Source organism: Gymnoscopelus braueri (assembly GCF_963280865.1).
Source record: "Gymnoscopelus braueri genome assembly, chromosome: 12".
Taxonomy (NCBI): Eukaryota; Metazoa; Chordata; class Actinopteri; order Myctophiformes; family Myctophidae; genus Gymnoscopelus; species Gymnoscopelus braueri.
In genome coordinates this window covers 5,296,864-5,368,952 of record NC_137614.1, presented here as the reverse complement: position 1 = coordinate 5,368,952, position 72,089 = coordinate 5,296,864, and the positions used below count along the sequence as shown (strand labels likewise).

The window sequence follows — 72,089 nt, the reverse complement described above, 5'->3', positions numbered from 1 at the left end:
CTGCTAGAGTCCTCAGTGTGTTCCTACTGACCAACGAGGAGATCCTGCATAAAAATCTTGTTCTTTGGTAGACTTTCCTGATGACTTTTGTCGAATTTTTTTCACTGGAAAGATTGTCCTCTAAAATTACAACCCAGGTAGTTAATTTCTTCTTTCCTTGTGATAACATTGTCACCCACTCTGACCGTGAAGTCTTTGGCCTTGCTGAGGTTAATTCTGGACCCAAAAATAATGGATTCAGTTTTACCCAGGTGTAATGATAGTTTGTTGTCAAGAGAGCCAGGTGCAGATTTGACCGAGTTCAGAGCCAAGGGCCTCCTCAACCTGCAATTTATCCTTGCCCGAGACCAGCAGAGCTGAGTCATCCGTGAACAAGAACAAATTGCAGTCACATGCTGATGTCCTGTCGTTAACATAAATACATAAAAAACATCACATGGATGCACCTGGGACGTATCATCAGTGTTGTAGCGTTGAGGTCATTTGGCAGGGTTGCCAGATCTGCTTATTATAATTTCCCCACAAGATTGTATTTGAAAATAGCCGATCTACAAGCTCACAACGCGTCGCATCGCGACGCATTGTGAGCTTGTAGATCTGCTATTTTCAAATAGCTGATGTATATGTTAAAGTGCTCATGTGGCCCATAGTCGCTTCTTTTGGGCTGGTTTTCCTAGACCTGGTTGCTTGTTTCTCTCACAGAATCTGGCAACACTGGTCATTGGGCTCTGTGGATGGCTTCCTGGCCGGGCCCCTCCTTCGTCTCACCAGGTCCAGGACCTGAGCGTTGCACCAGACTCCCCCCACTCATAAACTGAAATATAAACTGCCCACAAAAAGTTCGGAAACGTAACTTCGATCGATTATTTCTCCCCTTTAATAATACCAATTGGTATTGTGTTTTATATATCACCCTTACAACGAGGTACAGCTTGTAAGGATTCGTGGAATGAGCAACACAGCTAAACGTGTGGGTAGCGCCCCCCCCCAAAAATGTGCCGAAATCCCCCAATATGCTTCCGTTGGTAATCGCTCTCGTTTTCAGCGACCTGCCAGCACACACCTGAGGTGGTGCACACAAAAACCAGAGTAGTAAAGTGAAATACCCCTTTAAGTGGTTGAACTGTTCTCTCTTTTCGCTGGATGGGGACCCCTTGCCTTCAAGGACCCCTGCCTGGGGCTCCCTGCATGGACCCCGCCTTGAGAAGCAGGGGTCTAGTCAGGTTATGTTGTGGTTCGTGTCAAAGCAATGAACTTGGAAAGCAGGCTGTGCAGAGCATGGCACAGGTGTCTATTAATACCAAGCTAAAAGAGCTCTTTACTGTCACTGAACTGTGATCCTGTAATCCTCTCTCTAGAGAGAGAGAGAGAGAGAGAGAGAGAGAGAGGAGAGAGAGAGAGAGAGAGAGAGAGAGAGAGAGAGAGAGAGAGAGAGAGAGAGAGAGAGAGAGAGAGAGAGAGAGAGAGAGAGAGAGAGAGAGAGAGAGAGAGAGAGAGAGAGAGAGAGAGAGAGAGAGAGAGAGAGAGAGAGAGAGAGAGAGAGAGAGAGAGAGAGAGAGAGAGAGGTGTGCAGAAACAGATTCTCACCTTCTCTCCATACAGATTTCAAAGCAGAATACAAAGACTGAACTTGCTCGACTTTGTGCATAGTTTTTGTATCATAGCCTAAGCCAGGATTGCAAGCAGGCCTGGCCTGTAGTAAGTTGTACTGTTAGTTAGTTAACGGGTGTCAGTCGTGGAGGCGTCGGGCCGTCAGTCGACAGACATGAGTCTGCTCAGCGGAGCCAGAATCTCTGGCTGCTGGTCCCTGCTGCCTGGACGCAGGTAAGAACCAAAAGTTCTCAGTCGCCACGATTGAATTGAACGTCATTTGGATTCCATAGAAGCCAGCATGTCTTCTATGGAAGCATGTTTGCGCAGCGAAAATATCCGATCTACAAGCTTGTAGATTGGCTATTTTCTTTAAAGATTAGAGCATTTGAAGTGGTCAAACGAGCAATATGTTCAGAAGCATTTTCCATAAAACCCTAATGGTCACAGATGTTTCATAAAAGTAAAGGTTATAAAGCCTCAGTCTGTGATTTCTTCACCTGGTTGGCAGGTGAACAGTAGGAACTATTACTAAAACATCATAATTTTACAGTGTGTGTGTGTGTGTGTGTGTGTGTGTGTGTGTTTTTGCTGACTTTTCTGTTCTATTCTACCACTGCCAGTACTCAAGTAGTGAAATACTGTATGTTCCTATGTTAAGTGTGCAGTAATGGAGTAGTGTGCAGTAAGGGAGTAGTGTGCAGTAAGGAGTAGTATGCAGTAAGGGAGGAGTAGTAAGCAGTAAGGGAGGAGTAGTAAGCAGTGTTTGTTCAGAAGTCTCCCCATCTCTCCAGCTCTCTAGTAAACAGAACATACATTTTCAGGTCAGGTAACAATTTTAATCCAATCAGGAGAGAGAACTCACACAGGATAAATAAGTGATGAAATGAGAAGTGAGCAGACAATCACTATAACATTGTGCTGTTTACATTTCTGTCTAATAAAGTATTGAATCAATCAATCAATCAATCTACAGTACAAGCTCACGGGTCGCAATGTGATGCCTTGTGAGACATTTTTGATTGTAGTCATTATATTTTTTTATTTTCAGAGAGTGGCAGGAGGGAGAATGGAGACAGAGTAGTATATACTATATATATATAAATTATTTTTGATAAAACAAAAGTTGTTTTGTATTAACATGTGCGTTTGAAATAAGAACATTACACGTGTACATTACAGCAACAGACATAAATAGTTGTACTTACTTAGTTTTACTTAACATCATATGTTTTCAAACTACTAAACGTGTGGTTGAAAGCACCTGCATGAGTCACCCTGCAGGCTTCATGTCCATGTGTTAATGTCAACATGCTTCATGTTGGGACGTGTCCCTCTGTCATGTTTGTCTCACACAACAACACACATGGTCGCCTGGCAGTGGTGTAAAGTAACTAAGTATATTTACTCAAGTACTGTACTTAAGTGCAATTTTGAGGTATTTTTACTTTCTTCGCCCCCCAAATAATTGACCAAACACCACATTGTCTGTGTTGTATATAGTGGTAGCGGGGACGACTCGTTGGACCGGCTCCTCCCTCCGGTGGGCGTGGCCCCTCGCAGGAAAAGCGCCACCTCCATGAGTGCCACGGAGCCGCCCCTCCTGCGCACGGGAACGCGCACCATCTACACCGCCGGTCGCCCGCCCTGGTACAACGAGCACGGAGCGCACTCTAAGGACGCCTTCGTCATCGGTACGGTGTACACCACACTGATGATGCAATCTGGGAACCCATAGTCCAAAAGAAAAAGGAAAAAAAAACAGCGCCCTCTGCTGTTCTGGAGAGATTACTTGTTATGATGTGACCGGGAACGCATCTGTGTAATTTTTTCCGATATCTTTGGCTATTCAAAAGTAGATATACAAGCTTGTATATTTGCTTGTAGATCTGATCTACATTTTCGAAAAATCTTGAAAGTGTTTGAAGAATTTTGTAGAATTTTCCATTTACTCCAGTGACAATTCAGATACTAGTGCTGTGCTGTTGCTGCTCTTACCACCATTATTATAATTATTATTGGTTGTGGTACTCATAATTTAGCCCTGGGATTCCTTTGTTTTTTTATGTTTTCTGACCTCAATAACACCCAAAAAAACAGAACTTTGAACATTCAGTGGATTTTCTGTGGTTTGGGGTTTGCGGAATAATTGGGCTCAGAAAAGTGATGTGATTGGCCCGTGGACTTTGATGTCAAAGTCCATTAATCCCGCCCCCTCCCCGCAGAGTAGAGGCGATGATTGACAGGCAAAATCCCTCAACAGCGACAACTGCAGGCAAATAGGTTTTCTTCTCATTGCAGCTGAAAAGGCTTCAGAACACTGAGAGAAAAAACCTGCCATGGCCCATGGGGATTTTTAAAACCTTTTAATACACGTTTAAAGGACCATGATAAAGACTTAATGTTTCGTAAAACCTGCATGTCATGAAACCTTTAAATCCTGTGTTGAGGGTCACACAAGGAGAAACTAAATAAGTTGAGAACCAACCCCATTTGGTTGTTACAGTGTGCTTAAAAAGTATGCATCTTCAGCAGCTAGTGATGGCCAACCGTTAACCGGTAATCGTTAAGAAATTGGTAACCGGTTAACACATCAAGTGCCAGAGGTTTTTTAAAACCGGGTACATCCAGTGCCAGCGTTCTTACCGTTTACGCCGGTCTGTTTAGAGCTGTAGAAGCCTCTACGAGGACCCGGATGTAAACAAAGGGTGTCTGGGCGATGGTCGAGGGTCCTGTCTAACGACTGGAACAATAATATTTCTAACGCGATCCGCCATTGCAGAGTGATCGCCCGTCGAAAATGGCTTGTTTTCACCACTGTAAAAAGATATGGAGATATGGACCTTTTTCTCAAGATCCTATCATTGGAACGGACGGAAGGTACGTTATTTGGACTGGATTCACATCCATCCATTCCATTTTACAGGGTCCTCGGAGCATTCCTAAGTTGCGTTAGAGCGCACCATGTGGAAAAAAAAGTGAAAACATGTAGCTCTACGTGTATGGCACTCGACGGGTGTATTTGGGGGCGGCCATAGCTGAGTGGTTAGTGAGCCCGCCTAGGGAGCCAGAGGCCCTGGTTGCCCCAGGTACGATTTCAGGCCAGGCCAGCAATTGTGTCGATGAAGTGAAATATGTCCCTGAGCAAGACTCTTAACCCATAAATGCTCACAGGCCCTCATTGGAAACAAGACCGCAAGGACTTTCATGAACGGACCTGTTAAAGGAATTATCCTTATCCTTATCCTTATTTGCAAACACGTTGATCTACGTGTTTGGCACTCCATGTGTTAATACTAACGGTTAATGGTTAACCGTAAAAATTATGGAGCAATGATGCTCTTCCAACACCCAAGTCCACTGTGTGGACACACTTGTGGCTTTTCAGGTGATCTATCCGACTGAAACTCTTGTTACACCGTTTACAGTAGAAAGGTTTTTCTCCGGTGTGAATACGCTGGTGTGACTTCAGATTACCTGACTCACTGAAACTCTTGTTAGTTCGATGCGTTGTGAGCTTGTAGATCTGCTATATTAAAAAGAAAATCTTGAAAATTTTACCTAAATGACTGAAACTCTTGACACACTGTTTACAATGGAAAGGTTTTTCTCGCGTGTGGACACTCTGGTGTGACTTCAGATGACCTAACTGAGTGAAACTCTTCCCACAGTGTTTACAATAGAAAGGTCTTTCTCCAGTGTGGACACGCTGGTGTGTCTTCAATTGTGAATTGTGACTGAAACTCTTGTCACATTGTTTACAGATATAGGTTTTCTTTCCTGTGTCAGTCAGACGATGTCTCTTTACGTCAGATTGAGTTACAGTCGTGGTAAACTGTTGACTACTGTAAGGTCTTTCTTCTCCTGAGTTTGCTTGCTGCTGGCTCGTTGTTGGGAACAGTTGGTTCATGGTCAAAGCTGCTGCTATGCATGGGCTGTAATGGTCCAAGAATGTAGTGTGACCTTACGATCCAGGATTGGTCACAGGGCAATTATCAGATGAAAATCAAAATGTATGGATCTCTGCTGGAATAGTTCCTCTTGTAGGTGCTGAAGTATTCCTTGATGTCTCTCTCCAAGTGCGTCATTCACAATGTGCAGTCTGGTTTTAAGCCGAGCTGATTCAAAGCTCACGTCATCATTATGTTGTCACTATGATGTCAGCCATTCCCGAATGTGGAGTTCCATGTCATTTACTGAGATAAAGTTTCAGCCCAGTCACCTCAATTATCTTCCAGTATGAAATTAACGAGCATCAACGAGAATCAGCTGGACACTAATCTCTCAAGAACAGATTCAGAGCTGCGCTACTGAATCTGTCGGGAGCCCCGTTCAGAACGTGTCATTGGCCTACAAGTGGTTGTGCCTTAGATCAGGAAACGGGCCGTGCTTTACCCAATCAAATGTAGTGGGCGGGATTTACATCTGTGCGTTCGCTTCCCACTGGAAACAAACCCAAACTCATTTAACAAAAGCGTCAAAACCACGGAAAGTTAGTAACATTTTAACTTGTTCTTCTATTATAGAAACAAGTGGGCTTATAACCGTTTATAACCGTTCCGTGGGAGAAATGTTGTTAGTGTTCCGTGGAGAAATGTTGTTAGTGGGAATGAAAACATAAGCGCCCCCACCGGAAGAGGAGGGCTGAGGGCAGACCAAACGGGCCTATTACCTGTTCCCCCATTCTATCGGAGAGCCCCCCCAGAGTCAAATGCAAAGGTAAAAACAGCAGAGGGCGCTGTTTTTCCCTTTTCTTTGACGATGGGTTCCCAGATTGGCTGGAGACACACACACACACACACACACACACACACACACACACACACACACACACACACACACACACACACACACACACACACACACACACACACACACACACCTCTGCTGTGCTCTAAAAGTGACTGGAGTCTGTCTCATTTCTCTTCAAAAGCCCTTGAATATGATGGAATATGATTAAGGATGACTGTGATTATGGTAAGCTCATATTTCATATCACACACACCATACCTGCAACTTTCACTAGCCAAGTGACAGGAGTTGATGCGGGCTGGACAGTTGCCCCTCGCGGGCCGCAAATGGCCCGCGAGCCGCCTATTGGGGAACCCTGCTTTACAGGGCTGTATAGTCAGTTTAAACATCATGTAAACATACATATCTATACATTCTCTACAGGGCTGTGTGGAGGCAGTGCCTCGGGCAAAACCACGGTAGCCAATAAGATCATTGAGGCTTTGGACGTACCATGGGTTGTGCTGCTGTCTATGGATTCCTTCTACAAGGTGAGATATTATACACTACTACATGACAACAAAGAGACACTGGTGTCTATACATATTGACAAGAAAGAGACAGAGGAGAAAGTGGTACAGTCAGCTGGGGCATTAAGGCCACTGTGGCCTCAGGGCATGCTATTCTTTTGAGGGGCAACGACGGCCATGGCCTTCGTGGCCTCCCTGAAATTCTTGCCCTGGATACAGTACCATATGTCTGGTGACATCAACATTTAATGAATGGGCTAAAACTGCTAAGAAACAATTCAGAGATTTAAAAGAAATAACAGCATTGCAGAACCAATGCAAAGACTAGGTGGAGTTATGTGCATTAACACAGGGTTTCTCAAAGTGGGTGCCGTGGCACCCTAGGGTGCCGTGACACTCTAGGGTGCCGTGACACTAGTCCAGGGGTGCCTCAGAATGTTTTGATAATAATAATAAATTGATCATAAATTGATCATCCATATCACTTTTGGACCTACACCAAATCTCTTTGTCAAAAATAGCCGATCTACAAGCTCGGCTAGCTTGTAGATCTGCTATTTTTGACGAATGTTCCACCCAGACTCAGAGTGGTTAAACGTCAAGTATAGAATTATTTTCAACCTGCCCTAATGGAAATTGATACTCTCTCAAGTTTTCCTCATGACATACTGTATCTGAGGCGGAAATATTTATTTAAGTAAGTAACAATGTAATTCAGGAGTGCCATGGATGAAAAAGTTATTTACAGGGGTGACTTGAGCCAAAAAGGTTTGAGAACCACTGCATTAACAAAACACAGCTGTGTATTAAGCAGACAGGACAATTCCAGTAACCACGTTTCTTTGAAGAAATAATGAGTAAACCAAAGACAATTATTTCTGTTCCTGCAGTTTTATTTTATATCTCTTTCTTTAACCCATTAAGACCGGGAACACATCTGTGTCATTGTTAGATTTATTTGGCTGTTCAAAAATAGCAGATCTACAAGCTCATAGCGTGGCACTCTAGATCTGCTATTTCTTTGAAAAAACATGAAAATTTGTGCAAATCTTTAGTTTTAATATTTCAAACTAAAGACTGTATTTTTAAGCGAACATTTGTAACTCAAATCTTTGCTTCTGGGGATTCTACAAATGTCTTCTACACATTTGACCTCTGGGGCAGAATCTGCCAATGCATTGTCAATGTAAATGCGTGGATTCACGCAAGAGCGGATCTTTCCGCCTGTCGCGCAGACCTTGCGTTTATCTGCTCTACACAACTTGTCCATTTGAAGCATAAAACTGCTGGAGGCAGGAGCTGATTTTCTCCCTCTGTCCAATCGGGTGAGTCGAAGGCGGACCGTCTCAACACTCAGGAAACACCATGGTGCTCAAGGCAGCAGGCGGTGCGGGCTACGGGGAGGGTCCTGAAAGTGAGTGACAGGCGCGACACTCCCGTTTTTTAGAATCCGCTGGCTGCAAAAAACTGCGTTTAACAGCGGCCAGCCAACTTTTGGTGAGAGTGCGCCCTAAATCCTAACTCCTAAATCCTAAATCCTTTTCTGGAAAAAAAGAAAAAAAACGTACGTTGCCGCCCACTCGGTGCCGCGCTACAAGCTTGTAGATCTGCTATTTTTGAATAGCCAAAGTATAAAATAATGGTTATAGCTAAAAATCTAAAATGACACAGATGTGTTCCCGGATTGAAAGGGTTAATTGTTGTTGGTGTTGTTGTTGTGGTGGTGATAAGCTCCGTGCGTGGTGTCTTGTTGCAGGTGTTATCTGCAGAGCAGCAGGCGTTGGCAGCCAGCAACGATTACAACTTTGATCATCCCGGAGCGTTTGACTTTGAGCTGCTGGTTCCGACGCTGAGGAAACTCAAGCAGGGAAAGAGCGTGAAGATCCCAGTGTACGACTTCACCACACACGGACGACACAAAGACTGGGTGAGACGTCCTGTAAACCAGGCCAAGGACCAGTGGTGGAAAAAGTACTCATATTTTTGCAAAGTGATAGATGTGTTCCTCATGAGTCAAGGCACATTTGTAAGCAAGTTTCATAGCTGCCGGCCAAACGAGGCATGACTTATGCCTGTTTAAAGTTTGCATTTTCAAAACATTGCTATAGCGCCGCCCTTTGGCCAATTGGAGTAAGTGATATTCAGTGATATTTGGAATGACCCTCTACATTACTGCAAAGTTTCAAAAACATGTGAGTCTGCATGTACTGTATGTGTTAGGGGCAGATGAATAATTGTCATAAAACTGCAATATTCATTGGCTCATAAAAGATTTTAACAATCCCTGGAGGAGTTTGACTTTAACTGTTTTCATATAGTTCAAAATGGTGGGAGATCTAAAGGTCAGAGGTCAAAAAAGTCAGACCACGAAAGTTGTTAGGCATGAGAAGACGCATGTGTGTATCGATATTTCATGGCTGTAGGTCAAACCCTTTGGCCAATGGTTGTGAGTTTCGTGTCTTCACCGTTTTCCACGATCCTCTACCAAATTGCAGAGTTTCGTAAAAAGTGACAGCACGGTTAGGCCAGAACTGCGAAAAAAAACGGCGGAAGCAGAAGAATAATAGGGAAAGTGTACAGATACAAAGAGGTTCCGAGCCTACGGCCTCGGCCCCTCAATAATAAAGTGTAGAATAATAAGAAGGGACCAGCACTGAAGTGCTTGGCCCCTTAATTAAAAACAAATTTGTACTTAGTTACTTTACACCACTACTTTACACCACTGCTGCTTGGAGAATAACATTCACCGTGTCTTTTCCTTTCCTTTGCACAGAAAACAGTGTACGGTGCCAGTGTTGTCATCTTTGAAGGCATTATGTCCTTTGCAGATAAAGAACTGCTTCAGGTAAAGTTTATGTGACGCTTTTTTTTTTTCACTTTTGAAAAACCTGACTTTCTGCGTGAAAAGACAGTTTGTCGATTAATTGTCAAAACAAATGATCGTGTTTTAATGATTTTAATTGCGTTTTGGGTATTGAATATTAGAACATTGAAATAAAAATGACATTTCTGTTTGCCTTTTAGGCTTTGTAAACAAAAATTGTACAACACAGATATGACAAATAACTTAAATACAAAGAACTGACTCTGAATCTAAATAAATAATATACTATGGCCAAAACAGGCCATATATAATAATTACATTCTTAATAAAAAACAAAAACAAACAAACCCAAAATAGTGGAAATAGCCAATTGGTTTGACAAGTTGTGAGCTTGTAGATCGGCTATTCTTTTTGCTATTTTTAAAAATGTATGATAATTTTTCAACAGATGAATTCATACGATGAATGATTCTAATCATAATGCAAAAATAACTGTGATTATTTCAAATAATTGTGACAGGCCTGGTGGACTGTTGATGTTAACCTATTCAATCCTGGCTCGTAGCGTGGTACTCTTGTACATCTGCCATTTTAGAAAAATCGTGACAATTGGTGCAAATCTTTGAATACATACATTTTTTTTAACGTTTTGTTTTACTCAAATCTTTGCTTCTGGGGGTCCCTGGATCAACATATTTTGAGATGGGGTTCCGCGGCCAAATACATATAATTGTGGGGGTCCTTGACATGAAAAAGTTTGAGAACCACTGATATTATAGCAGCATACGTTTATTAAAAAAAAAACGGTTAGGATTTAGAAGACATTTGTAGAATCCCCAGAAGAGTTAAAAATGTTCGCTTTAAATATATATATATTCAAAGATTTGCACACATTTTCATGACTTTTCAAAAATAGCAGATCTACAAGCTCATAGTGCGGCACTGGTGCCACGTGATGAGCTTTTTTTAAAGCTATTTTTAAATAGCCAAAGAAATCTAAAATGACACGGATGCATTCCCGGTCCGCTCTTAATAGGTTAATCATGATGAATCCATTGCTCATTCTGCAGCTCCTGGACATGAAAATCTTCGTGGACACCGACTCTGACATCCGGCTGGTGCGGCGCCTCCGCAGGGACATCACGGACCGGGGGCGGGGCATCGAGGGCGTCATCAAGCAGTATAACAAGTTTGTGAAGCCCGCCTTTGAGCAATACATTGAGCCGACCATGAGGCTAGCAGATATTGTTGTGCCAAGAGGTAAGATTAGCAGAGTTACTTCTCTAAAATCAGTGGTGTAAAGTAACACCACTGATTTAAGTACATTTACTCAAGTACTGTACTTAAGTACAATTTTCAAAGAAATTGGATGTAGAAGTGTTCTGTTGGTATAGAGAAAAGTGGGATGAGTATACGGTATAGTTACTGTGTATATATATATATATATATATATATATATATATATATATAGTTTTTATAATATCTTTATTATCTCTCTCTCTCTCTCTCTCTCTCTCTCTCTCTCTCTCTCTCTCTCAGGTGGTGGTAACATGGTGGCCATTGACCTGATAGCTCAACACGTCCACAGTCAGCTGGAGGAGGTGAGTTGGCACCATTGCTGGTTCCTCGGCGCCCCCGTGGGGCTGAATGTTACAGTGACACGCGACACAGAGCCTCACTGCTTTATTACAATGCTATTACTTTGCTGTTTTGTTACACGGAAAATGTTATACCACCTTTGATTGCTGTTTTCCCTCAATTTGCTTAAAGCGGAATTTTGCCCCACGGTTTTCTTACCTTTTCTGTGATGTTATGATATCTTAGGATGAATGGTACAGTAGAAAAATGTCATAACTCCATCCGGGTCCGAACAGAACACTATGCAACGTGATTGTTTTGAATGCTCCCCACCGGAGGTCTCGCTAGTTGAGATTGAAATCTCGAGATTGAAAGTATTCTGTCACTATGAACGTCAGATCTCACCAAAAACAAAACAAAAAAAAAGCTATTAAAATACGCGATTTAGCGCAAGGACCATAGGTGCGCGTTTTTAGCTGTGGCGGACACAGGATGGGTTATGATATCCACTTGTCCTAAGATATCATAACATCATAGAAAAGGTAAGAAAACTGTGGGGCAAAATTTCTCTTTAAGCCCATTGCCTGAAACATTGTCAACATTCTCAAAAGTGCAAAGCAAAATCCACCGATTGCAACGATATAATGCTTAATTGCAATTGAGGAAAAACTGTAAATGGAAATCCGAGCTTCCCAGTTTGCTACTTTGGAAAATGTCTGTCATGAATGGTTGCTCTTCCAGTCAGAATGTATTCTCTCTCTCACCCTACACCCTACATGCAGCGCGAGCTCAGTGTCAGGTACTGTATGACATGTAGAATCATAATTGTAATATTCATATTAATCAACCCACCTTTTGTTACTGTTTTTATCATTGCTGTACCCAGTGGTTCTCAGACAAGAACCCCCAAATTATTTGTAACTTCATCCCTTCATTGTAATTAAAAAGTATTTGGCCCCCGTACCCGTATTTTGATGATTAACTAAACTAAATTAACTAATTTAGCTGGGGACCCCCTGGAACTCCTTCAAGGATCCCTGGGAGTCCCCGGACCCCATTGTGAGAACCACTGCTGTAGCTTTATATATATATATATATATATATATATATATATATATATATATATATATATATATATATATATATATAGCTTTTATATATATATATATTGTATATATATATATATATATATATATATATATATATATATATATATATATATATATATATATATATATATATATATATACATATATATATAAATGCTGGACAAACGTGGCGTGCCTGTCTTGCTAAAATAATGCTTCAGTCATTGTTAGTGAAGTCCTATTTCTTCTAGTCTCTCAATCCAGACAACTATTACACAATCTTCCAAAGCTACTTAGAGTCTGTAACTACACCTCAGGAAAGCTGCACACAAGTTATCGTCTGTTTTGTCATTTCAGTTCACAAAAGTACATTTTAAAATATCTTTAAAATACATATTTAGCTTAGCAGCAAGCTAGATGGGCTGCGACTAATTTGATTTACAGCAGGATTTATTTACGCAACTGCAAACGCAAAACGGAAGTACGTTACTTAGTGTATGTTTGTTTTCTTAACCACAATGTTATACACACAGATGCCAGGTTCACTGTGCACCTGGTATCCTATAGTTTCACGGTAGAGACTCCTTATAAGGGGCAGGACATAAGCGTTACACTCATTTTCTCTGTTTGCGTTGCACAAACTGTTGGGTAGAAGCATTTGAACGTTGTGTGAGTCAACAGTCTGTCTGGGGAGACTAGACTTCATCCTATTTATATATAATGTAGCTCAATGAAATATTAGAAGTCACATGACATCAGTACAATTTTCAGTACTTTTACTTCTACTCCACTTCATCTCAGAGGCAAATATTGTACTTTTACTCCACTGCAATTATTTGAAGACTTTAGTTACTTGTTGCTGTAGATTTTGATTATTATTAAAAAAATTAAAACATACATTAACCACTTCAGCCCTATATATACATTTTGGCCATTTGAAAATAGCCGATCTACAAGGTCACAATGCGTCACGATGCGAGGCATTGTGAGCGTGTAGATCTGCTATGACATTTTATACGTTTGCAGACATTCTGCAATGAGTGCTTTTTACTTTTAGAACTTTTAGTGCATTTTGACACCAATACTTTTGTACTTTTACTCAAGTCAATTTTGAATTCCAGACTTCTACTTGTAACAGAGTACTTCTGCATTGCAGTATTGATACTTTTACTTGAGTAAAAAATGTGAGTACATCACAACGCCTCCTCCTTCCACGCAGGGCGGTGTTGGCCTCCGGCCAGCAAACCCAGCCCCTCCCCCAGACGCTCAGCGTGTTGGAGAGCACGCCACAGGTTCGAGGCCTCCACACCATCATCCGGTATGTGCTGCATTCACAATATATGTGTATGTCAATTATGAGGGTTATTTCCAAGCAGTGTTGATTACGTCAACTAAAACTGTGACGAAAAATGTTGGTCGACTACCTTTTTTCACTGACGAAAACTAAATAAAAACTTAATAAAAACTAAATAAAAACTAAGCTATGATGACTAAAACTAAGACTAAATATACTGACAATTTTGTCAACAAATAAAAACTAGACTAAAATGTCGAGTGGAGAAGAGATCCAGTAGAACTAAAAGACAAGTCATTATATGCTTGGTTGCGCTCGGGTCACAAATACAAGCTCGCTGCGACACGTTGTGAGCTTGTAGATCGGCTATTTTCAGCATGTATCCAAGTGTAAAATCAGACATTACGACGCCATCAAGGCACCGCCAACATACATTTTAGTCGACTAAATCAACTGTAGATTTTGTCGACTATAATAATATGATATTTAATCGACTAAAACTAGGCAAAAACTAAAACATTTCAGATGACTAAAATATGACTAAAACTAAATGGAATTGTATTCAAAAGACTATGACTAAGTCTAAACCAAAATTTGCCATCAAAATCATTTCCAAGGTGAACAAAAACATAGCATTTCTGGCTTGTAAACCCGGATGTTTAGAAGAAGAAGAAAAAAACAAAATACAAATAATAGCCTGTTTTAATTCAGCTTGACTTTGGCTGTACTACACACAAAAGCTGAACCTCAAACAGCTCAAAATAAACTGGCCAGGTTGGTATTCAATCCGTGTTTCGCGTTCAAGGGATTAAAATGGCTGATCGTTTAAAATAGAGTAAAAGAGCTGAAATCTAGATACATTCTTATGATCTTGCAGAGCAGACATGTAGATTTAAGACATGTTTTGGGCAAAATACCTTTCTGTACATGGCAGCAGTGCACCTTTGTGTTGATATAGACAGACAGGCAGGCAGACAGACAGACAGGCAGGCTGACAAATACTACTCACTGACTGACTGACTGACTATTGCTTAACTTTACTTTACTTACTGGAAATAGGGCAACAATGGAAACAAGGCATGTGTATTTGTTGTAGTGCTGTATGCTCCACAACCATGTGCATTTTTGTTATGATGATAATGCTAGTTATGTTTCTTCCATCTAATGTTGTTTAAGGAACAAGGACACCAGCAGAGATGAGTTCATCTTCTACTCCAAGAGACTGATGAGGCTGCTCATAGAACACGCTCTGACCTTCCTGCCATCTCAGGTGAGAAGAAAACCCAAACCCAAACTCCTCAAGTCTGATTAAAGGCCGGTTTATACTTGATCGTACGATTGTGTCGCGCCTCAGAAATAGCAGATTTACAAGCTCACCACATGGCGCGGATGTGATGTGTTGTGAGCTTGTAGATTGGCCATTTTTGGCAACAAAGCATAAATTAAGCATTAGATTTGGTTGAGCTCCAGTATCGCCGGGTACAACCAAGTGTAAATCAGACTTAGTTATTTCCAGTTATATTTAAATATGAGAAAGGGCTGCAACTATTGTTTATTTTCTATATGCGATTATTCTTTTCATTACTTTTTAGACCGATCAAATAATCGAGTGTTCAAAGTAATAAGAAATATAATATAATATAAATATTTCTGTATGTTAATTGACAGATTTTTTTAAATAATCTACTTAAATTAAATTAGTCTGAATAACCACTTAACTCATTCAGTGCCTGACTTATTTCTGGCAGTTTGGCTCTGAGTGCCAGAGCCAAAATTCATTGTAAAAAAAAAAAGTGCTTAGGAGCTGAGATACAGCCTTTTTCAGTAAGAAGTTAAACAAAGAGTGGATGGAGCAGAACATTTTCAAATCATCATATCTTGGGTTCTGAAAAAAAAAAAAAAAAAAAAAAAAAATTGGACGTCCTAGAGTCCAGTGGCACAGGGCTTATGATACAACGGACGTCTTAGACGTCCAGTGGCACAGGGCTTATGATACAACGGACGTCTTAGACGTCCAGTGGCACAGGGCTTATGATACAACGGACGTCTTAGACGTCCAGTGGCACTGAATGAGTTAAGCACTGTTTTTTACTTGTCATACAACGGTGTCATGTACAAGCTCACAACGTTTTATTTATTTTGTATATTATGTTTATTTGACAGGGACAATACAAAAAACAATGTATCAAGTTATAAAACATTAAACTGTTGCATTGTATATTATAGCCGAGGCTAATTTGCGACCCCAGTCCCTGGTATAAGTGTCAAATCACAACGCATTGTGAGCTTATAGATCGGCTATAATCAAGATCGATCAAGATTTCTTAAAGGTAGGGTAATTGATTCACTTTGGTTAAAATAAGTGTTAAATAGCTCTATATTCTGATAGTGATCATTGCTATAGAGTGTTTGTTCAGTAAAAGGAGTCTCCCATGTCTCTCCAGCTCTTTATAAAACAGAAAATGCATTTTTGGTGCTCTCCCCTGATTGGCTTAAATGTTGTCACCTACCTGAAAATGTATTTATATTCTGTTTACTAAAGAGCTGGAGAGACCCCTGTGACCGAACAAACGCTGTAGCAATGATTACTATCACAATATAGTACTTTAACCTTTTTAGCAAACCAAAAAATGTCACTTACCGTACCTTTTAAATTACATTTTTTTTAGTAATAGATTAAATGTTGCACCCATAATGTCAGCTGAAATATATTGGTACCTCGCCCAGAAAGTAACTTTGTTTGTGTGTTTGTTTGTTTGTTTGTTTGTGTGTTTGTTTGTTTGTGTGTTTGTTTGTTTGTATGCATGCTGTAACAGCCGTGCAGCGTTCAGACGCCACAAGGTCAGGCGTATGAAGGTCGTACCAACAACGGCAAAGGGGTGAGTGCCATGTTGTTCTGACTCCATGCTGGAACCTGCTGTTTAGACCCTCCAGAAATCTTTTATTTTGCAATGAAATATGCAGGTTTTTATGTGATTTTATGTGGTGAAATTGCGGGAAGTTGCAAAATATGCGTAAAGTTGCGAAATATGCGAAAATATGTGAAATACTGTATGCAATGAAAGTATGCGATGCGATGTAAATATTATGCAATGAGCCCTTTTTGAAAAAAAGTGCCCCCTGCATAATTAGTTTTTCTGGAGTGTCTAACTGTTGTACGTATGATCACAGGAGTGTGTGTTACATGGTAAGTATATATGTGTGTAGATCACATGTGCCAGTTATGTTGTACAGTTATGTTGACGTGTGTGTGTGTGTGTGTGTGTGTGTGTGTGTGTGTGTGTGTGTGTGTGTGTGTGTGTGTGTGTGTGTGTGTGTGTGTGTGTGTGTGTGTGTGTGTGTGTGTGTGTGTGTGTGTGTGTGTGTGTGTGTGTGTGTGTGTGTGTGTGTGTGTGTGTGTGTGTGCAGATCACAGGCGTGTCTGTGCTGCGGGCGGGGGAGACCATGGAGCCGGCTCTCAGGGCGGTCTGTAAGGACGTTCGCATCGGCAAGATCCTCATCCAGACCAACATGGACTCTGGAGAACCTGAGGTGAACACCTCTAGACCCGCCCAAACTAACACAGTGGGTCAGGACCAGGGGTGGAAAAAGTACTCAAATGTTTTACTTAAGTAAAAGTATTCAAAATTGACTTGAGTAAAAGTACAAAAGTATTGGTATAAAAATATACTTGAAGTACCAAAAGTAAAAAAAAAAAGGGAAATAGCCGATCTACAAGCTCACAATGCGTTGCGATGTGACGCGTTGTAAGCTTGTAGATCTGCTATTTTCAAATAGCCTAGGTATAAAATAGGGCTAAAGTCGTTAATGTATGTTTTATAATGTAATAATTTATATCTGCGAAGTAACTAAAGTTTTCAATTAATTGTAGTGGAGTAAAAGTACAATATTTGCCTCTGAGATGTAGTGGAGTAGAAGTAAAAGTATAGGACCAGGGGTCATCGCCATGCCAGCTTGTGGTGGACATTATTTTGTCAAAATTCTATTTTTGCCATGGACATACAAAACATTACCAAAACAGAGCTGTAGTATGTATAGTACTAGTGCTGTGGTCCTCAAAGTGGGTTGAGGGACCTTCGGCGGTCCTTGAAGGTGGTGGACAAACCACCTGAAGCTCAACCTGGACAAGACCGAGCTGATGTTCCTCCCGGGGAAGGGCTGTCCACACCGAGACATGGCCATCACCATTGATAATGCTGTGGTGACCTCAACTCGGACTGCGAAGAATCTGGGTGTGACCCTGGACGATCAACTGACGTTCTCGGCAAACATCGCATCAGTGACGAGGTCCTGCAGATTCCTGCTCTACAACATCAGGAGGATTCGCCCCTTCCTCACGGAGAAGGCAGCCCAGGTGCTCATCCAGGCTCTCGTCATCTCCCGCCTGGACTACTGCAACTCCCTCCTTGCTGGTGCTCCGGCATCTGCCATCAAACCCCTGGAGCTTGTTCAGAAAGCTGCGGCTCGTCTGGTGTTCAACCGCCCCAAGTTCTCCCACACAACCATCCTTCTCCGCTCTCTACACTGGCTCCCCGTAGCGGCTCGCATCCACTTCAAAACCCTGGTGCTAGCCTATAGGGCAGTGAAAGGAACAGCTCCTTCCTACCTCCGGGCTATGGTCGATGCCTACACCCCTGCCCGACCACTTCGGTCTGCCACCTCGGGGCGACTGATTGCCTCGTCACTCAAGGGTCCTTCTGGCCGATCCACACGGTCACGACTCTTTTCTGTTCTGGCCCGACAGTGGTGGAATGAACTTCCCACTGATGTTAGGACAGCAGAGTCACTGCCCATATTTCGCCGCAGGCTGAAAACTCACCTCTTCAGGAAACACTACCCTTCCTCTCTGCCTGACCTACTTGTTGTTAACTAGTTGTACGAACGCTTGTTTTCTATTGCTGTATTGTTTATTGGATTATTGGATTGTTTATTGGATCTTGTTTAGTCGATTCACTTATTTGTTTTAGCTCATGCTCATTTGATTTAGCTATTTTGTCTCATCTGTTTAAGGAAATAGGTAGCTGATATATTGCACTTTTACCTTAGCGCTAGGTATACTCTTGGTTGCTTGTTTTTGCAGATAATGCACTAAAGACTTCTGGTGATTAGTAGTTTTCGTTCCCTACCTATGTTGAATACACTTATTGTAAGTCGCTTTGGATAAAAGCGTCTGCTAAATGACTGTAATGTAATGTAATGTAATGTCCAAATGGACCATTACAGGTGTGTAACTCTGAGAGTGCACAAATGGAACCAATGATATCCAAAGCACTCCTCCACTCCACGCTGTGTGTGTGTGACAGGACACCACCCCTAAAGAAGGCATATCAGTCATTTAGATTAAAAAAAAATAAAAAATTAAACCTTAATGATCAGTGCCACAGGACGTCTAAGATGTCTGACGTCTAAATAGCCCTGGGTGCCAAAGGACGTCTAAGACTTTTTTTTTAAAGGTTCAGAACCCAAGATATGATGATTTGAAGATTTGCTGCTCCATTCACTCTTTGTTTAACTACTTACTAAAAAAGGCTGTATCTCGGCTCCTAAGCACTTTTTTTTTTACAATTAATAATTAATTAATTAAAAATTTTGGTTGTGGCACTCAGAGCCAAAATTCCATAAATAAGCATGGCACTGAATGAGTTAAAGGCAGATTTATGCTTTGTTTCGCAGCGGTGTCACACACCCAAAAAATAGCAGATCTACAAGCTCACAAGCTTGACTTGCAAATCTTTGAATATGTTTTTTAAAGCAAACATTTTAAACTAAAATCTTTGCTTCTGGGGATTCTACAAATGTCTTCTAAATCCTAACAGTTTTTTGAAAAAAAAGTTACTATAATATCAGTGGTTCTCAATCAGTGGGGACGGGGGGGGTGGGGGGGGCAACACAAATGCTACAAATGTCACGGTTTGTTTCAAACACGTGTGACACATGGGACTCAGTTGGTTAGTTGGTGTTTCATTCTCTCACATGGTCCTCCGTGTCTCCTTGGTAACCAGACGTACCCCTCTTTTCTTCTCTTTCTGCCCCGCCTCCTTCTCCATGGTAACCCCGTCTCCAGCTGCACTACCTGCGTCTGCCCAAAGACATCGGGGACGACCACGTCATCCTGATGGACAGCACCGTGTCCACCGGCGCCGCCGCCATGATGGCTGTGAGGGTGCTGCTGGTACGTTTAAAAATACTCACATTTTACTTAAGCAAAAGTATCAATACTGCAATGTAGAAATACTCTGTTACAAGTAAAAGGCCTGTGTTCAGAATGTTACTTGAGTAAAAGTACAAAAGTATTGGCATCAAAATATGCTTAAAGTACCAAAAGTAAAAGTACTAAAATGTTTGAAAATAGCAGATCTACAAGCTCACAACGTTGTGAGCTTGTAGATCTGCTATTTTCAAATAGCCTATGTATAAAATAGGGCTGAAGAGGTTAATGTATGTTTTATAATGTATGAAGGTGTTTTATGTCCCTGTAGGATCATGAGGTCCAGGAGGACAGGATTGTGCTGGTGTCTGATGGCAGAGCTGGGGGTCCACTCTGTGGCCTACGCCTTCCCACAGATCAAGATCATCACCACCGCCGTGGACAAGAGTCTGGACGACTCGCTGCATGTCATCCCGGGCATCGGTACGTACGTCTGGTAGCGTTCAACGCAAAGGAAATGCATTCCGGGATAGCATCTGTGTCATTTTAAGATATCTTTGGCTATTCAAAACTAGCAGATATACAAGCTCATAGCGCGGGTGTGGGATCGTCACAACTCCGTCATTTATCAGCTGAGTGATAGTTAATATCAGTTACAAAGTAAAACAAACATCTGATCAAACGAGAATCAGCTGTTTGAGTGACGGCAACCGGAAAAAACAGACAGACGGGCTCCGAGATTAGTCCTCAGAGCGGAAGTAGGGGGCGTGGCCAGGAATAGCGTCTATGTATATATTTTTAAAGTGAACATTTTTAACTCAAATCTTTGCTTTTGGGGGTCACTGGCATAAAAGATGTTCAGATGGGAGTCCGCGGCCGAATGTATATCAATTTAGGGGTCTTTGGCATGAAAAAGTTTGAAAACCACTGATCTAGTGCCATCCCAGTGTGATGGATCCCGCATCACATTTGGAAGACTTACACAAACTGTGTTTGTGTAAGTATTCATAGGTCATGTTTGATGTGATTTTCAGGGGACTTTGGGGACCGGTACTTTGGGACAGACGGATCTGACAACTGGAGTGACGGGGAGGAAGAGCCGTCATGTTAAAACACATGTTAAAGGTAGTCTTAAGTGAGATTTTGTTTCTTAAAAGTGTTAAAGTAATACTAGGTAACGTTTTCAACAAAACTAAAGTTAAATTGTATATCTTTTGCGAGTGGCAAAAGTTTCACAACACCCACTCCGTGAATTTCACCCCCGGAAGCCTTTTATTTATATATTTTCTATTGAAAGTGGACTGGGGGGACTTTCCCGGGGAAATGACGTTCCTGGCCAACGTCATGACGTCGTGGCCGACGTCCCCAGGAACTACCGCAACGGTTTCCTGTTTGGCCAGGAACTACCGCGCTATAACAAAAAGGAACCTCACGCTGATGTTAAGATAATGTAGAATTGGAAGATCGAAAAAGAACAGAAAAAGAAAGCACAGCTCATGGTAACTAATGCTCCACTGGCTAAGAGAAACGATCCGTAGATAGTATAAAACAATTAAAAGATCGCTTTTTGAAACGCTTCCGGCTTCCGGTGAAAACGAATGGAATTCTGGGTAATCGAGGATTACGGAAATTGTATGCAGTGACGGTAGTGACCAGCAGAGGTTGCTAAAAATCGTTATTTGGGATTCTGCATTGTATAACTTTAAATATCTCTATTCAGATTCTGGCAGTAACAAAAAAAACATTGGTACAGAACCCTAAAATTGAAGCTGATAAACAGGTACTTTGTTCTGATTGTATGAAACAAGAGGTCCCTAGCCGCGCACAGGGCTCTAGTGAGGGCTCGCTTATTTTGGGGTTAAGAAATCATGTGATAAAAATGAAAAAATACAGGGGGTCCGCGGACCCCCTGTATTTTGTCTTGGGAGCCGCGCGAAACATCGTGGACCCCTTCGGAGCCCATATTGATATGTATATTATTTATATAGATCCACCGTCTTGCTCCCTCTGACTTTAGTTTTTTCATGAACCTGCTTGCTTGTTTCTGGCGCACAATCTGGCAACACTGACCTGGTTCCTTGTTTTTCTCCAACCTGGCAATGACGCGGGTAATGTATTGTTTGGGATGTGCATGGCACGAAAATGATAAACATATTAGCGTGAGTGTGGTGGGATAGAGACATTACCAAACCGAAAGCTAAAGCCAGAGCGGGGGTTGAAGCGAAGGGCTCGCGTCTGTTGTTGTTGTGGAGATGGAGAGTTTTGCCTCGGCTGTGGGCGTGGGCGCTCGGGTGTGCTCACGGTAAACGGTGCTAAAATGTTTCCCCGTCCGGTGTGGTCGGTAACGTGGTGAGTTGTGTTGGACGAAATTAATTATGCTCCGAGGAGGCAAATGTGTAGTGAGCAATTAAAAGTTGCCTACGCCACCCGTAAATTCTTCGTGCACGTTGTGGCTAGTGTTGTGGTGACATGTGATATGTTGTTGTTGTGTTTATCCCGAAACAATGAAATCAGTGTGGCGTCAGTGTGGCGTCGGAAGCTGGGAGATTTTCCAAATGTATAGATAGATGTACAAACCATCTGAAAATGTATTTTCTGTTTATTAAAGAGATGGGGAGACCCCTGTTATTGAACAAGCACTCTATATAGCAGTGATTATAGAGCTTTAACCTTTTAAGAAACCTATAGTTTAAAGTTTTTTTTTAAATCACTTGCACCACCTTTAACAACGTTTTGACATTGTATAATTCTTCTGTCATAGACTGGTGCAAATGTTGCTACATTCATTTGCGTTGGGTTTTCACATATTTGTATTGTTATGCTACAGGCGATCGCGCCAATTGAGACATATAAATGAGATATTTTGTATCATATTTCTATATGCTGTACCTGATTTATTTTGGGACTGATCATTAAGCACCGTTCAGATCAAAGATTTGCAGTGAGATGAAACCGTTTTAGAACGTTACGGAGAAAAATGTCAGCGGTCTGAATCACCAGAAAACCAGATGATTGAGTCTCATCGGATTGGACTTGTGAATAGCTAAATGCAAAATCATGGTTTGCTGATGATGACAAAGAAGTAAGTTGACGTGACAGGAGCTGTTGCTATGGACTATGAAACGGTAAAACGTCTCTCTGCTCATTGTTTAGAAGTGGACAGTCAAGTTTTAGAATAATGCCAACCATAAGGTTTGGGATTCGGTCTGGTCCCAGGTTTCAACTGGGCGATTTGCAAATCTTTGATCTGGACGTTGCTTCAATGTTTTCATATCCATAGGTTCACTAAAACAGTGACGTTGCCTTTTGACTTTTAAGTAGAGATAATAAATATATATGTACAAAATGTACACTGCTCAAAAAAATAAAAGGAACACTTTAATTCTTTTGAGCAGTTTTCGTTAGCATTATGTACACAGTTCATGAAAAAACTCAAAACAATTAAGGGATCAAAGTGTTCCCTTTATTTTTTTGAGCAGTTTACATTATCAAACTGGTTCCATTTGTACACTCTCAGTTATGGAGGTCCTTTGAAATAATTTTACACACTACACTAAATGGAACAGAGCCTTCATTAGTATCATTGGTAACACCAAGGAAGTATAAGAACCTCTTCCTTACTTCCTTCACAGGCGTTACAAATTCTTACCCAATTTATTTCCAATATGGCTGCTGTGCATAGAACTTATTACGATTTTTTTTGTTTTAACACATTGAGTGCCAAACACGAGGATCTACGGTTTTGCAAATACACCTGTCGAGTGCCATAACCGTAGAACTTTGTGTTTTCAATTATTTATTTTTCCCCACATGGGGCGCTCTAACGCAACTTAGGAATGATCCGCGGACCCTGTAAAACGGAATGGACGGATGTGAATCCAGGCCAAAAAACGTACCTCCCGTCCACTCCAATGATAGGATCTTGAGAAAAAGGTCCATATCTCCATATCTTTTTACAGTGGTGAAAACGAGCCATTTTCGATGGGCGATCACTCTGCAATGGAGGATCGCGTTCGAAATGTTATTGTTCCAGTCGTTAGTCGGGACCCTCGCCCAAACACCCTTTATTGAAATTGAAATTTATTGAAACATTTCTGGCACAGGATTCAATCCTCTACGCCAGACTCGACACAATATAAATATTTATTTTCAAATTGCGACATTCACAATTCACAATATACTACCCTTCAACCCACCCCACCCCACAACCCACATACAATCCCCCAATATACATACGGTACACACATAATTTCATTTTTACATAATTTTTTTTTTTTAAATCTGTTTGTTAACCAGTCTATGAAGTTACAAGCCAGCCCTATAATTGTACCGAAAGTCTTTTGATGACCAGAATTTGTCAAGTCTATTCTTGAAGGTATTGACTGAAGGAGCCTGGACCACTTCCTCTGGAAGTTTGTTCCATGTTCTTACAACTCGAAGTGTAAAGAAATTCTTTCTCTTTTCAGAGTTACAGTTTAGTGGTAGCAATTTTAGGGAATTCCCTCTCAACTCGTACCTATTGTCCCAGAAGTGGACAACAGGCTCGGCTGTGAAGTCATATATCTGGTGAACAAGTTTATAGACCTCAATCATATCTCCTCTGTGTCTCCTATATACTAACGTTGGTAACTGTAAATGTCTTAACCTTTCTTCATATGACATTTCTTTCAGATCTGGAATTAATTTAGTAGCCCTTCTCTGAACCTTCTCAATTTTCTCTATATATTTGATTTTGTAAGGACACCAGACTGAGCTTGCAAATTCAAGATGAGATCTCACCAAGGATTTGTATAATGGTATAAATAATTCTTTACGTAAGTTTAAAAAAGTTCTTCTGATTATCGCCAACATGGAATTTGATTTTTTTTACTTTTTCAGAGATGTGCGTTTGAAATTCTAATGAATTGTCAACGACAACTCCTATGTCCTTTTCTTCCTCTATTTGATGAATCACCAAATCTCCAACTGTATAGTTGGCCAAGTTGGCACTTGTTTTCCCAATGTGTAATTGTTTACATTTGTCTGGATTTAATTTCAATAGCCACCTATCACACCAATTGCTAGTACTCTGGAGATCTGCTTGAAGTTGAGCTATGTCAGTGTCCTTGATAATAATTCTAAATACTTTCGTGTCATCCGCAAAAAGGTAGGCATCAGATTGTATCACACTTGGTAAATCATTTATGTAAATAACAAAAAGCACAGGGCCTAATACAGATCCCTGTGGGACTCCAGAGGTCACTGCCGTCTAATCTGAAGTGGCTCCATTAACCACCACCTGCTGTTTCCTATTACTAAGAAAATCTTGTATCCAACTGATAACTCTGTCATCTATGCAGTAGGACCTTAATTTTGATATTAGTCTCTTATGGGGAACTTTATCAAAAGCTTTTTGGAAGTCCATATACAGTATATGCAATCAACTGACTCTCCTCTATCTAAAGCTGCTGACCATTTATCAAGAACCGTGAGAAGTTGTTGTGTAGTCGATCTTCCAGATATAAAACCATACTGTTTGTTACTTAAGAGCTTATTGGACTTCATATGATCTACAATGTATGCCCTAATTAATTTTTCCATTGTTTTACATAACACAGATGTCAGACTAACAGGTCTATAATTCCCTGCTATTGCCTTACTTCCTTTCTTGAAAATTGCACTGATTTGTGCCTCTTTCCAACCACAAGGTACAGTCGCTTCCTCCAAAGTGTTATTAAATAGCATTGTTACTGGTTCAGCAATCACACTAGCTAGTTCCTTTACAATCCTAGGAGGTATTGCATCAGGCCCTGGAGATTTGTAAATGTTCATGCTCTGTAGCAGTTTTTTTGTGTCCTCAGTGGTTATTATAAGACGTTCTGTATACTGAACTTCCACTCTTGGCAGTTCAGGTATCACATGCCCTTCAGGTTCATTCACAAATACACTGCTAAAATAGTCTGAGAGTATTTCAGCTTTTTCAGAATCCTTCTCTGTTTTTGGGGAGTTCTTATTTTCCTGGTTAACATATAGATCTCCTACTGATGTTTTAATTTTTGTCCTTTTGTTAATGTAATCCCAAATAACTTTTGGTTTGTGTTTAGATTGTCTTGCTAGGTCTTCTTCATATAGATTTCTTAAATTCCGTGTTCTCGATCTCACACAATTTCTAACTCTTCGATATTCTTTTTGTACCTCTGGGTCTTTACTTTTTATAGCCTTTCTTGCAAGAGTGTTTTTTTCCTTCATTTTTGTTTTTGTAATACTGTCTAAGGGAAAGTTGTGCTTCCTATTCAATGGCCTGCTCTTGCTATTTGGCACATATTTATCCTCTGTTTCTTTCAACTTCAACTTTAATAGTCTCCATTTATTGTCTACATCATAGTCAGAGAAATATTTTTTCCAATCAAATATTTCCAGTTCTCTAATTGCTGCCTAAAAATTCCCCTTAGTTTTTTCTTATTTTTTCGTTTTTCCTAATTTTTTTTTTTTCCTAACATATGACCTTAAACAGCAAAACACAGTGATCGCTTTTACCTAATGTTTACTCCTTTGTTTACATCCGGGTCCTCGTGGAGGCGTCTACAGCTCTAAACATATCGGCGTAAACGGTAAGAACGCTGGCATTGGATGTACCCTGTTTTAAAGAACCTCTGACACTTCATGTGTTAACAGACAGCAGGATACCTTGCCTCGACCAATCAGAATTGCGTATTGAACAGAGCCGTGTGATGACGAGGTGATAATGATCCGATACAGTGTATCTATTGAGACGAGTCCACTCGTTCTATATGCTCCACATACTGTATGTTTAAATGTATGGATCATGCAGAATCACCGTAGCATGCATCATTCTCAGGTAGAATAGATGGAATTGTTTTTATATTAAAGGGATAGTTCACCCCCCCCCCCAAAAATGACTTTTTTTCCTATTGATTACACAGCCCAATGGAGACTTGGAATTCATGGATTTTTTTTGTTTTTGTCGCATTCCTAGGCCGATAATTTGATGACCGGCAGAGTCTCCGGTAGGTAGGAGACTCAAAGTGTCAACTTTGAGTCTCCTACCGGAGACATTATCATCTTTTCCGCCTGTTAGTATGTATTATTAACTGATAGTATATTTGATTGCAATTATATAGGTTAAAGCTTCCTGAGACAATGTCTAGTTGTCTAGGTGAAGTGGCTCAGTTTCCAGCTAATTCCATGGAATGTTAATTTGACTTAGACCCGTGTAAAGGTCAATTTAAAGGGTCAAGAGTGACCACAATGGAATGATCTGTGCTTTGTACTTAATGATCGTTTTGTTCTGTTTAATGGATAACAGATGTGTAGGAAGGAGGAGCTTGTGGAAGTGACTTGTATGTAAGCCTGTCTCACTGTGGAGGGACATCATTAACATTTTACTAACACTGACAGGCCTGTCCTAATAAACCAAGCTTAGAATGATTCTTGACTCCTCTCTAGTTATTACCAGAACCTGACCACTGAAGTTACGTAGTAACAATTGGCGTCACTTTTTCTGCTTGCCTTTGTCATCTCTCACTGTTTGGTAACCTGTGTTTTATTTGATTGGATGGTGGTCTTCATTTCTCCTTTTTTGGTGAAGTGACTGGTTGTTGGTTCTTGTTTTTTTTTGTTCTTGCAATGTTATACTCCACTTGGTCAATGAGCTTGTGTTAATGTGTTTGTGCCTCTGACCCAGGCTGTGTTCCTATATGGGACAAGGGTATCTTGACTGTTTTAGGGCAGTTGAATGTGTTGGCACACAGGGTCTGAATCTCTGTGTTGGCTGTACTAAACTGTGTGGCAGTTTATTTTAAGCTGGCGTATATGGCGTTGCAGCACGAGGGCATGACACATGTCTAATTAGGTGGCTTGTATACTTGAGTTATTTACTTATCGCAGTAGGTGGCCTTGATATACTGGATATGTAGGTGACAAGATTGGTTTGGCACACCGCTGTGTTAGTGGCTGGAGTCTGTTAGTTGATATTTACTGATCTAAGTAGGTGGCACGTATAGCTACTAGATATGGTATGTGACGATGGATTTACCGCGCTTTTTTGTTGTATGGGTCGTTGTTGTTCTTTGATTGGAGTTAATGTCTGCAGCATCTCCAAGTGCTTATTGCCCAGGTGGTTTATGATTGTTGACGAGATTTGTTAGTTATAGGTGACGGAGTCTTTCTACAGCTTGTTAGTGCATGTTTTACTAATTCTTATCCTCATATCCTAACTATGTTTTTCTAAAAAAAAAAGAAAACTTTTTTCTAAAAAAAAAAAAAAAAAAAAAAGGTAACATGGGGGGTAATTTTGGTAAAGATGTACAGACATGTAACAATGGGATCAGATACAAATCTGAAGATGATTTGCCTAAGAAAGAGCGCAAAGCTATTAAGAAGCTACTGCTGACTAACCCACATTTGAAGCAAGTGCCTAATAAAGTGCCTCAAAAGATGACACCACGTGAGTGGATGTTATCCAAATTGGGGATTTTTTATGTTGAGCCTTACTTAACACTATTATCAGAATGGACAGATAATAGATATTCCAGTGATGGAAGTTTTGACAAAGATAAGATGGATCTGATACGCTCTTATCTTGTCACAAGAAAATTGGTTGCAAATTCTGCATGGGATTTTGAGTACATGACCACTTGCTTCAAGGCATGGGAACAAATCAGTCCACAGTGGCCAGCGTTTGGCCTACCCAAAGACTCAAGGAGACAAAAGTCATCCGCAATTACTAATTTGGCTCTGATTGATACGTATAGTGTGATTCCTGCAGATAGCAAGCCCTCTAAGGGTAAAATAAAGACCCAATCCTGCTATCCAGCCTTGCAGTCATTGTCTGATGCACCTCCTAAATACACAGAGCAGGACAACAAGGATGAAAACGATTTAAGAGCCCATGGCTCTGATCATGATACTAGTAACCAGTCATGGGCTCCTCAGATAAAGGCTTTGATTATTTTTCCGATGATCAACCCTCTGCCGGCATCTACTTTGCATAGAAGGCAGGCATGCCTTCTTAACTGGATGAACAAATGTATTAAGTCTTTTGAGGACATAGACAGTCGTACCACGGGAGACAGTAATCTCGTGCTTTCTCGTCAATTAACCTGGTTGAAGGAAGCTATGGCTTCTGAGTTCAAGAAAATTGTGACATTAGCTAATAATGGCAAGGACATGGATACCATGTCATATGGCCCAATCGAGGCTATGCTGTCCGCATTTCAAAATGCAGTCAAACAGTATGAACAGGACAAGACACTGCAGATTACCTTTGGCAAGGATTATGACAAGAAACATACCAAGGGCATAAGTGCCTTAATTGATGATGTTTCTGTCAGGGCATTGCATAAGTTAATAATACAATTTGCTCGTGAACAAGAGAGTGCACAACAACAAAAGACATTAATAGTTGATGCAGATAAGAACCTGAATGCCCCGTTGATAGTATTTGACGGGAAGGTGATGGAAAAACCATTGTCACTGGCTGAGCTGTCTAAAATCACGGATGACGCTCCTAAAGTGTTTGAGAATCATGTTAGATTTCTTAATTGGTATAAGAGTCTATTGATGCATGGTTCTATGTCTGGCAAGGATTTGCGCTATATCCTTACCACACTGATGCCAAACATTAAACTTGACACATTGATTGAAAAGTGTCCTACTCTTAAAGTCAAGTATGATGGGCCTATAGACACTAAGGACCCTAAGCTTACAGACAAATACCCATGGTTAGACCCAGATCATAGAGACACCCATGTGGGAGAGATGGAGGCATTCCTAAAAGAGCATGCCGCATTGGGAAAGGACATTACACATGTGCTGAACTGTAAACGTAAACCTGGTGAATCCATGTGTGATTTTGCAAATAGATTCCAGAAGTGCTGGCGTGAGCAAGCCAAATTGGAATTAAATGAGGAAGCAGATGCATTCTTTGCCTCTATGATATTGAATGGCATGGATGAATCCTCAGCACACACCCTGAAATTGTCTGCCCCAAATGTGCATTCATTATCACCAGTAGACCTGTTGAAGAAACTTAGAGAACTAGATGCTGTAGGATTATTTCCGACAGTTAAATCTAAATTACAGGCTCCACAACTGATCCCTCAGTATGCAGGAGGTCAGTTTAATGATGTAGCCATACCAATGATCTCAGAGTATTCGGGAAGCCAGTTTCATAATGAGCTGCCTTTTTGGGATTCTTCCTAGTTCCTACTTGTGATGTATACTGGATTTTGGGTCTAGCACTCCACTGAGAAAACGTGTTGTTAATGCGCAAACTTTTTTCTTATTTAGTTTGTTTGTCTGTGTTTCTGAGTATTATCAACAGGTTCTCGAGTCTCTGCCCAGTCCAGGGGATCAACCGCTGCATTCATTTAGTCCTGGTGACGGACCACCCGTCCATGCTCTTCTGTCAACACGGACTGCACTTAAGGTCAAAGGGCAGCACCCCTACCGAGCTTAAGCAGTCTGGGGAAGGCCTCATCATGATCACAGATAACACTAATACTACACTTATGATAGAAGATAATCCAGAGCAACTGTTCCTAGACTTAGAAGTATTCGAATCATCCATTTGCTGTGAATTTCTGGTATAAGGCTATGGAACAAAGTTAGAAAAATTACGCCCTACTCTTGTTATGCCTGTTCTTTGATCCCTTATTCCACAGAGGAAGTTTTTCCTTTCATGGCTAGGCCACTGACGGGACCTGATGGACTTCCAACTTTGTGTATGGTGGCTTATCAATATATTATCACATTCTACGGTAGGCGTGCAATCAACAGAACAGGTAAGACCGAGACCAATTATAACACAGAATAATTTTCATATGGGTAAGACTAATGGACATAGTTACCTTCAGAAAGCGAAGGTATAGGCAATTTCACTATTGCTATACAGTGTTGTTGTATTCCACTTTTACGTATGTTTGTCATGAAATCTATCTCCTCTGTTACTAACTTTACTATGGTACAAGCCCCAATGTCTAATGTTATAGTTACTGGCGGTACATGTGGTTCCAGCTCAAAGATTTATCTTGATAATGACTCTATGTCATCTTCTGATTCCTCGATAATAGAGAATATGTTCTAAGATCTTTTCTTTCATTTCTTACATAGGGTTGGTGAAGATGGAGAGGAGGACGCAGTTGCAGAGTTACTGAGACCCGGCAGGGAAACAGTCCCCAGATGTGGACCTGACTGACCCTTGGTGGACATCCAATAGGATGTTGAAACAATAGGATGAAAGAGGAAGAACGGGCAAGACCCAGATTAACCCCTGATCCCTGATGGGGGTCAAACACCATGAGGTGGTCTCTGCACACAATGAGATGTAGTCACACATACTTGGACATTACTATAGGCTCTATTTCTCTCTGTGTCTCTATCTATCTGTCTATCTGTCTCTTTCTGCTCTCTCTTCCTAACTCTGTCTCTATCTTGGTGAGAGGTTACTGGTAGTCCAGTTTTCGTTTTTTATTTTGGTTAGGGTACATTTCTGTGTTTTGATAGGTGAGGGGAAGGAACTGGATTCGTCGGCCCATTGCGTGGCTGGTCTGGTGTCCTTCCTAACTTTTGTTCTTTTTGGCTGGGATCTCTCACTGTTTTGTTTGATTTTAAGTGAACATTGGTCCAAGTGTGCAAAGTATATCGACAGAAACATAACTGAATAATTATGCCAAAATAAATATCAATGTAGTTAGGAACTGTGTTATTGTTTTACTTAAAATGGTATATTAATGTTATTGATATTACGATGTGGTGTGTTGTTAACTACAAATCAATCCAGGTTTTTTAATGGTCGTCCTAGGTTGGTTGGTTGGATTTTTAGGGGATCGTGGGGGAATTTTTCCTAAGTATGATATAAACACAAACGGTTTACATAGGTTTTTTCGCCTTCACCTGGATGTTGGTTAACATTTCATCACTATATCATGTACAGTGTTAAGTTTGTCGTGTCATGACGTATATCCTTTTTATTATACTACTTGTTTCAATTCAAATTTGTTCGACAGTATTAAACTGTAATTTGTTTTATCCCTAATGTACTAGTTTTGATTGGCGAACGTCACTCTTCACAAAAGAAAAGGGAGTGACCTAAAAAAAAAAAAAAAAAAAAAAAAGGGGGGATTGTTAGTATGTATTATTAACTGATAGTATATTTGATTGCAATTATATAGGTTAAAGCTTCCTGAGACAATGTCTAGTTGTCTAGGTGAAGTGGCTCAGTTTCCAGCTAATTCCATGGAATGTTAATTTGACTTAGACCCGTGTAAAGGTCAATTTAAAGGGTCAAGAGTGACCACAATGGAATGATCTGTGCTTTGTACTTAATGATCGTTTTGTTCTGTTTAATGGATAACAGATGTGTAGGAAGGAGGAGCTTGTGGAAGTGACTTGTATGTAAGCCTGTCTCACTGTGGAGGGACATCATTAACATTTTACTAACACTGACAGGCCTGTCCTAATAAACCAAGCTTAGAATGATTCTTGACTCCTCTCTAGTTATTACCAGAACCTGACCACTGAAGTTACGTAGTAACACCGCCGGTCATCAAATTGTCTCAGGAACGCGACAAAAACCAAAAAAAAAGTTTTTTGGGTGAACTATCCCTTTAATGAATGTCGTATTATTAAACAGGGGTTTGAAATAAACCAGAGGATAAAACTCAGACTTGCAGATTTAACATAATTAGTTGTACTGGTTGACTACAGTACGTATGCTTGGACAAGTCATCTGTAAATTATAAATGACCTGAGCACAAATAAAAATAAAATAAAACTATGCGAACAAAACATTCACTTGTGTGTTTTACTGTAGGCCTAGAGAGTGTCACACTATTGAAGACAACACTTACTCTCGAGAAGGAAAACAAGAGACTTTGTCAGGGTGCCTCTGAACATTCGTTTTCTATTTAAAGGGTCTACACCATGAAAATCACTTTTTTCTTGGTTTTTTGTATTTTTTGGGGTCCCCAGTGTCTCTTGTACCCAAAAAAAAGTTTTTTTTTTAATTCAGTCATTCCTTCTCATTTCATGGATTTCCAGAATGGGCGTGTCTGAACAGGCGATCTCAGAATGGAAATGTTTATGATGTCACAAACATTATTGATGGCAAACCCAATGTTAAATGAAAAGTGCCCGAATCGCTCCGAAACTTTTTCTACCCCCCCTAAGTGGGGGTCTACGAACAAATACTTCGGGCTCGGATTTTGGCTCCGCCCCCCGGAAGTGGGTGAAACAGGCACCTCAAACACTTGGTGGAATTGTTCAAAAATGTTCAAAGTGTTTTTTTTTCGATTTAATATTTTTTTTTATTAACAGACAGAATTGCTCAGTAGCCCCCCCCTGCCCAAGAGGACGATTTGGTATTGCAGCTGAAAGTGCTGTATAAGCCAGAGACAATTGACTTGGGATGAGTATATCTGAGTGATGATTTAGGCTCAAACCTTTTGAAAAAGGTTTGAGGGACATACACCATATGATATTAAATATCAAATATTTGTTTTAAATTCATGGTGTACCTCCTTTAAGTCACAAAGGTATCTCTCCTGACATTGCAAGGTTTAAAAGGCCTCTGGACTTCAAAGTAGTCTGGGAAGCGGTCGTGTGTGTGTGTGTGTGTGTGTGTGTGTGTGTGTGTGTGTGTGTGTGTGTGTGTGTGTGTGTGTGTGTGTGTGTGTGTGTGTGTGTGTGTGTGTGTGTGTGTGTGTGTGTGTGTGTGTGTGTGTGTGTGTGTGTGTGTGCACGCACGTGTGTTTTTAACAAACAAGTTTAATCTACGTTAACAGTGTGTCAGATGTTAAACACAGGTTCACTATTACTAGCCAACACCAACTCTGGACTCCTGAATCGCTGCCCTCCACACCCTCCTGTCTAGCATCAGGGTCTTGACCTCTACAGTGTTGTTGGCTAAGCTTTTGCGCCACAGTCCATCTACGTAGGTGGTTTCCTCTCCTGGCTGTGCCCTGGGTTGGCTCCAATAGTGTCAGTTTGCTTGCCCTCAGCTCCAGGTGCCTGACGCAGTGCCCTGCCAGCCTCATCCTTCTCTCTCTGACCTTGTCTGTGACCCGTGGCAGGTCCCCGTTAGAGGTCCACGTTTCTGATGCGGTCCGCCCATGTGACACCCAGTGCCATTGATATAGCATTCTTGTGTGTAGACGCCCCTCGGGGCCCTTTTCCTGCTGTGTCTCGGCCCTGTACAGCAGCACTGACTCCACTGTAACCACAAACAACCGCCTCTTGAGGTCTTCTCCCATATCACATTTCCAGTCTCTTATCATCCCATGTAGGGAATTCTAGGCAAGTGCCCTCCGGACCCTCAGATCCTGTTCCGTTGAAGCATTCCAGGTCCAGAGATATTTGAAGTCCTCGACTTCACCAATGGTTTTGTCCTCCGTGTTATCTGTCAGTACTTTTGTTGTCTTGGCATTGAGCTTGAGGCCGATCTTCCTGCACTCCATTTCTGCTGCCAGTAGTAGTTCTCTTGACGAGTGTAAAACAATGGTTGGGATTAGTTTTTGTGCAAGCTCCATCATTTTGGTTATGTCCATAAAGAGAGAGAAAAGACAAAAAGCTGAAGGGGGAGCAAGGAGAAAGAAAAGGAACGACAAAATATTTCTACGTATATACACAAAGCCAGGGGTGGAAAGTAACTAAGTACATGTACTGTACTCAAGTACTGTACATTTTTGGGGTATTTTTGCTTTCTTCAGTATTTACAAAATATTGTACTTTTTACTTTTGTACTTTTTACTCCACTACAATTATATGAAAACTTTAGTTAGTTACTAGTGCTTTTTCCACCACTGATGATTCCACAAAAAAGGTAACTTTCACCAGTGCAATCCACATGTATAAGCATCTACAGTACAGACCGTTGTATAATTCTGTCCTAATTTAATCTAACTAAGATATTTTCAGGCAACAAATCTGTTAAAATGGGGCTCTGTGGCTTAAAACCAGTGGTGGAAAAAGTACTCAAATGTTTTACTTAAGTAAAAGTGTCAATACTGCAATGTAGAAATACAAGTCAAAGTCCGGAATTCAAAATTTACGTGAGTAAAAGTACAAAAGTATGTACGTAAAGTACCAAAAGTAAAAGTACTAAAATGTACTAAAATGTTTGAAAATAGCAGATCTACAAGCTCACAACAAGTTGTGAGCTTGTAGATCTACTATTTTCAAATAGCCTAGGTATAAAATAGGGCTAAAGTGGTTAATGTATGTTTTATAATGTAATCATTTATATCTGCAAAGTAACTAGCAACTAAAGTTTTCAAATAATTGTAGTGGAGTAAAAGTACAATATTTGCCTCTGAGATGTAGTGGAGTAGAAGTAAAAGTATAGACAATTGGAAATACTCCAGTAAAGTAAAAGTACCTCAAAATTTTACTTAATAATAGTAATTGAGTAAATGTACTTAGTTACTTTACACCACTGCTTAAAACATATCAATTTGAACCATTGGACTATAATAATTGTAACTTCTGTGTCGGTTATACACCATAAGGCCTGAAGGGGGCAGTATAGTACACCTTTAGCTTCTTCCACTATGTCTGTATGTATATCAGACACATCATAAAAACACTGAAATGTAATTTGATGAATTGAAATTCTGTCGTAAATAAAAATTGTAATTGTTATTATAATTATAATTATTATGTGTTATGTTATTTATGTGTATAAAAATGTGGTCATCAACACAGCTGATGTAGAAAGCATGTGCAGTAGGCCATAGAACATTAACAATAGTTACAAACAGTGATGGAAAAAGTACTCACATTTCTTACTTAAGTGAAAGTATCAATACTGTAATGTAGAAATACTCTGTTACAAGTAAAAGTAAGGTATTAAAAATGTAATGTAAAAGTACACAAGTATTGGTATCAAACTGTACTTAAGGTACCAAAAGTTAAAGTACTCATTATGCAGAAGGTCCCATTTCACAAGTTTTCAAATGTGTAAAATGTATAAAAATTCTTTGAAAATAGCAGATCTACAAGTTCACAGCGCGTTGTGAGCTTGATAACTAAAGTTATCAAATAATTGTAGTGGAGTAAAAGTACAATATTTGTCTCTGAGATGTAGTGGAGTAGAAGCAAAAGTATTGAAAATGGGAAATACTCGAGTAATGTGAAAGAACCTATTTTTTTTAACTTAAGTACAGTACCTGAGTAAATGTACTTAGTTACTTTCCACCATTGGTTACAAATATGTTGCTTTATAATAAATCAGTTGTGGTGTTGGGGCGAGCAAATCCTTCAACCAGCTGCACATCCAACATGGTACTGTAGCACATAACACACACTAGTTATTTCTCACTTTCTCACCAGTGATCTAATTGGATATTACTATTCCTGATTTGTTTTCCTAATTGACATTGTCACCAACACGTAGCCTGTACTATGAATGAAACTTCTCATTTATAGATTTATTCACTCATTCCTCCACACTCAATTCAAGCGTTCCACATCGCAGGTGTTGTTGCATTGTCTTTTGTATGTTATACTGGCTCTACTGTCTGTATGCTGTCTGTAGTACAGGTTAGCCACTTAAGATTGGGAAATCATCTTTCACTTTAGATTTTAACCACTTTAACCATTATCTTATACTTTGGCTGTTCAAAAATAGCAGATCTACAAGCTCATAGCGCTGCACCGAGTGCCGCGCTATGAGCTTGTAGATCTGCTATTTAAAAAACAAATCATGAATATGTGTGCGAATCTTTTAATATATATTTCTTCAAGCGAACATTTGTAACTCAAATCTTTGCTTCTGGGGATTCTACAAATGTCTTCTAAATGTTCCTAATGTTGCCATATATAATCAGTGGTTCTCAAACCTTTTCATGTCAAGGACCACCCAAAATTATGTGTTTTTGTCCACGGACCCCCACCCCATCTCAAAATATTTGGTTCCAGGGACCCCCAGAAGCAAAGATTTGAGTTCAAAATGTATTATATTCAAAGATTTGCACACATTTTCACAATTTCTTTTTTCAAAAATAGCAGATCTACAAGCTCGTATGTATCGCTGCACTCAGTGCCGCACTATGAGCTTGTAGATCTGCTCTTTTTGAATAACCAAAGTATAAAATAATGTTTAAAGTGGTTACACAGATGCGTTCCCGGTTTTAATGGGTTAAGCCCTATATAATGAGAGCGAGAGAGAGAAGAGCAGATCTACAAGCTCACAAGCTTGAGCTTGTTACATCTGCTTTTTTCGTTATGTTTTTTTCCCCCACAGTTTTGGACCATTTTTGTGCATTTTCGTCTATGATGACATCAGGGTTAATGTGTTTATAAGCGTATTTTGGGGTGTCCCTATATCCCTGGTGGTTCTCAAACATTTTCATCTCAAGAACCCCCAAATTGATGTATACTTGGCTGCGGACCCCCATCTAAACATATTTAGTGCCAGCCAGGGACCCCCATGACATTTTGTGTCAACATTTTTCACACTTTTTCGAGAATAGCCGATCTATAATCTCACAATGTGGCATTGTGAGCTTGGAGATCGGCTATTTTCAAATAAATACATTTAAAATAGGTTTAAAGTGTTTAAACTGATCCTGATGCTATATTGGCTTAATCTTGCTTGGAGACCCCCTGGAACCTCTGTTCAGGACCCCTGGGGGTCCCCGGACCCCAGTTTGAGAACCAGTCCCTTGCACACACTGTGTCAGGGTGATCACAGGTCATGTGACCACGCGTATCTTCAAGACGGCACAAGACTTCACTGGTCCATGTGACTACTGCCTCAAGGTTAACCTGTTGCTATGGAAACAAGGCCACCAATGAGAATTCAGCAGACGGTTGCCATGTTGACTGCAAGCTTTTTGTTTTAAGGGGTGACCTATTTTTTTTTCTACAGCTACACAGACACAGACCCCTGTACTCTCACACTCATGTGAACAGACGCACGCATGCACAGGCACACACGCGCGCGCGCACACACACACACACACACACACACACACACACACACACACACACACACACACACACACACACACACACACACACACACACACACACACACACACACACACACACACACACACACACAAACAATACACACAGACAATACACACAGAGAGACAATACACACACACAGACACTACACACATTCATGCAGATGAAAAATACATGGATAGGCTACTCTCTCACACGCACGCACACACACACACACACACACACACACACACACACACACACACACACACACACACACACACACACACACACACACAAAGAGAGAGAAAGACCTGTGAAATGAGCTTGTGAGATTGTACACAAAAGACCTGATTGAATATGAAAGATATTTACATAATACACAAGATGAGTAAATAAAAAAAATGAATAACATTAATTGTCTGTATAAATAACATGGAATATTGCTCATTTGTGCTTTCGATATTCTTAATAAATGTATATAAATCATATATATATGTATTTATCACTCAGAACCTTTGTGTTGAATACCGAAGACATGAATCTACAGGCAGGCTTTGAGGTCAGATGTAGATATTTAGAATCATATTTTATATTTAGATTAAATGATTACACTTTGATCATTTTGTATTAGATGGCAGTGCAAACTCTTCAAAATGGCCATGGGGCTGTTTAATTGAGTTTAATAATGTTTAATTGTGTTTGATTATGTTAGGGCATAAGGCTACGAGAACATACTCATTATTACAGAGAAAATATTTTAGGGGCAATATCGCTTCTCTTTCAAATTTTGGCTTTTAATGAGTCAGACTATGACATAAAAGGTCTTTTTGTTTTTAAAGTGCCACTTTATTACAAAAGTATAAACTTGACTGACATTTTCATGAATAGTAATCTTGATATAAAACATTACAATCTTTTGCACTTAGCACTTAATTACACGCTTTGAGTACAAGACCCTGTAGGAAGTCTGAAGAATAGCAAACACACAACATTAGCTGCCACATTAAACTTAGCTGGGCTTTCAAAGAACACACCGTCCACAGCCAAATCCCGAGGGTTCGTTTAACTCTGAGAGGGCACAAATGGAACCAAATGGTCCAAATGATTGGACCATTTGTTCATTTGTACCAGCTCTCAGAGTTACAAATGGTAAAAGGTGCAGTGAGTGATTTACTTGTTTATTTTTTGTTAAAATAAGTGTTAGATGGCTCTATATTCAGATAGTAAGCATTGCTATAGAGTGTTTGTTCAGTAACATGGGTCTTTAGTAAACAGAAAATAGATTTTCCGCTCGGGATACCAATTGTATGCAATCAGGAGAGAACTCATACAGGATACAGGATGAACAAGTGAAAGTGATGAAACTTTAAAGGGGGGAACTGATCAATGATCTTTGTGGGGTTCTCTCCTGAGTGATGACACTATAAAATGTAAGCTCAAAAGCTCTCTCCTGATTGGATGAAATTGGCAAACCACCTGAAAAAAAAAAAAATCTGTTAACTAAAGAGCTGGAGAACAGATCAAATACTCGATAGCAACAATTACGCTCAGAATATAGAGCTTTAACTTTATAGCAATAAACATTTTGTTTTTACCTAAAAAAATATCACTCAAAGCACCTTTAACTCTGAGACTGTTACAAATGGAATCAAATGGACCCATAAGGTCCCATAAGGTTCCATTTCTACCCTCTCAGTCACCAATGGGGGATTTCTCTATGCACCGTAGCTTCATGGCTCCAAAAAACAACAAACCAAAAAAACGGAACAATTAAATTTACATCGTAAGCTGTTTTGCAAATTGTGTCACCAGTTTTTAAAGTCATTCCAAAAATACACAATTAAAACATAAATAGTAAAAGATAGATTTCTTGACACCGATGATATATTTATTGTTCTTTCTCTTTTGTTTTTGTACATAACACACATTTGCATCAACATACAATTAGAATCACATTTGTTTCCTTGGGGAATATTTTGGTCAAATAAAATTGTCGTATATAATTTTTTTAATCGTCCAGGATTGTGTTGTCATTTTGTGTGATAACTCTCCTTTATATCGACTCTTTTTCGCTTTCACATTGTCATCGTTTTCCGCAAACGCTTGCTTTAACATTTTAACACTGATAAACAGAGAGAGAGAAAGAAAGAAAGAAAAATGTCAGTGGATGAAAGTGGGGACTCGCTAATACACATCAGTTCTACTAGCTTAGTAAGCCGGGTGAAGGCAGAGACTATGCTGATGACAGATCCACAAAGTGATGAAAATGATGATGGTGATGATGACGACGTGTAGGCTAATGCCTCCACCTATAGACGGTTTCAACCTAGACTCACAAGTCAGTCTCTAAACCAGGGGTCTTCAACGTTTTTTCAGGCCAAGGACCCCTTAGCCTAGAGAGAGATGAAACAGGGACTCCCCCACTACATAATGTATAAAATTTGTGTTGCAGATTAAACTTTTTTCATAGATTTCATAGATAGCTGGATTCATGTTAATGTGTATTTTCAGACAGTTGACCTTTTTAAACCCTCAATATTCAGTCAACTTGACCGTTGGCTCTGTACTTGGTCTGCTCTTTTTCCCTCTACATGAGTCCGAAATTAGCCGATTACAAGCTCACAAGCTCACAACGCCTCGCAGCGCGAGGCGTTGTGAGGCGTTGTGAAAAATATAAAAAATATTGATATCAATTATTTTAAGCCTAGAATCAAGCCATCCAGGATCCTGATGAGTCATGACCATAAAACATTTGATTCTGTGAAGAAAAAAAAAAATAATATTGTATTTCTATATTTAATAAATACCCTTTGTGTTGCGGTTTTCAAATATTCTTTTTTTCACAGAATCAAACGTTTTATGGTCATGATTCACCAGGATCCTGGATGGCTTGATTCTAGGCTTAAAATAATTGATATAAATATTTTTGGAAATCTCTATGGGAAAAATGAATGGGGTCTCGATCGGAACCAGAAAATAGGGCACTGCTAGGGCACTGCTATGCCCTATGGGGGAATGGGGAATCATTTTAGGAGAAGCACAGGATATATCGATATGCGCTCTACTTTCTGCCGTGGATAATATATCCGCTTTAGACCGTATCAGAAAACTGCTCAACGACGCTCACAACGCTCACAACGTTGTGAGCTTGTACATCTGCTATTTTCAAATAGCTAATGTATATATAGGGTTAAAGTCGTTCAGCTGATTTTGATGCAATATAAAGTCATTTTGCGTCGGACCCTGTGTGAGAGATCATGTGACCTGTGTGTGTGATCATGTGACCTACTCGCTTCTTTTGGGGCTTGTTTTCGTAGACCTGTCTGCTTGTCATTTGGTTCCGCCGTTGTTATTGTTATTGTGGTCAAGTTTGAAACCGTCTATACGACCCGAGCAGTTGTCTTCATCTTGTGTCTATACTGAACCACCATGGAGGTCCAACTATCTCCCCCATCCGCTACAAAACAGTCCCCCTCCTCAATCTAATTACTGACACTGTGCTCCAGAGAGAAATAAAGCAACGCACCAAAATAATAACTCAACAACCAACAACAGCAGAAAAACAAACAAAACAAAAAAAAATCTAAAAAATAAACCATTCATATAGGTAGGTACCACATGACAGTGCTTGATTTTTTTTCTTTTCTTTTTTATAAGCATGCAACTTGTAGCAGGCAAAGTGCAGAAACAGGATCGACAAAGTAAAACATTTAATTTACAGACGGCAGTGGAGACAGTTTTTTCAAAAAACAAAACGTGAAGGAGGGGAAAAATATGTGGCTCGTTTTTAAAACGTGAGAATGGTCAAAATTAATTTGAAGCTTTTTATGTTCTAGGAGGAATGAAAAATGTGTGCAATTTTCATTATAATACTCTCATAATTATTTTTACTCTTGGTCCCTGAGCTTTCAAGTATTTTTTTGATTAACAATTCATTCCTTTATATCGTTTCAATTCCCTCCTGAATCTCACCTTGACCAACTCGAGGGGAGGCCTGCCCACCGCAGACCCAAGTGCTACCAAAGGATTTAACCAGTGGTGGAAAGTAAATAAGTACATTTACTCAAGTATTTGTACTTAAGTGCAATTTTTTGGTATTTTTGACTTTACTTGAGTATTTAAAAATGTCTCAAAATGTTATACTTCCAGTCCACTACATCTCAGAGGCAACTATTGTACTTTTTACTCCACTACGATTATTTGAAAACATCAGTTACTTTGTCAATTTGTGATTATTATTACAAAACATTAAGCCCTATTTAATATTTGTGGGACTTTTTCTGCCTTTATTCAGATACAGGAAACAGTGAGAGAGAGACACGCAGCAACAGGCCATCAGGCTCGGGAATCGAACCCGTGACTCGCTGCAATAGAGCCTAAATGTGGTATGCGCCTTAACCGCTAGGGCTAGGCCATCGGTGCCCCATACATAGACCATCCAAAAACAGACGATCTACAAGCTCACAACACGTTGTGATGTGCCGCGTTGTGAGCTTATAGATCGGCTATTTTCGAAAGAGTTTGTCAGAAAAATTGTGAAATGGGCCATTGATAAGGATTACTTTTACTTTGGTACATTTGATGCCAATATCTTTGTACATTTACTCAAGTAAAAGGTTTAAATGCAGTACTTTTTACTCGTAACAGAGTATTTCTATTAAGTAAAAACTCTTGAGTACTTCTTCCACCACTGGGTCGTTCCCCTCAAAGGGGTCCTGCTCGGACCACCAACAGTAGAACTGTTCTATTTTTACCCGCACAAAGAATTGAGGAAGAATTTAGGCTTTTCAACTTGACTTGTGCTTTGACACATTTCTTTATCAATAAAATACAAGTGCTACTGTCACCCTGCAGAATGGCTCTGCGAGAGGTCTTTGTGCTCATTTATCATTCACTACCTTTGGATTCCCTTAGAACAGTGGTTTTCAACCTTTTTCATGCCAAGGACCCCTAAATTGATATACCTTTGGCCGCGGACCCCCATTTGAAAATGTTTTGTGCCAGGGACCCCCAGAAGCAAAGATATCAGTTAATTTTCGCTTTGAAAAATATAAATATTCAAAGATATGCACACTTTTTCAAGGATTTTCAAAAAGAGCAGATCTACAAGCTCATAGCGCGGCACTTGGTGCCGCGCTATGAGCTTGTATATCTGCTATTTTTTAATAGCCAAAGCTAAGTGGTTAAAAATGATTGTGACGCTATATGTTAACTAATTTTGCTGGGGACCCCCTGGTACTCCCTCAAGGACCACTGGTTGAAAACCACTGCCTTAGAAGGTATATATATAGAGATCGGAACTTCCTTTTCGGACCCGGGTCGTTAGCCCGTTCGTTGACCATCAACGTTATAGCGCCCCCCAAAGGCCTCTTGTATAGCCTCCGAGAGGCGTGATGTCGTGATTAGAATGTAAACAGTATGTGTGAGTGAGCATGGGGGGGAGGGGAGGGGGGGGCTCAGTCGGCGTTCCTTGCGGTGTTACGCCTGACTTTATACGTAGTTGCCCCGCGGGTGTCACGCACAGTTTATGTAGCGCATCACCCATTTTCAACGTTATCTTCATATAATTGGTCCTCATTAACGCTCATCATGAGATGACACCATTTCTGTCTCTACTCACTCTGTGTCTCAGAGGAGGACTGTGGACAGTCCAGAAACCTGACCTACCAGTTACATCATCGATGGGGATTCCAAGCTAATAGAAACTACTATACAGCCTTTCTCTTCCTGGAAAGCATGCTGATATAGAAGCCATTAACACGTTTGGTGCCAGAGTTGTATTAAAAAAGTGACTTTGAGTGCCAGAGATCTCACCGTTTGTAGCGGTACGCTGTTTACAGCTGCAGACTCCACGACGAGCACCCCGATTGTAAACAATATATGCGTGCACGATGGTGGATGGTCCTGGCTAACGCCTGGAACAATAACATCTCTCACGCGAGTCACCATGGCGGAGGGATCTCGGATCGAAAATGACTCGTTTTCCCCACTGTAAAAAGTTAAGGAAATATGGAGTTTTTTGCAAAAAAAATAAAACCGGAGATTCCCGGTTTTGGCACCCAATGTGTAACAAAAAATAGTTTGAAATCCTGTTTGATTTGACCAAACCTGCCTATGATGTCACTGGTAGGTCAGGTTTCTGAGCTGTCCACTTGTCCTCTTCTGAGACACAGAGTGAGAGGACAGAAATGGTGCCGTCTTATAATGAGCGTTAATGAGGACCAATTACATGAAGATAATGTTGAAAACAGGTGACGTGCTCTTTTAAGTAAAACGTAGGCGTTAGCTTAGCTCCTTAGCGCTGGGAGGAGGAGGAGAGAGAGAGAGAGAGGGGGCGGGGTCACAGTGCGGCTTATAGCGTTCAGAGTCCCGTCACGTACATCTCCATGCCGTCGTTAAACGTAAAGATGGTGGTGGTGCTGGAGGTGGAGCTGTGTTGCCCCGCCTTCAGGTCTCCGATGCTCTCGTACAGGTTGTCCCCGGGGAGCAGCAGGGCTTTGGGGAGGAGCTGTAACTGCTGTAACTGCTGCTGCTGTAACTGCTGCTGCTGCTGCTGCTGCGTGGGCGGCGGGGGAGGGGGCTGCTGCTGCTGCAATGGCTGCTGGGATTTCTTCCTGCGGGGCCGCAGGGTGGCACAGGAGTTGGGGGGCCGCTCCCTCTTCCAGGGCCCGGCGTCCACGTTCTCGTACGCCGGGTCGCTGACGTACGCCAACAACGACTCCTCGCCGACGACGCTGGTCCCGATGGACTCGTAGCAGTGGTCGTCGAGGTGGGGGCCCCCGCCGCCTCCTCCTCCGAGCGCGGCTTTCATACCCTCCTGGGGGGCCCAGGTCTGGGGCTTGACCACCACGCTGAACCCCCCGTCCCGGTCGCGGTCCCGGTCGGGGCGCCCCAAGGTCCGGAAGCCCAGGTTGGCCGGGGGAGAGCCCGGCGGCACGGCGCGCTTTTTCTTCCCCGGTTTACAAACTTTAGAGTACATCTCTGCCACCTGCGGGACACACAGCACGCCGTTAGAAACACCGTCAGCTCTGCTGTCTCGTTACGTATTGCTACAGGTGGAAAGAAGTACGTGGTTTGTCGTACAAGCTCCGTCATTTGTAGTTTTCGGGAAGGGAGGGAGAACAGTGATAGAGGAAGATTAAGGGAAAAACAAGGAGAAACAGGTCAATTCATCAAATGTTCCTGACATAAGTAGAGTGATTTTTTAAATGTATATATATATATATATATATATATATATATATATATATATATATATATATATATATATATATATACAGCATAATAATAACATGTAAGTCATCTTTATACTGTCTTCTGAACTTCTACCCATACCTGTATCTTCCTTTCATCTTTACTGTGGTGCTGCTATGACAACTGAATTTCCCTCGGGATCAATAAAGGTCTGTCTGAACCAAACACAAAGTCAACACACACACACACACACACACACACACACACACACACACACACACACACACACACACACACACACACACACACACACACACACACACAGACTCACCGCGGCAGCAGTAGGCTGTATGTTTTCTATAGTGTGAGGCCCCAATGGAACAAGGCCTTTATTTTGAAGCAAGACGAGGTCCTCGTCTTCCGGAGGCTTCCAGATATACTGCTCCCCGTTTCCCATGAACACTGCCTCCTGTGGACACACCAACACATCACATGAACACTGCCGTTCCAGCAGAAAGTTCCAGACTTCCCTTTCCCGGGCCACATTAGTCTCTTTTTCCTGGCGTTCCCAGCCCAGTGTGGAGATATAATCCCCCCCATCTGGTCCTTGGTCTGCCTTCGGGGTCTCCTCCCAGTGGGATGTGCCCAGAGGACCTCCCTAGGGAGACACCCGGGGAAACATCCGTACTAGATGCCTGAACCACCTTTATCCGAGTCTCTCCCGAGTAACTGACCTTCTCACCCTGTTTCCTAAGGGAGACACCATGCAGCCACTTGTCTGAGAAAACTAATTTCGACCGATTGTACCTGATAGTACCTTTGGTCTCGGTCTTGACCCACACTTCATGACCTGACCAGCAGATGTGCGGTACAGTTAACACAATACCGCTCCTGATGCTACGATTCTCACACTAATGCTGTGTTCACTAACCTGACTCCGCCAGTTGGAAGAAGCTTGCGTCACATTTGTTTCACAGGCTACTTCCATCTGGGACCTCACTAGCACAATCGATGAAGGGGCGGTCCCTTTTTTTTTCAAGCTACTTGGCAGGTGATTGGATGATCCCGTCCCTAACAGCCGCTGATTGGTTCGCACACGCAGCAGTGTGGGCAGCTCTACTCTCTGAGCGAGTCCAGATGGAGGCTGTATTGTGAAGTCAATACCGCCCCCATCTGGCAGAGTCAGGTTGTGTGTTCACACCAAGCCCCAAGGATTCTCCGCTGGCGCTGGAATTGAAGCTGTCTTCCGGGTTCTCTTTCAGGGTGCTGTTCCTATTAATGGCCCAGCAGATTTAGCTATTTCACCTTCAACCGGTCGCAATACATTATAATCTCAATACAACAGAATGAGGTTTTGGGCGAACTTTACACTTTATTTTATAACCTCACTCACTCGCTAGTTTAAAGTAGGGGGTTTCTAGGGTTTCTACTGGTTCTACCGAGGACCCGCCCTCGCTGCGGTTGCAGCCAATAGCATTAATTTCCGGTAGCAATTCGGACCGGATATAGAAAGATGGCGGATTTGAAATCGCTGAAAAACAGACTTCAAAGCGGGTCTGTAGAAACCAATGGCATCACTTTGTCCATTCTTTTTTACAGTCTATTGTTCACACTGGCAGACACAAAGCTAAGCCATTCATTTTCAGTGGAAGCCAGAGACATGAAAACACAAAGCTACGCCTGATGTTTGTAGCTAGCTGCTACAAAAGCTACAATAACAGTTGAGCTGGCCTCAACTGCAGCTACAAAGCTACAAAGTGTTGTTAAACCATTTTTCAACTTCTCTCACCACATATGCTTCATGCTTGTAATGGAGGGGAAACTAATTATTTCTTTTTAACCCCAGGCTTTCTTTTCCTTTATATGTTTCTTGTCTGACGCACTTGATGGCGTCAACGAGCCTGTTGTGCAACCCATTCAATCCCATTCAATCCGGGGACGCATCTCTGTCATTTTAGATTTCTTTGGCTATTAAAAAATAGCAGATCTACAAGCGCATAGCGCGGCACCGATCTACAAGCTCAAATATAGCCGATCTACAAGCTCAAACCGCTCAACAAGCTCAAAAGGCGTCGCATTGAGCTTGTAGATCGGCTATTCTTGCTACTTTTGTGAGACACTGTAGTATGACGAAATATTCATTTATGAGAAAAAAAAAAACATAAAAAGGTAAAATATGAAGATGAGAGGTTTCTGCCCGACAGCAACGAGCACTTTTGAAATGTGATGTTTATCAGAATGCAAAGTCATTTCAGAAAGAGAAATAGGACACTTCAGTGTTTTTAGCATTGTTCTTGTTTGAACGGGGAACAATAGATGTGGGGGCTGGAAGGAGGGAAGGGGCGATGCTGTGAGAGCACGTGTTCCTATACTGGTCCAGCATGTTTCAGGGTATTGCCTCATCCAGTGGAGACACACACACACACGCACGCACGCACGCAGGCACACACTCTCTCACACACACACACACACACACACACACACACACACACACATACACCAGTGGTGGAAAAAGTACTCAAATGTTTTACTTAAGTAAAAGTATCAATACTGCAATGTAGAAGTACTCTGTTACAAGTAAAAGTCCAGAATTAAATTAAATTTGTATTTATTTACTTGAGTAAAAGTACAAAAGTATTGGTATTCAAACGTACAAAAGTACCAAAAGTAAATGTACTAAAATGTTTAGTATTTAGTATTTAGTATGTTTAGCTATTTTCAAATAGCTTAGGTATAAAATAGGGCTAAAGGGGTTAATGTATGTTTTGTAATATAATAACTTATATCTGCAAAGTAACTAGTAACTAAAGTTGAGATGTAGTGGAGTAGAAGTAAAAGTATAGACCATTAGAAATACTCCTGTAAAGTAAAAGTACCTCAAAACTGTACATAAGTACGGTACTTGAGTAAATGTACTTAGTTACTTTACACCACTGACACACACACACACACACACACACACACACACACACACACACTCGCACGCACGCGTATGTGATCCCGTGAACCGTGCATGTACGACACCACTGCCCTGACCTCGACCTCAGTCTGATAACCAGGCTAATAAGTGGTAACACCTATATGAAGGAAGTAAGGAAGAGGCCCAATTTATTTCCAATATGGCTGCTGTGCCTATTGCCTGTGTTCTCAGTCAGATCAGACTGAGAACAATCAGAATGCTTGTTACATTCAAAATCATTTCTGTCTAAGTCAAAAAGTTGACTTAAAATCACTTTCTGCCAAATGTAACAATCATTCTGACAGGCTGAGGACATATAGGCAATAAGGCACAATGAAGCAGCAGTGTGAGGACAGTAGAGTTAGGCAGAAATGTCAATTTGGCCAAAACAATATTAAAATAACATTATTATGCTATGAGGTTAACGAAATAAGGAACAAAGTGCGTCCCTCATCAGTTCAATAAAGGACACGTCTCCAAATAAGGGGAATAATTCCTTATCTCAAGGGATGGTCGGCCACCCCTATAGCTATGTATATGTTGTTTAAAATCAACACATTGTTTAGCTTTCCAGGAATAGAGCAGAAAAGAAGTGCTAACATGTCACAAAAGAAGCAGTGCAAGCACTGTTCTTGTTGTAGATGAGTGCACACTCAAAAAGAGAGACCTGCACTATATGAGCACCATATGTCCCTCAGAGACCCTGCAGGTCTGCTGCAGCATCAACAGGAAATCTGACACAAACACGTACTTCGTTAGCCCATTAAGACCGGGAAAGCCTCTGTGTCGTTTTTTAGATTTCTTTGGCTACTCTTTGGCTACTCTTTGGCCAAAAAAAATAGCATAATTTTTTTTTTTATCGTGAAAATGTGTGAAAATATATACAGCGAACATTTGTAACCGTCAAATGTCTCAACAAAATTTCTTCATTTTTCTGAAAAACTATTGTTGCTATATATCAGTGGAGTGGTGCTCAAACTTTTTCTTGTCAAGGACCACCCAAAATGATATGCTTTTGGCCCCCGTCAAAATATGAGACCCCCCAGAAGCAAAGATTTGTTAAAAATGTTGTTTCCAAAAAATATATGTATTCAAAGATTTGCACAAATTATCAAAACTTTGCAAAATAAATAGCAGATCTACGAGTGCCGCGCTATGAGCTTGTAGAGCTGCTATTTTTGAATAGCCACAGTATGAAATAATGGTTTACTGTATGTGGTTACACAGATGCGTTCCCGGTTTAAACGGGTTACAAACGCTCTCCTTCCTGCTACTTCCAGCACTAAACTCACATCACATGTACTGTAAGAAGATTCTGATGCCAATACTTTTGTACTTTTAGCCTACTGAAGTACAATTTTGCATACAGGCCTTTTACTTGTAGTAAATCGGACCATATACCTCAATGACTCAACCTTTTTTTTGTAACAGCTCCGTTTCCGGACAATGAATTTGCCATTACTTTTACTGAGTAAAGTAATCTTCATATAAATAGTTTTAAGCCTAGCTGTGAGGCGACAGCGCTACCGACTGCGCCACCGTGCCCCCTCAAATTGACACATATTAGCCAAGGACCCTCATTTTAAAAGATTTTTACAGCTCTAGCAGTGATTTTCAACCATTTTAATTTCAAGGACCCCCAGTTTGACATGCATTAGGCTACAGACCCCCAATTAATGGCATTTCTACCTCTGGGACCCCAATTTCTATTGTAAAATCAATGTTAATTTAACTCTGAGCGTGTACAAATGGAACCAAATGGACCCGTTAGGGTCCATTTGGTTCCATTTGTACACTCTCTGAGTTACAGACCCATAAGGGTCCTGACTATCTATCATTTAGCTGGGGACCCCCTGGAACTCTCTCATGGACGCCTGGTGGTCCCCAGACCCCACTTTGAGAACCAATGGTTTAGCTTACTACCTCTTGAATTTTACTTTCGTCATTATTGTAGCGTTTGTATTGTAAAAACAAATATATATAATAATACAAACAGTAGAATAAATTGTCTGTCGGGTGGAAAACTGAATCCTGAGAAAACTTCTCAGGATTCAGATTAAAAAGTATTAAAAAATTGCAGATCGACAAGCTCAAAACGCGTCGCTTTGTGCTGTGTTTCGAGCTTGTAGATCTGCTATTTTTTATACTTTTGTGTGATGCCATATAGTATGATCAAGTACGGCGTTAATTTAGGAGAGAAAAAAACACAAAACGTTTAAATTTGGAGATAGAGAGGTTTCTGCCCTGACGGCAACAAAATGGAATACTTTGTGAAATGTGCAATAAGCCTCCAGGGCAGACTGGCTCAGGATGTTGTACCTGTAAACAAATCACCAGCAGTCTGCCTGCCTGCCTGCCTGCCTGCCTGCCTGCCTGCCTGCCTGCCTGCCTGCCTGCCTGTCTGTCTGTCTGTCTGTCTGTCTGTCTGTCTGCTAATGCCATCGACTGGTCCATCATGAAGCCCATCTGATCTCCTCTCCTCCAGACAGGCAGTGCATGTCGTCTTGGCCAGACAGACACTTCAGGACACGGAGAGTCTTATTGATTTCCTCTCCTCTAATCATTCATTACTCCCTCACTGCCCTCAGACCACAGAACTGCACTCTGCTCACCTGGTAGCCCCTGCTATACAGACCTGGAAACCCCTGCTATACAGACCTGGTAGCAGTGGTGGGAAAAGTACTCACGATTTTTTACAAAAAAATGTGAGTGCCGTGCCAAACACGGTTAAAACCGTGTTTTCGAAGAGTAGCGCTTTGGTGCCTAACACGGTTAAAATCGTGTTATCAGTCTTTTTGTTTTTTTCGTTTTTTTCCACAAGGGGGGGGCTAGCGCAGCACTGTAATCACCCATGAACACTCTAGAAGTAAGGGACAGATGTGCCAAAAAATCTGTCTCCCATCCGCTTCCATTCTATCTCCTTGCTAAAAACCTCTGTATCTCCTTAACTTTTTACAGTGGGCAAAACGAGTCATTCTCGATGCGCGATCACACCGCAATGGTGACTCGCATGAGACATGTTGTTGTTCCAGGCTTTAGCCAGGACCATCCATTGCTGTGCACGCATGCATTGTTTACATGCGGGTGCTCGCCGTGGAGTCCACAGCTCTAAACAGCGCAGCATTGCAGACTGAGATTTCTGGCACCGAACGTAATCTGTTATTATAAAATTCTGTTAAGAATTGTTTTTACTTTGCAAACTGTTAATAAAGTATTCAATCAATCCATCAAGTGCCCTGAGCCAAAGATGTTTGAGAACCTCTACGGTATCTTACCCAGACCACGTCCCCGGTGAAACCTTAATCAACCAACAGGGGTCGCTACTGCAGCGAAAAGGGACACGATCACCTCTGTGATGTCCCACCTGCCAGTTGTGTTCTTTCAAACTCCTGGACCCAGAGGTTTAGAGGCACCACTGCCGGGAACAGAGCCACAATCTCTGCAGTTCTACATCTATACGCCTCCCTCCATCTTCACCCAAATGTAACCTGAACCCTATGCGCTCTGTTGTGAAAATCTGACGGAACACTTCTGTGTGTCGAGAAACTGCTTTTCTACCCCAGTGTTTCTCAATGTGGGTTCCACGGACCCTCAGGGTTCCTTGAGACTAGGGTTCTAAATGGCCCCTTACAGGTCTGTAACTCGACTCCAACCAAATGGACTCTTACGGGTCCATTTGTACACTCTCAGAGTTAAGGGGGAAATTAAAAACATTGAGAACGTACATGTCATTATATATACGCTTGTCATTATATGTACGCTATAGGGATAGGATTCAGATGACAAATCTGTGAAGTTGCCCTTTAAGATTTTGTAACCGCTGAAGTTACAGTCATTGTTTGTGAAACTGATGCTGTTGCTGAGGGCATAACATGCTTTCTGCCCTGCATTCTATTTAATACAGCCGTCAGTGGATCTATGTTTCATTCTATGTAATACAGCAGTCAGTGGATCTATGGTTCATTCTATTTAATACAGCCATCAGTGGATCTATGGTTCATTCTATTTAATACAGCCATCAGTGGATCTATGGTTCATTCTATTTAATACAGCCATCAGTAGATCTATGGTTCATTCTATTTAATACAGCTGTCAGTGGATCCATGGTTCATTCTATTTAATGCAGCCATCAGTGAATCTATGGTTCATTCTATTTAATACAGCTGTCAGTGGATCTATGGTTCATTCTATTTAATACAGCCATCAGTGGATCCATGGTTCATTCTATTTAATACAGCTGTCGGTGGATCTATGGTTCATTCTATTTAATACAGCCGTCAGTGGATCCATGGTTCATTCTATTTAATACAGCTGTCAGTGGGTCTATGGTTCATTCTATTTAATACAGCTGTCAGTGGATCCATGGTTCATTCTATTTAATACAGCTGTCGGTGGATCTATGGTTCATTCTATTTAATACAGCTGTCAGTGGATCCATGGTTCATTCTATTTAATACAGCTGTCGGTGGATCTATGGTTCATTCTATTTAATACAGCTGTCAGTGGATCCATGGTTCATTCTATTTAATACAGCTGTCAGTGGATCTATGGTTCATTCTATTTAATACAGCTGTCAGTGGATCTATGGTTCATTCTATTTAATACAGCCGTCAGTGGAGCCATTCAATCTATTTAATACAGCCGTCAGTGGATCCATGGTTCAAGTCCCATCCTGACTTTGGAACCGAGATGCACAACAGCACATAATACACAAACTGTTTGCACACAAGCAAGAACAGACGCAAACCATGCAAGGAGCAAAACTTTTCATTTAAGGACCACTTCAACCATTTCCAACCTTATCTTCAGATAATTGGTCCTAAAACAATGTATGTCTACTCACTCGCTATGTGGACAGTTCAGAAAACGGCCTAGCAGTGACATAATTGATGAAACTTTGATGAAACGTCAGGCAGACCCAGGCTATAGGGTGGACGGCCGTCTGACATTGGTAGGCAGGTTTCTGAACGGTCCACAGACCACAGCCCACCAACGAGACACAGAGTGAGTAGAGACAGAAATGTTGTCATCTTATAATGAGCATTAGTGAGGACAAATTACATGAAGATAAGGTTGAAAACTGTTTATGAATGTGGCTAAAAAACATTTCCACGGTGAGGGTCATAGTACCAACCTTGGGGAAGGTGGGCAGGTTGAAGGCCTCCACGTTTCTCCGGGGCAGCTTCGTGCTGTGCGGGTGCGGGTGCGGCGGGGGCGGGGCCGGGTGCGAGGGCGGGGCGTGGCGCGGGGGCGGCACCGGCGGCTCCCCCATGTCCGTGCCGCTGTCCCTCTTCTGGGGCGCCTTGTCGGCCTTCCTCAGCTTGCGGACGCAGGCGTACTCGGCCGTGCTCGTACTCGTCTCCTGGGGAGTGTGCTGGGCGGTGCCGGGCGACACCTCCGGCTCCGGCAGGCTTCCTCCCTCCGCTCCGTCCCCGTCCGGGTCGGGGGGCGCCGGCGTGTTGGCCGGGACGGCTGGAGGGGCCGGAGTGTCCGTCTGGCCTGCCCTGCCTACCATGGCATAGAGGGCATCGTCAGTAGTGCGTGCGACGGAGGAGGAACGGCGGCCAACCTCAGAGTAAGTGTGCTCCCCGTCCTCCCCGGCCCCGGAGGGGATGTGAGGGAGCTGCCTGCCTTGAGAACGAAGCTCAGAGTTAGAGAGGATGTGAGGGAGCTGCCTGCCTGAAGCTCAGAGTTAGAGAGGGTGTGAGGGAGCTGCCTGCCTGAAGCTCAGAGTTAGAGAGGGTGTGAGGGAGCTGCCTGCCTGAAGCTCAGAGTTAGAGAGGATGTAAGGGAGCCGCCTGCCTGAAGCTCAGAGTTAGAGAGGATGTGAGGGAGATGCCTGCCTGAAGCTCAGAGTTAAAGAGGGTGTGAGGGAGCTGCCTGCCTGAAGCTCAGAGTTAGAGAGGGTGTGAGGGAGATGCCTGCCTGAAGCTCAGAGTTAGAGAGGGTGTGAGGGCGCTGCCTGCCTGAAGCTCAGAGTTAGAGAGGATGTAAGGGAGATGCCTGCCTGAAGCTCAGAGTTAGAGAGGATGTGAGGGAGATGCCTGCCTGAAGCTCAGAGTTAGAGAGGGTGTGAGGGAGATGCCTGCCTGAAGCTCAGAGTTAGAGAGGGCGTGAGGGCGCTGCCTGCCTGAAGCTCAGAGTTAGAGAGGATGTAAGGGAGACGCCTGCCTGAAGCTCAGAGTTAGAGAGGATGTGAGGGAGATGCCTACCAAAGTTTTTTAAAAGAAAGTCCTTTAAAGAAGCTACAGACCTAGCCAAATGGATCGATCCTGAACCTCCTTGATCCGATTCCTTAGCCTTCAGCTGCATTTCCAGTTCAAATCTGCTGCTGAGCCAATCAAACAAAGCTATATATATTAAAATGAACTGGAACAGGAAACAGGTATGCCATCTTCTGAACACTGAGACTACAGTTATGCACTGAGCCTACTACTTTTCTAAGGTTAGCGATGTACACAGTCATTCCACCAGCAGGAGCTTCACAGACTTTGTACCAAAGTAGCAGATTCAACAGCTGTATTGGAAAGGACTTGTTTTTATACTCTGCAGCAGTTATGTGGAATGGGTTACCTGCAAGCCTTAAGTCCTTTAGCTCTGTTGCTACCTTCAAGTCCTGCATAAAGAGCTGGCTGAATAAGCAGCTGGACCTAACCATCAATTATTTGACTTGTAAATGCAGCTATCATACTTCACAGACAGTCCAACCGAACAGTAACTTTTTTTCCGCAATGAAGAAAGTTGGTAGAGGACTAAAGTATTTTATAATGCCTCAGAACTGAGTTCTGAGACTGAACGCCATACCCTGGCCACTCAGTAAGCTGCCCATATAGCTCAATTAATCTGCCTAGCAACACCGCAGCTCGCTCCATTGGTCGCTCAAGCCACTGAAGCACTTTGTCGGAACCAGCCCAGTGTTGGAACCGGTGGATTTAATACTTGGATCTCTCTCACTCTGACATTAAATTTTGTCATGAAGGAATGTGTTTATGGTCACTCAGAGATGGATTACAGAGGTGTCTGCACCTCCTGTCCCTGCTGTGAGCTTGTACATTTGCTATTTTCAAACTTTTTATTACTTTTACTTTTGGTACTATTGTATATTTTGATGCCAATACTTTTGTACTTTTACTGAAGTACATTTTTGAACACGGGCCTTTTACTTCTTCCACCACTGATAACTCACATCCCCCCCTTGTCAACATGTGCCGTATCCCCCCCCCCCCCCCTCTCCCAGTCAAACGTTTGACTTCTTGGGATGTTGGTCCCAGGAAGTCACCTATGATGTGTGTATGTAAAGAGATACACAGTAATATGATGTGTGTATGTAAAGAGATACACAGTGATATGATGTGTGTATGTAAAGAGATACACAGTGATATGATGTGTGTATGTAAAGAGATACACTCACTTTTGCCATTGCAGTTCATCTTGTTCATCTCGGTGTCAGATTTACTGATGGACCGAAGTTTACTGGACTGTCTGAGGATTCCCTGAAAATACACACACACACATACATACACATACACAGTTTAGACTGCCTGAGGGATTCCCTGGAAACACACGTACACACCCACGTGCGTGCGCACGCACGCACGCACGCACGCACGCACGCACGCACGCACGCACGCACGCACGCACGCACGCACGCACGCACGCACGCACGCACGCACGCACGCACGCACGCACGCACGCACGCACGCACGCACGCACGCAAGCACATACACAGTTTAGACTGTCTGAGGATTCCCTGGAAACACACACACACACACACACACACACACACACACACACACACACACACACACACAACCACACACACACACACACACACACACAGTTTAGACTGCCTGAGGATCCCCTGAAAGTTTAGACCAGTGGTTCTCAACCTTTTCAGGCCGCGGACCCCCCAAATAATCATATTTTAACTGCGGACCCCCCACCCTGATAAGCACTTAGTTGAGGCACTTAAGTAGTTAGTATAGTTGAGGCATTATATATTTTTTGTTTGACTCAGTTCCACTGATAAATATTGTGAAAATAGCCGATCTACAAGCTCACAACGTCTCGCAATGCGAGGCATTGTGAGCTTGTAGATCGGCTATTTTCACAATGTTTGCCTCTTTCTTATATTATTTGGCCAATGTTTAACCAATTTTCATTGTAGGCTATAGCTTGTTGATTACTTTTGATGCCGTAATGCTCTTTTTTCTTTCCTTAAATTGTCACTTCACTTTCATCTGGGAACCCCCCAAAAATCAATCATGTGGTTGAGAACCACTGGTTTAGACCACTGTTTCCCAAACAGTGGGTCGGGACCCATGTTTGGGTCGCGGACCAAATTTTATGGGTCGCAAGTAAATATCCCCTTTTTATTCCTACATTAAAACAAATATATTATTTCAAAAGATTTTAAAAAAGTTTAAACAAAAAAGTAGATCACAACTTTTAATCAATTAAAAACAACTATTAAAAACAACGTTTCATCAATTAAACATTTTTCTAAAGTATTCCATAAATAAAATCAAATAATTTTAAATAAACGCGTTGTGAGCTTGTAGATCTACTATTTTCACTAGTTTGGGTCCCGGGCAAACGTGTAATTTATCTTTTGGGTCTTGAGCTAAAAAGTTACTTTAGACTGCCAGAGGATTCCCTGATGATAAAATACACACGTACACAGTTCAACATGTATTAATACTTAATACACACACACATGTACACAGTAAGTTCAACACATATTAAAACGTATGCCTAATTTATACTCCATAGTATGATGGTGTCGTTTGCCTAAATGAACTGAGTTCTTTTTGGCTAGCGACATCCTCGAGAGATGGAGTACTAATTAAGGTTCAATTAAGCCTCTGAATAAAAACACAAGAAATAATGAAAGAAAGAAATGAATGAAGCCCTGCTGAATTGAGTTACGCTGGGTTCACACTGGACGCAGAAGCGGCGTGTAAAAACATTTTCAACCGTTAAAACTATCGCTGAACAACGAGAACCGGCCGGTATGAACATGCCTGCTGAAAGGGATAAGTGGCTGACACGTCTGGGCATAGTATAGGTGGATTATGAGACGATGGGCCCCTGGCACAGGCTTGTAAAAGGCCTCCCATTTTCTGTGTTATTTTATATGTTGATGAATTGAATCCATAGGACCCCAATGGAAACAAGACCGCAAGGACTTTTTTGGTGTTATCCTTTTAGACCAAGTGTTTGGCTGTACTCGTGGTGTTTTGCATTTTTCTGTCTAGTACAATATTCAATCAATTGGATCAAAAAACCCTGACACCCGGTGCTTCGCAGCACGTTGCGATGCTTCCAGTGCGTCCAGTGTGAAGCCAGCGTTTAACTGCCTTCTAGGTCGGAGCGGTTTTCTTACCATGTCCATGAGACGGTGTTTGCTACCTTCACCAGAGACATTGTGTGTCTTCCCCTTCCTATGAACACAATCGCAATTATTAACAAATCATCAGTAGCAAGGCACATTGCTATGTAAATAAACGATTGGAGGAGGAGACGTGAACAATTTTCTGCTGAGGAAAAAGTGAAAGCATTGTGAGGTGAGCATCAAGCAGCATCAATAACGTGATATAACGGTGTCAGGAGACGAGGGGGAAACTGGCATATTGAGCATGCAAAGAATCACACCTTCCTCCAGCAATGTCTCCTCATTCATGTCCAAGACATTCCGTGATATCTTGACGTATCAATTTAAATCATTAGTTAATCACATGCTCATTCTCTCAGTTACGTTCTTTATTAAACAACCCATTAAAGCATGACAAAGACACTGCATTCCGTGCATCTTGCATCGGAGCTGTAGAATGGTTGGGTGTGTTTCTCACCCAGGCGGCAAAGGGAGAGCTCTTGAAATTGAAGCTCATGCGGAAGAACGAAATTGCCTGCTGTTCCCATGTCGCTATTTCACCTCCTACAGGCTGCAGAAGCAAATACACCCCATTCAAGTGAACGAGGTTTTGGCCGGACTTTACACTTGTTTTTATTACCATAGTAAACATTTTCATAAATACTTTATGTTTTCAATCGCTAGTTTAAATAATTGTTTTCAATTATCATGATATGAGTTCAGTAAATTATGGTCCCATTAATTTTAAAATTAGTGATAAAGTAGGGTATAATTCTAGGGCTTCTATTGGTTCAACTGAGTGAAGACCCGCCCTCGCTGCGGTTGCAGCCAATAGCAGTCGTTTCCAGGTTTCTTTTCGGGACCGGAAGTTCCAAGATGGCGGATTTGAATTCACAGTGAAAGTGGCTTCAAAAGGGGTCTGTAGAAACCAATCGGTCACGTGACGGTTCCCTTCGTCCATATTTTTTGTTACATCTATGACATGGGCATCTGGCGGCCCAGGGCCACATGCGGCCCCCACCTTCACTTAATGCGGCCCGCAGGTTAATATCAGAATAGTGATATATTATTGATTTCAGCTGTTACAATTCCAAACATGCAAACATGACCCGCTTTAATTACTTCTATATTAGTAGCTTCATGACTTGTCTTTGTCCAATGTATTTGTATTTAAGTTCATAAAGTAAACATAAGTATAACTAAATGCATTTCAAATTAAATACAAAATTTTCTTTTCAGGATTCCAATTCCAAAATAGCACAAAAGAAATCAGGATTCCAATTCCAATTCTGCAAAAGTAGCCAATCTACAAGCTCAAAATGCGTCCCAGCACAACGCGTTTTAAGCTTGTAGATCTGCTATTTTTGCAGAATTGGAATTTTTTTTTTGCTTTACTTTTGTGTGACATAGAATGGCGAAGTACGGTATTAATTTACGGAAAAAAATAAAAATACGGAGATAAGAGGTGTCTGCCCGACAGTATTATGCTCTCTGGAGTGAGTGTGGAAATATAGTGGCCCTCTCCATCATCAAAGTTGCATCACCATAGACTCTATGATCTCACCTCTGGCAGCCGACACAGAGCACCACGATCAGTATGGTCACAACGAAGGCGGAGGCCGCCGCGATGCACCCCAGCAGCAGGACCTTGCCGACGGGAGGAGACGTGAAGTTTAGCCCGTCCTGCATCGAGGCCATATGGGGGCGCTAGCGAGCGCTTGGTGGTGGTGTTGCTGCTGCTGTCACACACGCGCTCACGCTCACACACATGTACGCAGAGAAGCAGCACACTGTGCTGTCACACACACTCACACTCACATGCACTCACACGCACTCACACGCACGCACTCACACACACACACACACACACATGTACGCCAGAGAGGCAGCGCGCTCCCACTGGGATCTGTAGTGAGAAAGGACAACAGGTGGTGTGTAATTACAAAGTGATCTGTAGTGGGAAAGGACAACAGGTGGTGTGTGATTACAAAGTGATCTGACATTTGCACACAGAGTGAACCGCTTGAAGCCCAGCATCCCTATTCTGGGGGGAACAATTGCCAAAAGCAGTGGTGTAAAGTAACTAAGTACATTTACTCAAGTACTGTATCTAAGTAAAATTTGGAGGTACTTTTGCTTTAGGCCTATAGAGCATCGCAGTTCCCGCCCACTTCCTGGTTTTTCGTGGTGCCGGAAGGAAAAGCTCAATGCATTTTTCCCATTGACATTTCCAAAAATATTTATATCAATTAATTTAAGCCTCGAATCAAGCCATCCAGGGTCCTGGTGAATCATGACCATAAAACGTTTGATTCTGTGAAAAAACTTTTTTGAAAACGGCAAAACAGAGGGTATTTATTAAATATAGTATAGTATATCATATCATTAAATATAAAATTAAAAAAATCACAGAAAAAAACGTGTTATGGTCATGATTCACCAGGACCCTGGATGGCTTGATTCGAGGCTTAAATTAATTGATATAAATATTTTTGGAAATGTCAATGGGAAAAATGCATTGAGCTTTTCCTTCCGGCACCACGAAAAACCAGGAAGTGGGCGGGAACTGCGATGCTCTATTGGGGTATTTCCAAATTTCTGTACTTTTCCTTCTACTCCACTACATCTCTTTACTCCACTATAATTATTTGAAAACTTTAGTTACTAGTTACTTTGTAGATTTTGATTATTATTACAAAACACTAACCACTTCAGCCCTATATACATTTTGGCCATTTGAAAATAGCCGATCTACAAGCTCACAATGCATCTCGATGCGATGCATTGTGAGCTTGTAGATCTGCTATTAATTACTCACCATGCAGAATGTCCCGTTTCAGAAGGTATCATATGCATAAAATGTATTAAAATCCTTATAGCAGAAAAATTGCAGAAAAATAGCAGGTCTACTATTTTCGATCGGCTATTTTCAAATAGCCAAAGTTTAAATAGGGCTGGAGAGATTATTGTGTGTTTTGTAATAATAATTCAAATCTACAAAGTAACTAAAGTTTTCAAATAATTATAGTGGAGTAAAAGTACAATATTTGTCTCTGAGATGTAGTGGAGTAGAAGTAAAAGTATTGAAAATTGGAAATACTCAAGTAAAGTAAAAGCACCTCAACATTGCACTTGTACAGTACTTGAGTAAATGTAATGATTTACTTTCCACCGCTGGCACTGAGCATATACAGGAGGTAATACACAGCTAGGGGTGTATCAAGGACTGTTATTACACGGCTAGGTTGAATGCTTGATTCTGATTGGTCAATCACTGGATTCAGCGGTGTGTTATTTCTGGATAATGACCGATGGGCTCTATAACAGACCGCTGTCTAATCAAAGACTCAGAGCACCTGCTCATATCAACCTGTGCTGCTTGATTTTGTGCCGTATCCAACATGACAGCCATGTAAACACACACACCATGTCATTTACAGCTAAACATTGCTCTCAAGAATGTTTTTGAAAACATTTGAAGCGAGAAATAGACAATGCAGTAACCAAAAATCGATTCTATTTGATCAGCACTTGCTGTTGTTTTCCAAGGCGACACGTTGCATTGGACACAGCTGGCATAAATGAATGGAATACTTTCATTACCGTAGAGCAATGAAATTGCTCTAAGTAGAGAGAGGCTCCTAAGAGATTCTAAACGCAAAAAAAACTGAAATGCTGATATTTTTATCCTAACGCAGCCGTTAGTCACGCTGCTAATTAAGGTTTGCCCGCAGTTTTAACCTCTCTCACAGAAACAGAGTGAATACGGTAGAGTCACACAGAGAGACTGAACGTGACAGCAGACTGACCCTGAAACAGACATCACACATCATTACGGGAACACTTCACCCAATGTCAACCTTATCTTCACATAATCGGTCCTCACCAGTGCTCTTTAAAATATGGCACCATTTCTGTCTATGTGTCTCAGAGGAGGGCTTCGGACAGTTCAGAAACCTGCCTATACCAGTGACATCATCGATGGGGAATCCCCAAGCTAATAGAAACTACAGCCTCTTTCTTCCTGGAAAGTTAGCATGCTGAAATAGAAGCCATTGGTCTTATACAGTACCTCAACCAAAATGTTTTTATACAATGTTATACAAATGTTTTTAACTTATGTTGCTATAATCAGTGGTTCTCAAACTTTTTCATGACAAGGGCCCCCAAAATAATATGTATTTGGCCGCGGATCCCCATCTCAAAATATGTTGTTCCAGGGAACCCCCCAGAAGCAAAGATTTTAGTTTAAAAAAATTGCTTTAAAATATATATATATATATATTCAAAGATTTGCTAAAATTTTCACGATTTTTCTAAAATATCAGATCTATAAGCTCGTAGCGCAGCTTGTAGATCTGATATTTTTGAATCGCCAAAGTATAAAATAGTGGTCAAAGTGGTTACACAGATGCGTTCCCGGGTTAAAATAAATTGATACTCCGTCACACAACAGTGTTGTGGCCCAGGAGGTATAGAGTCACCGCTGAGGAAACGAAAGGTTCCTGGTTGCAATCCCTGGCTCCCTCCAGGGTCCCTCTGGGTTACTAATGCTCTGTCCTTGAGCAAGACACTGACTGCTCCAGATGAGCAGGTTGGTGCCTTGGATGGTTCCCTCAGCCATCGGTCAGTGAATGTGAGTGAGTTTGAAGAGCTTGGGATAGAAGCGCTATATAAATGAACCATTTACTGTGGGGGACATTGACACAATAACACCATTTCTGGAGTAGGCGGGCTTAAGACCGGATCTCACTGGTTAAACCATTAAGACCGAGAAAGTGTCATTTTAGATTTCTTTGGCTATTAAAAAAATAGCAGATCAAACTCTTGTAAGCTTGTAGATCTGCTATTTTTTTTTAAATCGTGAAAATGTGTGCACATCTTTGAATAATATATATATTTTCAAAGTGAACATTTAACTCCAATATTTGCTTCTGAGGGTCTTTGGAACTAAATATTTTGAGATGGGGTCTGCGGCCAAATACATATAATTTTGGGAGTCCATGACATGACATGAAAAGGCACCACTGATATAACAGCATAGGTTTTTCAGAAAACTGTTAGGATTAGGATTTAGAAGACATTTGTAATCGGCCTCAGGTCTTAATGGGTTAATGTAATCTGTTATTATTATGAAAAACACTAATACTATCTATTAATAAATCTCTCAGTCAGAACTGATTCAGGTTGTTCTATACCTCCAGGATATTGTGACTAGCAGAACTAGCTCGGCTTACTGTGATTGGTCAGAAGTCGGTCAGACGTTCAAGATGGGCGTGACATATTTAGGTGTTTTTTTTCCCGCTTTCAGCCCAACTTCATTCTGTCAGCAGTGAAGCCAGGGAAAAGCAGTGATAGTTAACAACATTTCTCCCACGGAACATGGATCGTTTTGGTTATAAGCCCAATTTTTCTATAATGGAAGAACAAGTTCAAATGTTACTTTCCGTGGTGTCGTCGGCTCCGAAGACGCCATTGCTGAATGAGTTTGGGTTTGTTTCTAGAGGGAACACATTAAAGCGAACGCACCGATGTAAATCCCTCCCACTACATTTGATTGGGTAAAGCGCGGCTTGTTTCCTGATCTAAGGCCGGCCCACTTGTAGGCCAACGTTCACACGTTCTGAATGGCCCTCCCGACAGATGCAGTGGCGCAGCTCGGAATCTGTTCTTGAGAGATTAGTTTGGGAGAGACATGAGCCAACTTCCAGGAGGAACTAACGCCTCTGAAATCTCTCTCTGAAGTGCAGGGGTCTTCAACCTTTTCCGGCCAAGGACCCCCTAACTGAGAGAGAGATGAAGCAGGTACTCCCACTATATATTACATAAAATTGTGTTTCAGATTAAAGCTTTTCATAGATGTTGGATTCATGTTAATGTGTATTTTCAGACATTTAACGACTTAAACCGTCAATACTTAGTAAACTTTCACTCTGTACTTGGTCTGCTCTATTTTTCCCCTCTTTGCCTCTTTTTTCCCTCTTTTCGGCTAAAGTTGTCCTTAGAATAGGGATGCTAGGGTTCAAGTGGTTAATGTAAAAAACAATGATCCTATCACAGAGATTTGGCGGACCCCCTGTAGCAACTCTGACCCCTTGTTGAAGACCCCTGCTCTAGTGACCATTCATAAGCACAGCCTATCGTTAGAAAGGGCAGAACGTCCATAGCTATCTCTGTCAGAAATGCCTCTCAGCACGTTGCCATATTATATCCAGGTATAAGAACCATTGGTTCCAGTGTTGGCTGTAGTGTACACTGCATGGCTCGAGCAAAGTGGGCGGGATCTGGCTAGAAGTGTTCTAAATACTAGTACTACTACTGCTACTGCTACTGCTACTACTGCTATTATTATTATTAATATTATACATTTGACACAAATCTCAAAGTGAAACATGGTTCAAAAAGATTGGCATAAAAACTGCAAAGGCAGAAGCAAACAACCCTACTAGGGGTAAAAAGTAGATTAAAAACAAAATCAAGGCATAGACAAAAGGACCTACAGATAAAACTAGAGCTTTGTTAAAAGCGTCAGTACACTGTGGTGCTCTCGGGGGGAGAGCATTCCACAGACTTGGAGCACCAGCAGAGCAGAAGGCCTGGTCGCTTGGTCCTGGGAGGAAGGAGCTTGGTATTGGTAGAACCAACATACTCTCACTCCCAAAACGGACTATAGGGACTTCTTTGGACAAAATGCGACCTTTGCCGCTCGGTCAAATCTGTCCCAAGCCGTCACCCCGTTTGCCGTCTTGGGAGTGAGACTGCGTTGGTATAGAGTGGAGGTTTCCAGTGGAGGTTTGTGGCGTAAAGGAGTTCTGTGGCAGTATGAATTAGCGTTTGCCAGTCAAAGTTGTTTTTTTTGTTTGTTTTTTGGTTCGGAACCAGACTGTTCTGGTGGAGTATACCGCTGCCTTTAGGCGGAGGCATTTGAAAACTGTGCGAGCCAACAGTCTGTCTCGAGAGAGATTAGACATACTCGGAACTGCTGCCAAAATGGAGACATCCACAGAAACCTCCCCTCATTAACATCGGCAGCTCATCAACGAGCGCATCACTTTCAACAGAACGGACTGAAACATTCCTTTGCGTCAGATGCAAAGGAACCGGAGAACACGATTCGTTTGATTCACAGCTGCGACGGTGTCACTATAATTACACCTGCATTGACAACAACGGAGCAGACGAGGTATCGTGGCTCGTCCGGTGGAAACCTCATATGCAGTGGTGGAAAGTAACTAAGTACATTTACTTAAGAACTGTACTTAAATACAATTTTGAGGTATTGGTACTTTACTTGAGTGTTTCCGATTTCCAATACTTTTACTTCTACTCCGCAAATATTGTGCTTTTACTCCACTACAATTATTTGAAAACTTTAGTTACTAGTTACTTTGAAGATTTTGATTATTATTACAAAACATACAGTAACCACTTCAGCCGTATATATGTTACAGGGAAATTGGCATTCCAAGGAAATTGAAAAAGGAGCGCTCGTTTTCACCCCCCACCCACAGGCAATTCTGTAGAACCAACACCAGAGGGCAATGCAAGCCACACGACTAGAACGTCTATGCAACGTTCATAGACGTGCATAGACATGAACGTGCATGCGTGTGCGCGCACGCACGCGCGTGCGCACACACGCTCATGCTTTCAATTTGGTTTATTGAAAGCATGACTGTTAAGATAATTTTATTGTGTTCTGGCTTTTAACATTTGTTATAGTTTATCCACGACACACACGCACACAAGGATAGTAATCCATGAAAAGATCTATTCTACCCCTATCGGTTTACAACTCGGACGGCGCTGATTCGACTAGCAGACCATCGGCCGGTCGGCGCGGGCACTCGCGCTTGGAGGCGCGAGGGCGCGCCTCCTCGGCCTCAAGCTCTGCTAAGTCGGCGCGCCTCCGTCATGGACAATAACTATTATCACGTGTGCGTGTGAACGCGTGTTCAGCGTTCCCCTAGGGTAGCTTCCTGGTTTCTATGTGGGGGGGAACAACAAAAGCCAGGTCCGCCTCCTATCAAAGACCCGCCTCGCGCCTCCTCCTCCTCCTCTCGCTGCCTCGCATCAAAGCCCCGCCTCGCTCCTCCTCCTCCTCCTCCTCCTCCTCCTCCTCGCGAGGAGGAGCGCCTCGCGTAAAAAACCCTGTCTCGAAAAAACCCGCCTCGCGCCAAAGCCCCGCGCCTAAAAACGAGCGCTCCTTTTTCAATTTCCCTGGAATGCCAATTTCCCTGTGACATATACATTTTGGCTAGCTCTGGTCCATAGCCTCTCGTTCCGGCTTAAAGGAGAGATCCGGACATTTTAAGTGTTATCTTTGATGTGTCTCTTATCACTCACCATCCTTGAAAGGGACGTTGAGTTATTTCAGAGAGTCCCGTGTCGTCATTTTTTCGACCCCCTCCGTTGGCATAATGGGAGTGCGTGCCTAAGGGAAATTCGTCTATTATAACCGATGCAAAGTTATTTTTTTCTCTACTACTACTCATTGTAGAGTCTCATGATACTCAAACATGCACTGAAAGTTCCTGAGAGGCTAATGCTAATGCCGAACGAGCTAACGCTAGTTGCTTGTTTCTCTCCCAGAACCTGGCAACTCGGTGTTGCCAGGGAGAGAAATAAGCAAACAGCGTTAGCTCGTTCGGCATTAGCATTAGCCTCTCAGGAACTTTCAGTGCATGTTTGAGTATCATGAGACTCTACAATGAGTAGTAGTAGAGAAAAAAATAACTTTGCATCGGTTATAGTAGACGAATTTCCCTTAGGCACGCGCTCCCATTATGCCAACGGAGGGGGTCGAAAAAATTACGACACGGGACTCTCTGAAATAACTCACCGTCCCTTTCAAGGATGGTGAGTGATAAGCGACACATCAAAGATAACACTTAAAATGTCCGGATCTCTCCTTTAAGGCTATGGGACTTTCGAGCCAATGCGCCCGCACCACAGGCTGCATAACCTCTCGTCAGGAGTGAAAATAAGAAATACACTGTCGCTACTCACCAAAACAAAGACGTTTTTATGGAGTTGAAAGCCAACTCTACTAAGTGGGAACACTCTGAGCCCCCCACCTCACGTCTAATATACACTTTTTGGCCAAAATGTAAAATAATCCACTGGACGGAGACACTACTTCTTTGTTTTTTAATCTTCGGCAGCACCATCACGGTGCCAACTCAGTACTGTCACACAGGTCAGAGGACCGCATTACACCTTACAAACTAGTCTCATTGGCTGTTATTCGGCTCTGCAACGTTAAATGCGCTGTTCCGTGAAAACATCTCTGCACCAGGAAGTGTCTCTCATTTTGGCCAAAAAGTGTATGTTAGTCGTGAGGTGGGGGGCTCAGAGTGTTCCCACTTAGTAGAGTTGGCTTTCAACTCCATAAAACCGTCTATGGCCTTTGGAAAATAGCAGATCTACAAGCTCACAGTGAGCTTGTAGATCTGCTATTTTCCCAAAAAATATTTTCACATTTGAAAACTTGAAATGGGACATTCTGCATAATGAGTACTTTTACTTTTGGTACTTTAAGTATATTTTGATGCCAATACTTTTGTACTTTTACTCAAGTACATTTTGAATTCCGGACTTTTACTTGTAACAGAGTATTTCCATATTGCAGTATTGATACTTTTACTTAAGTAAAACATTTGAGTACCTTTTCCACCACTGCTCATATTATGTCCAAAATTGTTCATTTTCAGAATTCATATTAAGAATTAGCCGATCCACAAGCTTGTAGATCAGCGATTTCATAGCTACTTTTGTGTGACAATATTACAGTATGACGAAGTAAGCCATCAATTTACGGAAATACGTAAACATTTAAAAAATGCAGAGATAAGAGGTTTCTGCCCGACAGTAAGGACATACAGTATAGGAGGCTAATAAGGGAGAAGAGGAAAGGTGTAGGTGTTCTACAAAACACTGTGAGGACAAGCGTGGGAGTCTTCTTGAGGCAGGTGTTTGAAGATTGTTGAAAGATGGTGATGAGACGAGCTGCTGCTGCTGCTGCTGTCACATCTCACATCTCACATCCAGCTTCCTTCCCACAGCCCCACGTCTCACAAGCCTGATTTATACTCCAAATATAGAGAAAAAAAATAACACAATCACCCAGCCCCACGACGGGTGTGGATCTGTTTCGTTTTGGGTACGGCCAAGTGTAAATCGGTCTGTCCACACCTCTGTCTCTGTGTCTCTGTGTCTCTGTGTCCCTCTGTCTCTGTGTCCCTCTGTCTCTGTGTCTCTCTGTCTCTGTGTCTCTGTGTCTCTGTGTCTCTGTGTCCCTCTGTCTCTCAGTCTCTCTGTCTCTGTCTCTCTGTCTCTGTGTCTCTGTGTCTCTGTGTCTCTCTGTCTCTCTGTCTCTCTGTCTCTGTGTCTCTCTGTCTCTCTGTCTCTGTGTCTCTGTGTCTCTCTGTCTCTGTCTGTGTCTCCCTTTCCCTCTCCCTCTCCCTCTCCCTCTCTGTCCATCGTCTTTCTCTGTCTCTCCCCCCTGTTCCTCTCTCTCCCTCTCTCTCTCTCTCTCTCTCTCTCTCTCTCTCTCTCTCTCTCTCTCTCTCTCTCTGTCTATCTCTTTCTATCTCTCTCAGTCTCCCTCTCTCCCTCTCCCTCTGCCTCTCCCTCTCCCCCCCTGTGGTGTACAGCCACAGTGACGCCTCAGTCAGCAGCACTGCAGTGTGTAATCTCTGTCCTCTGGGCCAACAACCAATCGGACGGAGCGCTCGGAGCGGAAAGAGAAACGTCAGTGGTTCTCAACCCTTTTAATTGCATGGATGGACCCCATAACTCTGAGAGTGTAGGTTCCATTTGTACACGCTCTGTGTTACCTGTTTAAGCGTCCATTTAGAACCCCTTCAAGAAATGCTGAGGGTCCCTGGCTTTGAGAACCACTACTCTAGTCCAGTGTAGCAGTTAAGGCATTACATTTAGTTTGATTCAGTTCCACAGATAGAGCCCATAGATCTGCTATTTTCAAAAACAATGGAGTCTTTCTCATATTATTTGACAATATGGCCAATGTTTTTTTTTTGTAACCCATTTTTTCACCCAGTGCCAATTGCCTAAACTGTAATCCTGGGCGCTACTCTCCCTCTGCCAGCCTGGGGAGAGCCCCGAACTGAGCTCCTGCATCCTTCAACACATGAGGAGTGAGCAGGCCGCTTCTTATCACCTGACAGGGGGGAGTTTCCCCGGTAGGACGTAGCGTATGGAAGGAACACGTTATTCCAACCAGTTCCTTTCCCCTCCATCAGGCGCCCCGGCTGACCAGGGGGAGGCAGTATAGAGACCAGGATTACTGTTTTTTTGTGAGGGTATTAACTACCCTATAGGAGACACGGGGAGAACATGCAAACTCCACACAGAAAGGCCCTTTCACCAACCCCACCTAGGGTATGGGCGCTGATGAAGCGGAGGAGAGAACACGCCCCCAGCGCCCACAACGTCCCCGGTGGGAATCGAGCCCAACAATTTGGCCAATGTTTGACCAGTTTTTACAGTATAGTTTGTTGATTACTTTTAATGCAGTAATGGTCTTTTTTCTTTTCTTTCTCTCTTTTTTTTAGGGATTAAAAATATCTTAAAAGTCCTTAAATTGCCACTTCACTGTCATCCGGGGACCCCCCTGGGGGTCCTGACCCACAGGTTGAGAACCAGTGCTCTATAGTCTACCACAGGGGTGATGCAACTTTGATGATGTAGAGGGCCACTATATTTCCACACTCACTCCAGAGGGCCACATTGCATATACTGTCGGGGAGAAACCTCTTATCTCCGTATTTTAACTTTTTTCATAAATTAATGCCGTACTTCACCATTCTATGTCACACAAAAGTAGCAAAAATAGCAGATCTACAAGCTATATTTTAATTAGAATCCTGAAATGTTACATTTTTATTTCATTTCAAATGCATTTAGTTATACTTATGTTAACTTTATGAACTTAAATACAAATACATTGGACATAAAAAAGACAATGATATTTTAATACTAGTCATTACGCTACTTAATATAGACTAATATAGACTGAAGTAATTCAAGCGGGTCATGTTTGCATGTTTGGAATTGTAACAGCTGAAATCAATAATATATCAGTATTCCAATATTAACCTGTGGGCCGCATTAAGTGAAGGTGGGGGCTGCATGTGGCCCCCGGGCCGCCAGTTGCCCATCTATGCTCTAAACAAAGCCCTTCTCCCCTCCTCCACCTCCTCCACCACCAGGCCTTTCCCACAATCCCCTCTGCCTGTGGCTCTCCATTAGGAACACTGTCCATCACCTGTCGGCTCACAGCTGTCAGGTGGTGGTGACCGCAGACGCCTCCTCCTCCGTCTGTGTCTGCGGGCGCCATTTTTGGGAAGGCAAACTCCCTATCAAAGTGACTGCTGGCCAATCACAGCGCGTCTTTTCCGGGACTTGGCAGAATCTAGTTGTATAAAAAATATAACAGGATATTTTTTATACAACTAGATTCTGACAAGTCCAGGAAAATAATTCAGGATTATTTATGTTTTGATGCTATATTTTAACTATACTGTATGAGCCCTAGTAGCTGATCTTGGGCTTGTTTTCATAGACCTGGTTTATTTTTCCTCTCGCAAAATCTGGCAGCAACACTGATTGATATAGAGAGCTTGTGGTGCCAGATTAATGTATGGGTTTGGCTGATATATTGCTCTTTTTGTGTAAGTGTGACAAGAGGAGGTTTAGTGCATATATAATGGTGCAAATTAACACTTACTGGATGAGAGAACAGACCATGAATGAATGACTGAACTAGAAAGGCAGATCCCCGCCAGGCCGGGTAGGGTTGTCCACCCAGGGCTGTGTTGCAACCTGTTATAGCACCACCATGAGGCCAGTTTGAAACATTTCCAGATGATTCCAGATCTTCCTTAGGCTACTGAGAGTGTCCGTGCAAAGTTTGATGCCAATCGGATAATGCGTTCATGATTTGTGGCATTTTGTGCAAATCGTGCCACTCCCGCAACCTTAGGAAGCCAATCGTAGCCAATCTGACAGATTTGTCTTGATCACATGACTACAGAGATAAGGTATACCGATGAGGTTTGGACTAAAGCTTTTAGAGTAGTTGTAAAATGTTTTAGTTTTTTTTAATCGGCTTCATGGTGGCGCTATAACATTTTGATTTGAATGTGAGGTGGAGGTTCTTCCTTGACCTCCCAGGAGTGTGCATGCAAAGTTTCATGCTGATCGGTCCAGCTGTGCCAGAGCACGGCAGAGCAGAGTTATGTATCACCTCACCTGTTGACTTGAGTTGCATCTAAAACAATTAAATTAAATGTGCTATAGATAGATAGATAGATAGATAGATAGATAGATAGATAGATAGATAGATAAAGATGACTCAACAGTAAACATGCTTTTTTTTTTATTATATCAGTTTACATAATATGTATAATATCAGTTTACATATATTATATATGTATAATATCAGTTTACATACTGCTGCTGACACATGACGTTTTTCCCCATGGGGATCAATAAACGTCTGTCTGTCTGTCTGTCTGTCTGTCTGTCTGTCTGTCTGTCTGTCTGTCTGTCTGTCTGTCTGTCTGTCTACGTATCTGTCTGTCTATACCTACCTCTGTCTATACCTACCTACCTACATATCTGTTTATCCTACCTACATGTCTGTCTGTCTGTCTGTCTGTCTGTCTGTCTGTCTGTCTGTCTGTCTGTCTGTCTGTCTGTCTGTCTGTCTGTCTGTCTGTCTGTCTGTCTGTCTGTCTGTCTGTCTACGTACATACATACATACATACATACATACATACATACATACATACATACATACATACATACATACATACATACATACATACATACATACATACATACATACATACATACATACATACATACATACTACGTATACATACCACGTATCTGTCTGTCTGTTTGTCTGTCTGTCTGTCTATCTACATACAGTAAGAAAGCTGAATGCATGTGTCTTTGTCTCCAGTAAGGTGATGAAGACATGACCTGCCACTCAGGTGTAACTAACAACAGCGCTGAGTGAGTGAGTGATAATATATTTTCCTCAGAATCTCCAGTACATTTCCATGTGTGTCCATTATTAATACTCTGTCTGCACACCGCCCTGCCAATCTGCTCACCGTTTGATAAAACCTCCTGGGACTTTATGTGGTGCAAAACCTCACCCTCGGTGACACACACACACACACACACACACACACACACACACACACACACACACACACACACACACACACACACACACACACACACACACACACACACACACACACACACACACTGTGTGTGTGTGTGTGTGTGTGTGGTGTGTGTGTGTGTGTGTGTAAGAGAGAGAGAGAGAGAGAGAGAGAGAGAGAGAGAGAGAGAGAGAGAGAGAGAGAGAGAGAGAGAGAGAGAGAGAGAGAGAGAGAGAGAGAGAGAGAGAGAGAGGAGGAGGGGGGTCGACTGTTATTGTGTGAGAATGTGAATTAGGTCAAATGTTTGCTTGCAACAACGATTAAGCATGGCCCTATGAGGAAGAGTGTTGTAGCCTGGCATTGTGCACACGCTCGCTCTGAATGCATTCAGACAATCATGTCTCCATCATGAGAAAAACAGCATCAACAAAAAACTATGTAAAATAAATACAATTATTCTTGTTTTGTATTTTATGTTGGCTACAGTCTACATTTGAACACCTCAAGGGCCTGAATTGCAGAAAAAGGCTATTGTGTTTGCCAGACATTGATGCAAGAGGCAAATGAAAAGATATGCAATTTTTCCCTCTTTTTTTCCCCTGAAATTATAAATCATCTTTGATC

At 41.8% G+C, this 72,089-nt stretch overlaps 2 protein-coding genes across 2 annotated transcripts in view; one reads left to right on the top strand and one right to left on the bottom strand.

The window, feature by feature from the left end:
* The window catches only part of LOC308097514 (uridine-cytidine kinase-like 1), a 25,048-nt gene extending 2,129 nt beyond the window's left edge, over positions 1-22,919 (top strand). The window contains 16 exon segments of the mRNA XM_080445333.1: positions 3,094-3,284; positions 6,766-6,872; positions 8,608-8,778; positions 9,625-9,696; positions 10,746-10,935; positions 11,215-11,276; positions 12,036-12,052; positions 13,561-13,659; positions 14,812-14,905; positions 16,452-16,514; positions 17,044-17,166; positions 19,700-19,807; positions 20,115-20,146; positions 20,148-20,266; positions 20,818-20,962; positions 21,504-22,919. Coding sequence (XP_080301459.1) covers positions 3,094-3,284; positions 6,766-6,872; positions 8,608-8,778; positions 9,625-9,696; positions 10,746-10,935; positions 11,215-11,276; positions 12,036-12,052; positions 13,561-13,659; positions 14,812-14,905; positions 16,452-16,514; positions 17,044-17,166; positions 19,700-19,807; positions 20,115-20,146; positions 20,148-20,266; positions 20,818-20,894 — 1,525 coding nt within the window. The 3' untranslated portion in view covers positions 20,895-20,962; positions 21,504-22,919.
* Positions 22,920-44,096: 21,177 nt separating this feature from the next.
* On the bottom strand, positions 44,097-58,959 carry LOC308097435 (uncharacterized protein; the record flags this gene model as incomplete). Its single annotated transcript, XM_080445194.1, has 6 exons — positions 44,097-44,723; positions 45,261-45,398; positions 53,023-53,567; positions 55,300-55,381; positions 57,274-57,331; positions 58,826-58,959. 6 exons carry the CDS (start codon positions 58,957-58,959, stop codon positions 44,097-44,099), a joined length of 1,584 nt encoding a protein of 527 aa, XP_080301320.1.
* Positions 58,960-72,089: the final 13,130 nt, after the last annotated feature.